At 34.0% G+C, this 67,878-nt stretch overlaps 4 protein-coding genes and 2 long non-coding RNA genes across 7 annotated transcripts; 2 read left to right on the top strand and 4 right to left on the bottom strand.

The window, feature by feature from the left end:
* Positions 1–21,877: 21,877 nt before the first annotated feature.
* On the bottom strand, positions 21,878–22,956 carry LOC120122000. The gene is made up of 3 exons (XR_005516034.1): positions 22,913–22,956; positions 21,984–22,039; positions 21,878–21,896 (listed from the first exon to the last, which is right to left on the bottom strand). It is a non-coding gene; the product is annotated as an uncharacterized LOC120122000 (long non-coding RNA).
* A 1,991-nt stretch (positions 22,957–24,947) lies between these two features.
* LOC120121998 (tRNA(adenine(34)) deaminase, chloroplastic-like) lies at positions 24,948–30,569 on the top strand. Its single transcript, XM_039141256.1, is given in 6 exon segments — positions 24,948–25,666; positions 25,669–28,128; positions 28,131–28,689; positions 28,770–28,857; positions 29,812–29,939; positions 30,183–30,569. Coding segments are annotated over 6 exon segments (3,945 nt in total). The 5' UTR covers positions 24,948–25,227; the 3' UTR covers positions 30,454–30,569.
* A 227-nt stretch (positions 30,570–30,796) lies between these two features.
* Positions 30,797–33,028, bottom strand: LOC120121999. 2 transcript variants are annotated; one of them, XM_039141257.1, is made up of 4 exons: positions 32,826–33,028; positions 32,636–32,741; positions 31,805–31,933; positions 30,797–31,018 (listed from the first exon to the last, which is right to left on the bottom strand). In XM_039141257.1, exons 1-4 carry the CDS (start codon positions 32,951–32,953, stop codon positions 30,938–30,940), a joined length of 444 nt encoding a protein of 147 aa, XP_038997188.1. In that variant the 5' UTR covers positions 32,954–33,028; the 3' UTR covers positions 30,797–30,937. The 2 variants fall into 2 exon arrangements, with proteins under 2 accessions (XP_038997188.1, XP_038997190.1); XM_039141259.1 differs by having other exon boundaries at positions 30,908–31,011; positions 32,826–33,027.
* Positions 33,029–35,720: 2,692 nt separating this feature from the next.
* LOC120122061 lies at positions 35,721–36,378 on the bottom strand. Its single transcript, XR_005516042.1, has 2 exons — positions 36,138–36,378; positions 35,721–35,955 (listed from the first exon to the last, which is right to left on the bottom strand). It is a non-coding gene; the product is annotated as an uncharacterized LOC120122061 (long non-coding RNA).
* Positions 36,379–43,614: 7,236 nt separating this feature from the next.
* LOC120122247 (phosphoenolpyruvate carboxylase 4-like) lies at positions 43,615–45,356 on the bottom strand. The gene is made up of 6 exons (XM_039141428.1): positions 45,352–45,356; positions 45,138–45,271; positions 44,987–45,032; positions 44,422–44,548; positions 44,136–44,342; positions 43,615–43,719 (listed from the first exon to the last, which is right to left on the bottom strand). The coding sequence occupies exons 1-6, from the start codon at positions 45,354–45,356 to the stop codon at positions 43,615–43,617; spliced, it is 624 nt and encodes a 207-aa protein (XP_038997359.1).
* A 4,761-nt stretch (positions 45,357–50,117) lies between these two features.
* On the top strand, positions 50,118–50,909 carry LOC120122007 (protein MIZU-KUSSEI 1-like). The gene has a single exon (XM_039141271.1). It carries the CDS (start codon positions 50,151–50,153, stop codon positions 50,907–50,909), a length of 759 nt encoding a protein of 252 aa, XP_038997202.1. The 5' UTR covers positions 50,118–50,150.
* The last annotated feature ends 16,969 nt before the right edge of the window (positions 50,910–67,878 follow it).

Below are 67,878 nucleotides of genomic sequence, written 5' to 3'. Positions count from 1 at the left end.
ATCATAAGATTGTGACACGTGTCACAATTTGATTGGAGAAATAAATTTATTAAATTAAATGAAAATTAGGACCTAATTAAAAATTAAGAATTAAAGTTAATCTTGGTGATCAAATTGATTAATTCTAAAATCCAGGGGATTTAATCTACAAAATTAATACATGATTATAATAAAAGATTTTAAAGTTAATAACCAAATTAAGGCATTAGACAAATTAAAAACAAAACTAGGATCAAATTGGGTTAAATGAAAATCCAAGGAAACAAATCATATACAAGTAGTGACCAAAATGGAAGAAAACAAAGCATGGTGCCAGCGCCACAAATACATAACTTTTTAAGGATCCGTTCCCTAATTATACCAGTTTTTTTAACTGCCACATAAGTACCTCCATTAAATGTTAACATCGAGCTATTATTTTGAACTCATTTAAATAGTTCAGTTGTATTATTGGCACAATTTTGAAAATGATGGTCATTTTGGACCTAGCCCATAGTTACATGGCCATTTATGTAGTTTACCCTTAAAAAAATTGAATCAAATTGTACCTATTTGTCGGGATGTAGCTGCAGGGCAACTGGGGGTCTTGGTCCTTAATAATAAATAATAACAATGTTGTAACTTAAGTTCATTAAAATATATAGCTTTAAATATTGGATTATTCGTTCGAAAAATTCGAGAGTTTGAATAAATATTAATCTTGAAATTTATATATGTATTTAAAAAATACTAATTTAATATATATATATATATATATATATATATATATATATTTTAATCCCTGCGTTTTCCTCCCTCTTCCTTCTTGTTGCGTTGAATGCAAATTCACTTGCATTCACTCACCCCTCCCCTCCCACGCTCCCATACGTCCCCTCCCTCCCGTATGAATGAACCCAAAGCCCTCCGCTCATTAAATTTAGGGATTAAATTAGGGTTATAGACTTAAAGGTTTGAAATAGCAACAAAGGTGATGACCGGTTAGTGGGTATTCAGCGATAGAAATAGTGATCGAAGATGATCGAAAATAACCGGCGACGATTGAAAATGAAGTTTGAAATTAAAGATCTTAGGATTATGATTTTTTTTTTGTAATTTTAAAGAAAATATGATTTTTTTAAAGTTTCTTTTAAAAATAAAATTTTAAAATATATATATATATATATAAATGTCACATTTGTCATTTAATCGATCTTTTTAACAGTCGTCACAGACGAGACACTTAAAATAATGATTTTTGTAACGTTAGACACTCAGATTAACTAGAGAAAAAGTTTATGCACCTAAATAAGAAAAGAGATATAATTTTGGTATTTTTTTAATGTTGAGCCTTTTTAAAATTGTACATGTTAAACAAATTTTTTTAACATGCTATATTCAAATTATTTATATAGTATATATAAACATAAATTTTAAGATTTTTTTTATTAAGTTAAGGTGATTACAACGTAGTATTTAAATACTCTTTATCATTTGACAATGAACATCCAATCACCCTGCTGCAGTCGCTGGTGCTCGAACTCATAACCTCTAGATACAATAATGATTCCTTTAATCACTGATGTAAGTTGGTTCGTGCATAAACTTTTAGATTCAATACACCCATTTTAAATATGTTTCAAATTATATTTGAATTGATATCTAACGTCCAATTAACAGATAAATTAATAGAACGACATGATGGATATGATATTGATATTTTAATTATTTATTTAGAAGGTTTTAAGAACGGGGACTAATTTAGAATCTAAATATAGAGTTGTCTTAGCGTGCATACCAAAAATCTTCCCCGCTCGCCGCATATGCAAAAGTCTCTGCGTTTGCTTTGCCTTTGCTAATAACCTAAACCTCCCCTCCCAACAGGACAAGGAACTTATTCCTTAACAACAACAACAGCATGACTTGTGCGAGTACAAGTGCAACCATTTTATCTCCTTCCTTCCCCTTGTTGTGCCTCCTTCCACCACCAACAATCGTGTCGAGTCGGCCATGGAAGACTGCAACATGCTCGTGGCTGACTGCGTAGTCATATGTTGATGTAGCCAATGCTTGATTCTCCAGATCTTCATCTTCTTCTTCCTCAAACTTCCTTGCAAACTGATCTGAAAAACCAAGCGATACGCTAAGAAACTGATTAGGGGACTGTGGCCAAGGAAGGAAGGAGGGGAGATCATGATTGAGCTTGAGATGGGAGAGGGTGGATTGTTCCAAGATGAAGTACATTTAGGGAGATCATTTTATTTTATATTCTTTATTTTTCTTTTATTTTCACGTCTTAAAAAATTTTAATATAAATTTTGTTGGTAAAATAGACTACTGTAAAACGAGGCGTTTGCACTGACTGAAAAATATTAAATAAAATAATCAATCAGAATGATAACCGTGTCGTGGTAAAACCACTGCCTTAGAAACGAATTCGCCCCGATGTGTGTAATCGCTGCAGTAGGTGGACCGTTCCCCCGAGGTTAGCACGGCTCTCCAAGAATTCCTACACCCGAAAACTAGAGTGAACTTGGTGGTATTACTCTTCTCTCAACTCAAACAACACTCAAAATATAGTAGTATTTCAAAACAAATGTTTGCTTGGGATAATACAAAATGAATGAAATTGCTCTCTATTTATAGGCTAAATAGTGAGGGCAAAATAGTCATTTCCAATGCTAGTGGAAATACCTAATTTTCCAATATTCAAAGAGCATTACCTATTTTCCAATATTCAATGAGCATTACCTAATTTTCCAATATTCAATGAGCATTTACCTAATTTTCCAATATCAATATTCAATGAGCATTGCATTACCAACAAATTTTAAAATTTATATTTGTTAACATAAAATTTTACATTCACTCTTTTACCTCTCTTCATCGTTTCACCACATTAAAAAAATATTGGGATTCCTATTATTGCTACAAACCAATTTTTCATACACATCAATACATGATGCAAATATATGTTTTATATATTATGTTTACCCCATTGTCTTCAACCTCCAGCATATGAAGATATATTAGGTCGAAACAACCAAATCTCACTCGGACATTATGATGACAAATTCTTTGTTCTCCTTTCTAGATAAAAAATATGGGATAAGTAATTTTTATTCCCTAACTTTTGTAACCTTTTCAATTTAATCCCTAAAGTATGGGATAAGTAATTTTTATTCCCTATATTAACCTCCATTGATTCTGTTTTAGTCTAATATGCGATTTTAAGAGTTCGTTTGGTAGTGCTTTCGAAAAATACTTTTAGCTAAAAAACTTGTTTTTGACTGTAAAATCAATGACAAAGGGTCAAAATGAAGAAAAAAATTACGATCAAAATAGTGGTTCAAACCAATCGCAAAAGTTAGGATTTCTAACTCTTTCATTTTCAACTTTGCTTTGGAATTAAATTATAATTTTACCCTTACTAATGCATATAATTATAATTATAATTATAATTTTTATTTGTATTTATATATTTTTATTATATTTAAATTGATAAAATCCATATATAATAATAATTTTTTGAATTTATTATAATTTAAATCGATATTATTCATATATAATTGTAAATATAATTGAAATGCTATAATTTTTAAGGATAAAGTATACAAATATTTCCCAAACTTTTAGGACACTTGCATTTTGGTCACTCAACTTTTGAAAGTTGCAATACAATCATCAAAATTTTAATTTATTTTCATTTTGGTCCCTGCCGTTAGTTTTACCTTCAAGTTGAGACCTCAGCACTGCAAACAGGGCAGACCTGCAGCAATACAGCAAAATACAAAAGATGACGATATGAAGGAGTCACATAAACTGGAATTCCAACACACATAATATTAACAAAATCGTAACACGGGAACAAAATACAAGCGGTTAAACGGAAATATAAATAACCATACCTTGTTTATTTCCAACCAATTATTTATGCACTCGGGATGATATGAATTCTGTTAAAAGTTTCAAAGTTTGGCAACCAACTTTGGAAAATGTTTTTTCAAAGTTTGGTAAATGTTTCTTTGAAAAATGTTTTTCAAAGTTTGGTAAAATTTTGGTAGATGTTTGTTGAAAATAGGAATGGGTAAATTCACTTTAGTCATTGCACTTTAGGGTATTTTCAAAGATTAGTCCCTAAGTTTCTACTATAAATACCCTTACCCATTTAGCTTCAAAATTATCCCAAAACATTTCTTTCTTCCTATACTAGAGAGCTTTCTTGTGAGTAGTGAGTGTTTTGTAATAAATTTTCTCTCTTAGTAAAAGATCTGCAACAGCCCGGAGACGTAAGCACAATTGGCTGAACTCCGTTATCAATTTTCGGGTATTATTTTTCCGCTTTTATTTCGCATTCTCACTAATCTGGTTATAGGGAAATTACTTGTACTCGATTTATTTTCCTAACAACTGGTATCAGAGCTTTTGGTTGTGAATTTTGTCAAATTTTCTGCGAGGTCACTATTCATTACTATTCACGTGAATAGTGAATTTCGTGAATAGTGAAATTCGGTCGGCGATACGAGTTTGTCGACGGTGGTGTTCTAATACACGGTGATTCGCAAGAATTGTCAGAAACGATCCAAACGAAGCCAGATTCGAGTGGGAGCGATGGCTGCAGACGAAGGGAAGGTGAAAATTGAAAAGTTCGATGGTGCGGACTTTGGCTTTTGGAAGATGCAGATTGAAGATTTTTTGTACCCAGAAAAATCTATATCAACCTCTCTCAGGAAAGCAACCAGAGGGCATGAAGGATGAAGATTGGGCTCTTCTCGACAGACAAGCCTTCGGAGTTATCCGACTGACGTTATCCCGCAATGTTGCTTTTAACATAGCAAAGGAAAAGACCACGGCGGGTCTTATGGCGGCTCTCTCCAGTATGTACGAGAAGCCAACGGCCTCAAACAAAGTTCATTTGATGAGGCGATTATTCAATTTGCGGATGGCGGCAGGGGCATCAGTGGCACAACACCTAAATGAACTCAACATATAATCATAACCCAGTTGAGTTCAGTGGAAATTGAGTTCGATGATGAAGTTCGAGCTTTAATTCTCTGATCATCTCTACCAGACAGTTGGAATGCTACTGTTACAGCAGTCAGCAGTTCGTCGGGAAACAACAAATTAAAATTCGACGATGTTCGGGATTTGGTATTGAGTGAAGAAATTCGACGAAGAGAATCGGGTGAAGCATCAACCTCCTCAGCCTTGCACACAGAGTCTAGAGAGAGAACTTCAGAAAGAAATTCAAATCATGGCAGATCAAAATCCAGAAGGGGCAAATCAAGAACAGGAAATAAAGATTTTACCTGTTATAATTGCGGCAAGAAGGGTCACTTCAAAAGAGATTGCCGAGCACTGAAAAAAGATATTGGTGCACAGGAATCTGCCAACGTGACAGAGGAGACAGGTGATGCCATGATTCTAAGCGTCAACAGTCCGATTGAATCATGGATCTTGGATTCAGGGGCATCTTTCCACTCCACCCCATACCAAGAAATCATGGAGAACTATGTCAGTGGTGATTTTAGGAAGGTTCATCTTGCAAATGATGAAACCTTAAAGATCGTCGGAAAATGAGACATCCGACTAAAGTTGCCAAACCAGACCACCTGGAAGCTGACAGGAGTGAGACATATTCCTGGCCTCAAAAGAAATCTGATTTCTGTTGGACAGCTTAATGGAGAAGGATATAGCACAACCTTTTCAGGCTGTGAATGGAAGATTACCAAAGGAGCACTCGTCATTGCTCGTGGTAAGAAGACTGGTACTCTCTATGTAACCTCAAATTTAGAGAATACCATTGCAGTAGCAGATGCTGATGGAAAATCAAACCTATAGCACCAAAGGCTTGGCCATATGAGCGAGAAAGGAATGAAGATACTTTTGTCAAAAGGGAAGCTGCCGGATCTAAAGAATGTAGATGTCGGACTATGCGAGGATTGCATCTTTGGCAAACAAAAGAAAGTCAGTTTTGCAAAGATTGGCAAGACACCCAAGGCAGAAAGGTTAGAGTTGGTTCATACTGATGTATGGGGACCATCCCCAGTTCCATCTCTTGCAGGCTCACTATATTATATCACCTTCATCGATGATTCAACAAGGAATGTGTGGGTTTATTTTCTGAAGAAGAAATCAGAAGTCTTTGATACCTTCAGAAAATGGAAGGACATGGTGGAAAATGAGACTGGTTTGAAAGTCAAGCGGTTGAGGTCTGATAATGGAGGAGAATACAGAGACAGTAGATTCAGATATTTCTGCGCAAATAATGGGATCAAGATGGAGACAACAGTTCCCATAACACCGCAGCAGAATGGCGTAGCAGAGTGCATGAACAGAACTCTGAATGAACGTGCCAGAAGCATGAGGATACATGTCGGATTGCCCAAATTTCTATGGGCTGAAGCTATCAACACTGCAGCTTACCTGATCAACCGTGGGCCCTCAGTTCCTTTGGATGGCGGAATACCAGAGGAAGCTTGGAGCAAGAAAGAAATAAACCTTTCGCACTTAAGAGTGTTTGGTTGTATTTCTTATGTACACATAAACTCTGCTGAAAGAAGTAAACTCGATGCCAAGTCCAACAAATGCGTCTTTGTTGGTTACGGTGGTGATGAGTTCGGTTACTGGTTTTGGGACTACAAAAATCGAAAGATCATCAGAAGCAGAGACGTTATTTTCAATGAAAATGTGATGTACAAAGACAGGTCAACCGTAGAATCAAGTAATACCGAAGCTGAAACAAAGGAATTTGCTGAGTTCGAGGAGATTTCTGGAAATGATGTTCAGATCAGTCCTGAAACAGTTCAAGAGGAAGAACCAGGCACACCAGAACTAAGACGCTCCTCCAGAATTCCTAAACCAACCCAACGGTATTCTCCTTCTTTACACTACTTGTTGCTGACTGACAATGGTGAACCAGAGTGCTATGATGAAGCAATGCAAGTGGAGGATTCAGTCAAGTGGGAGTCTTCCATGAAAGATGAGATGGACTCACTTATGTCAAATCAGACATGGGAATTAGCTGAATTACCACCAGACAAGAAAGCGCTCCACAACAAGTGGATTTACAGGATCAAAGAAGAGCACGATGGGAGCAAACGCTACAAAGCAAGATTGGTTGTCAAAGGCTTTCAGCAAAAAGAAGGTATTGACTACAATGAAATTTCTCTCCAGTCGTAAAATTGTACAATCAGACTGGTGTTGAAAATTGTAGCTGCAGAGAATTTACATCTTGAGCAGTTAGATGTAAAGACAGCTTTCCTTCATGGTGATTTGGAGGAAGAAATCTATATGAGGCAGCCAGAAGGCTTCATAGAGGCAGACAAGAAAAACTTGGTATGCAGGTTGAAGAAGAGCTTGTATGGTTTAAAACAAGCTCCTAGACAGTGGTACAAGAAGTTTGATAGCTTCATGAGTAGCAGTGGTTTTATCAGATGCCAAGCAGATCATTGTTGCTACATCAAGAGGTTCGACAACAGCTTCATTATTTATTATTATACGTTGATGACATGCTCGTTGCAGGCTCAGACATGCAAGAGATTATACACTTGAAGCAAAAATTGTCGAAGCAGTTTGCTATGAAGGATCTGGGCACTGCAAAGCAGATTCTTGGGATGAGGATCAAGAGAGACACAAAGTCGGGGACTTTGATGTTATCACAGGCTGAGTACATCAACAAAGTACTCTCCAGGTTCAACATGGAAGATGCTAAACCAGTAAGTACACCTTTAGGTGTTCATTTCAGACTCTCCAAAGACCAATCACCAAAGACAGAGGAAGAACGTGCACACATGGTGAAGGTGCCGTATGCCTCAACAATTGGAAGTCTATGTATGCCATGGTTTGTACCAGACCAGATATTGCTCATGCAGTGGGAGCTGTTAGCAGGTACATGAATAATCCGGGCAAGGTACACTGGGAAGCAGTAAATGGATCCTCAGATATCTTGGGGTACCACAAACAAAGCACTTTGTTTCAAAGGTGGAGATATGATACTGACAGGCTATGTAGATGCTGACTTAGCGGAAATGTCGACATCAGAAGGAGCACTACAGGGTATGTCTATACTCTAGGAGGAACTGCAGTGAGTTGGGTTTCTCAACTACAGAAGATAGTTGCTCTCTCCACAACTGAAGCAGAATATGTCGCTGTTACGGAAGCCAGTAAGGAGATGGTTTGACTCCAAAGTTTCTTGAAGAGTTAGGCAAGAAACAAGAAAACAATATCTTGTATTGCGACAGTCAAAGTGCTATCCATCTAGCAAAGAATCCGTCTTTTCATTCCAGGACAAAGCACATACAATTGAGATATCATTTTATCCTGTCTCTTCTGGAAGAGGATTTTGAAACTTGAAAAAATTAGTGGAGCTCAAAATCCGGCAGACATGTTGACAAAGACGGTGACTACGGACAAACTGAAGTTGTGTTCAGCTTCAGTTGGTATGCTAGAATAACAAGACCAGACATGCTGCTGCATTGATCGAGGTGTGAAGACATATTAAAATCAGTCTTCAAGTGGGAGATTGTTAAAAGTTTCAAAGTTTGGCAACCAACTTTGAAAATGTTTTTTCAAAGTTTGGTAAATGTTTCTTTGAAAAATGTTTTTCAAAGTTTGGTAAAATTTTGGTAGATGTTTGTTGAAAATAGGAATGGGTAAATTCACTTTAGTCATTGCACTTTGGGTATTTTAAATATTAGTCCCTAAGTTTCTACTATAAATACCCTTACCCATTTAGCTTCAAAATTATCCCAAAACATTTCTTTCTTCCTATACTAGAGAGCTTTCTTGTGAGTGTGAGTGTTTTGTAAACACCTGTAAATTTTCTCTCTTAGTAAAAGATCTGCAGCAGCCCGGAGACGTAAGCATAATTGGCTGAACTCCGTTATCAATTTTCGGGTATTTTTCCGCTTTTATTTCGCATTCTCACTAATCTAGTTATAGGGAAATTACTTGTACTCGATTTATTTTCCTAACAAATTCTTGCAAGAAAGTGACGTTAAGTAGTCACCATCCTCATAGTCTACACGGCAGATGACACACCTAAAAACATGGTTACAAGTTTAATCATCTAGAGAAAAGCATTAAGGCATTAAAAAAATAAAACTAAAGCATTCGAACTTACGAATCGTTGCTTCTAGTTTGACTATTTCCTATCTTGTATGTTACCAAAGGCAAGGATGCAATTGAATCAGCTGAAAACCCCCTGATCTGTCCCAATTACTTCACCGAGTGCGAGGAGGTCCTGAATGATAGAATCGAGCTTAGTATGAGTGCATGAGCAAAATTTTAAAGCACTTAAACCTAAATGGAAGCTTACCTCATAGGAGAGCTCATCAGGATCAACTTCCTTCTATGTATCCTGCAAATGCATGTCATCGAAAGGCTAACAACTTGAAATAAATAGAAATAATAACACACAACACTACTTTAAAGGAAAAAGATAAGAGGGAAGAAAAATCATGCTCTCTCCTGCAAGCAAATGTCAAGTTAATTTGAGCATGCATTAGCTATTTCATGAAAATTTAGTCAATTCACACTAAGAGCAGTGTAAAGGATAAAGACTAGCTTCTGTTCTCCAATGGACTACAGGGAAAGAATGACAACAGGCATCAAATGAATCACTCAAATCCAGCGATTCTAAATCTCCTCCCTCTCACAGCCCTTCCAGCTCCTTGGAAAAGAGCACCGGCAGCTCCCCCACCCCCGCCCCCACCAAAAGCAGCGATTATGAATCCTCTGTTCCAACTCCCAAGGATTTTCTTGGCAAGAAGAAGGAAGAAGGAAGAAGGAATAAGAAGAAGAAAAAGCTGTTGCTGCCACGTCATAAAGTTAACGGGTTAAGTGCCACAGCAGCAAAAAATAATGGCAGGTAACGATAGGGACCAAAATGAAAACAAATTAAAAGTTTAATGATTGTATTGCAATTTTTAAAAGTTAGGTGATCAAAATGCAATCGCCCTAAAAGATTTGGAAATATTTATATACTTTACCCTATTTTTAATTTACAACATAATGTCTATAATAAATATTTTATCTTTTCAAACTCACTTTTTAACAACAATACTAAACAATTAAATTTTAAACTACACTATTGTACAATGTTTTTAAAAGTTCGTTTATATAACACTTTTAAAAGTCACTTTTTAAAAGATATACTAAGGTGATCCTAAGATTATATCATGGAATACTTGTGATACGTCATCAAAAAATTTAAAATAGATTAAAAATTTAAGTTCAAGACTAGTATAAAAAATTAAGATTAATCTAACTTGAAAATTTTATCAAGTTGAAATACTATAGTCCTTTTTTATTTTGAACACAATTTTTGAAAATTTTATCAATTTGGTTATTCAACTATTTAAATGAATTCAATGAAGTCACTTGCCGTTAACATTTAACGGAACTACTGACATGACAGTTAATAAAATTGACATAATTACACATTCAGTCCTCATCACTTACACATTCTATCAGATTAGTCATAATTTTAAATTAATTCAATAAATTTAGTCTTTCAATTATATGATGACACATGTAATTGTGACAAGTGTCACAACATTATTGGAGGGCTTTTTTTAATTTAATTTAGGGTAAATTATATCATTGATCACTCAACTATTTAGCCCTTGTTACTTTTACCATTGATCTTTCAATTTTGTCAATTAGACCGCTTAACTATTTAATTATATTCAGTTAAGCCACCTTTCGTTAATATTTAACAGAAGTGTTGACGTGATAGTTAATAAAATTAATAAAATTATATATATTTAGTCCTCAATACTTATATATTATACTCAATATATTATACTCAATTTGGTTCTAATTTTAATTTAATTCAATAAATTTAATCATCTAATCAAATTGTGTCAACATCTTATTGAAGTTTTTTAGAATTTAAATTTATTTAATTTAATTATTTTTCTACCACTCATATGGTAACACGTGTCAGCATCTGGTTGGATGGAAAAACAAGTAGAAAAGCCCAAGCAAGCCCAAGCAAGCCCAAGCAATGTTGACAGGAGCTAAGGGAATCAAACCCAGGTTTACAGGAATGTATACATCGACTTTTGCCACTGAACCAACTTAAACAATTGTGCTATACCATACACAATAACATACAAATTCATAAGCATTGGCATATTAGAACGTTGAAGCAAATCTTAAATTTGGATATCAATTGCATGTATTTTATAAATTAATTAGTACAAGATTAAAAAAATAAAATTTAAGATTTATATATTTTATAAGTTAAATTTAATGTTTCTTTTTTCACATTTATAATTTAATGATTATATATAATCTTAAATTGAATATTTTTTAATTTAATTAATAATTATAAAATTAAAAATATTAATAAAATTAAAAATATTTAGTTCAAACTTATTTATATAATCATTGAATTATAAATGCGAAAAGAATATTAAATTAGATTAAAAATATAAAAAATCTTCAATTCATTTTTTTAATATTTAAAAAATATAAAATATATACAACAATTAACAAAATTTAGGATCTATTTAATGGTTTAATACTCTTAAGATCTTTGGCTCATGTTCGATTCACTTCATTTCATTTTCCTTTCTTTTTTCTAGCATTAGGTGTTTGTATATATATATATATATATATATATATATATATAATTGTTTATTTTAAAACTCAAATGATACAATTGATTCAGTGGGAAATGCTTGCATTCTACATCCATTACACCCAGGTTCGACTCCATGAACTTTTTTCATACACTACTTTACTATGTTAATTGTTTTCCCTCCAATAGATGGTGATACGAGTGGATTAAAAATAATCAAATTAAATAAATTTAAATTATAAAACAGATCCCTCAATAAAATAATGACACATGTCAAAAATGATTTGATAATTAAATTATAACACTCATAATCTATATATATCTCGAAATACGAGTTAAAGATGTTATATTTTATGAACAAAAATGCTTAAAATTTTATTCTTTTTAAAAATTTCCTATTTCAACTTTAAAACTTTCTACTTAATCGTATAAAAATCATTAAATAATATTTATTCATTGCAAACGAATCTGATTTCAAGCAACGTTTAGGCAATTTGGAATTGTTCATAAACTATGTCAAATTGTCTAAACACTGTTTGATTTTAAAACTCATTTATAATCTTAATATTATATGTAAACTATTTAATCATAAATACGAACATAAACAACTACCCAAGATAAAATGTCATAGTTTATATTCTAGACCTTTTTAAAATAAATTCAATAAAGTAACCCAACAAATATAATGTACATGTCACTAATAAGTCAAAGATAGGATATCTTATTGAGACTGTTGGTAGGTTTGATTTCCAAAAGATGCTCGGAAAACTCATCACTGCACATTCTTGTTCTTGTTCTTTATTCGAACCTACGCATGAAAATCATCACGCGCTAAGTAAAACTTAGTGAGACAACAACATAACTAAAAATGATATAATGTATAAATTTCGTAAAGTATTATAGTATGAAACTGTAATTCAATATCAAATATCAAAAACAATTCATTTTCCTATCATTCGTACATGTTTCAGAACTTGTCATTTCATTCTCATATTCTTTTTGTTATACACTGTCATAACTTTCACATTTATCTATATAGCCCAATGTATATGTAAGAGAATACAAGGTACGTGAGTAGAGGATAAGGTGCGCACTAGGCACTTCAGTGCCAATCATAACTGATACTGAAACATATGATGGACTTCAATGCAAACATAACATAAGCATCAACAATCCAGATAACTGGAAACTGATAACTGATAATTGATAAGCACTCAACTTAATGGCATGCCAAATGTACCTATGACTCTCAATGCATCATACAATGGACTTTTAGATTATACCTTATTCGTTTCATAATCAATATTTCAACCCAGAATCATTTTCGAACCATTCTCATAAAAAATCATAATTTGGGTAGTTTGTACCCTAACATTCATAAGACATGTATTAACATTATGAAAATAATTTGTAATTGAGATAGAAAACTTACTTTAAATAATATGAGGATCAATCAAAATAACTAAATAAATTGAATTACTTTGAAACTTTATTAATAAATCAAAATATAAATCTCACTAAGTTTTAGAATTAATATTTTGTTTTCAAATGCTTCTACTACTAAATTTATCAAAATTTCATATTTACGCAGTTTGCACTACCTTCAAAGAAATATTATTATGTATTAATCTACATACTTAAAAATTATTAAGTTAGTACCACTGAAAACTATACTCAAATAAGAATTTAACTATATAAGTCACTTCTTCTAGTTCAACTTGTACGATTAATAGCAAATTTTCAAAGTTGACTGACAGAAGTTGTTTTGAGCAGAATTTGTTGCTCTGCTTTCTTCCCTATCCTCAATTAAAAATTCATATGTTTTTGTATACATCTCAAAATAAGTATTCGCTTGTTCTAAACAAAACTAAATTAATATACGAATCCAATGGTATAAAATTCATTTTCTAATTGTTTCTTTGTAATTTATGGTGAATTTCTAAACCTACTATTCGAATCACAATTTCTAAACAACTTTACCTAATTAGAATCCTTAACTAAATTCCATAATTCTATAAGCTTATTAAATGAACCTAGAGGCTAGAATCACAATTCACATAACATTACGAATCACTTCTTACCGTAGTAACTCCGTCATTGGCTCATCGCGAGCCAATATTTGTGTGATAACACGAATACAAATTAAATGCGAGGTGTCCTTAGCTTGCAAACTTCCCTTAGAATTTCACATTTCATCCTTAAGCTTTTCTTTAGCTTTAATATTGCTTGATCTTGATTTCAAGCAAACAATATAAATGTGCATCATTACAAACATATTTGAATTCAAACCACATGTTAGAATCTTACTAACATAGGCACACAATAGAAAATAATTTCCTAAAAATTATTTTGATTCTCATTCGATACTAATTCCATGTCACAACATAACTGTTGACCATAAAACTTCAAATTAACTATTCAAGTCCCTTTTTATCCAAATTTCACATAAAATTTTCACTTAAGTTCCTAGCTATTGGGATTTTCGGAAGCTCGAATCGACAATCGGAATTGCTTGCAAAGAGGGTCGGGATCGGTTTTTGTGTTTAGGGAGTAAGGAGATTAAAAGATAGAGAATTGTACATCGATTTAGAGTGGTTCGACTTCTCAACCAAGTCTACATCCACTACCTTAGCTCATCACCAAGGATTTTCCAACAGATTCACTAATTTGTTCTTTCTTTTGAGGAAAAAGAGTAACCTTACAAACTCCCTAGTTTTTCCGGGCAAAACTAGAACCTTTCCCTAGCTTTTACACGGGATTAGCTAGAACCTTTCCCTTTGACAAAATAATAAAAGAAGTAAACAATAAAACCTCTCTAAGGTAGGTGTTTACAAGATTGAGCTCACAAGAACAAAATATTTACAAGAGAAAGATGAAATAAGAATGAAAAACTCTTCTCTTGTGTTTGATTGCTTGCATAGTTGTTCTCTTTATTCTTCAAGTGTCCTTAGCTTGTATTTATAGCTTGGAATGTGTTTGATGTTGTATATAGCCGTTGGGGATGTTTTGGAGTCGTTTGGGGATGATTTTTCTACTCAAATACGCTGCCCATAACATGGTGCATCAGTGCACTATCATGGTGCATCGATACCCCTTCATTAAATTCAAATAAACTAGCCGTTGCAGCCTTCATGCATGGATGCACAGCAGGATGCATCAATGCACAGCCTTGATGCATCGATGCACAGAAGGATGCATCGATGCACTAATTGCATTCGGTGTTTGAGTGCATGGATGCACTGTATGGTGCATCGATGCACTAGTGCAGGTGCATGGATGCACTGCAGGGATGCATGAATGCACTGCAGGGGTGCATGGATGCACTTTGACACCCTTTAGCATTTTGGCTCAAATCCGAATTTAATGGACTTTGAATTATTTTTGAAACCTTTTAAAACTTTGAATAAATTCAATTAAGTCCAAAAACATTTTGTAAATTCAATTCAAGTCCAAAAACCATTTTGCCTTAAATTGTTATATCAAAACATAGTTCAACAATCTCCCCCTTTTTGATATAACAAAACATTTGAAAAATTGTTTTTGGCAAAACTCCCCCTTAATAAATTGTTTAATGAAAAAGATATCAATTGTTAACAATTGTTGGAAAATATATGAAAATGTTAAGCTCCCCCTTTTTCATTTAGAAATTGAAATTTTCAAACCAAACTTCTCCCCCTTTTTGTTATATCAAAAATAATTCGATCTTTGAAGTTTAAAATAACTTTGGAGAGTAAGTGGTAAATTTGACATTTAAAAATCATTTGAAAAATCAAAGCTCCCCCTCAATAAATGTATTCCAAACAAAATTAAACTTTTAGGATCATGACACTTAAACAAAATTGAATTTCAACAAAGAATAACAAACATGTTAGTAATACATGAAATTCAATATATCCAAGTCTAAAATACTTTATGCAATATTAATTATTGAAATTAAGTGCATATGCATAAAGTTTTCCAAAAATGTTATGTATTTGAAAATTTTGATATCAATTGTTAGAGAGATATCATTTTCATTTAAATCACATGCATAAACATTTAAATTTAGGTCAAAAAAATTAAAATTTGTAAAATCAAAGTTTTTGAAAAATTGATATCAATTGTTAGAGAGATATCATTTGCATTAAAACCAATTTTGACCAAAATTTTATTATGATGAACTAAAAATAAAAAAAAATCATTAAAAATTTAAAATGTTCATCATAACCATTTTTTTAAACATACATGAGATTAAAAACAATGCATAATCATTTAAAATCAAAACTCATACATGCATAAATCCTATGAGCAACCAAATAACTAAAATTAAAAACATTAAGCTTAGAGGTTACCCATTCCTTTTCATGTGTGGTTAGAGCATCTTAAATATCATCATCTTCATCACCATTGCTCCCACACACCTACAAGAGACATTCATTTCGATTTTGGTATCCAAATTGCTTTGGATCCTTGGACGTTAGTTTCAATGCCCCTTGTTCCCTTAGGAATCCATACTTGTCTAATTTTAAAATGTTTTCCTTTCTTTAAACGACAAGTATGTTCCAAATGACCATAAAAATGACAATGTGAGCATTTTGCCATTTTTAAACATAATAGGTTATTTTTAGAAATTAATTCTTTTTCTTTTGTTAAGCCTTCAAGCTTAACTCCTAGCTCAAAATTTTCTTTTTCTAAGTCATTTATTTTGATTTTTAAAAGCTCTAAATTATTTTTCAAAATTTCATTTTGATTTTCAAAATCAACTTTTGCTTTCAAAATAAAATTATCTTTAATTTTGAGTTTTGAAATTAATTTCTTATATTTGGAATTCATGGTCTCAAATCCCAAATACAACCTATTATAAGCATCTTGTAACTCATCAAAAGTAAATGAATTAAATTCATTTGAGTTAGAAGATACCTCGAATTCTTCTTGAGTGGTCATGAGGCATAGGTTGACTACTTCATCTTCATCATTGGAATCATCTTCATCACTCCAAGATGCAACAAATGCCTTCTTCCCCTTTTTCTTTAGAAGAGGGCATTCATACTTGACATGCCCCTTTCTTTGACAATTGAAACATATCGGGGGACTCTTCTTCTTGGTTGATTCATGTTTCACTTCCTTGGAAATCATGAATCTCTTGAATTCCTTTAAGAGCTTGACCATCTCTTCTTCTTGTTCATCATTGTCTTCATCCACCTCATCACTTGAATCTTGATAGCTTTTATTGGTGGATTTGAAGACAATGCCTACCTCATTCTTCTTGTTGTTTTTCTTTTCTTCCCTTTCTTCATATTCCTTCATCATCATCTCATGAGTGATAAGGGAACCAATTAGCTCGTCGAGAGTGAGAGACTTTAAGTTTCTTACTTCGATAATGGTCGTCTTCTTCGATTGCCACTCCTTTGGAAGAGAGTAGATCATCTTCCTCACAAGCTTCTCATTAGGGACTACTTCTCCATATCCCTTAAGACCGTTGACAATCACAGAAAATCTATCCGTCATAGCTTTGATGTCTTCATCGGGTTTCATCTTGAAGTTCTCGTAGCTATGGTTGAGAAGACTTTTCTTTGATTCCCTCACTTCGTCGATTCCTTCATGAGTGACTTGGAGCTTATCCCAAATCTCTTTGTCATTGGAACAAGATGAGATTCTTCCACATTCATTTGGGCCTAAAGCACATAATATAATATGTATAGCCTTAGAGTTAAGCTAAAAAATTTTCTGCTCTTCTCTACTCCAATCGTTGTACTTGCCAGTAGGGTTGCACAGAAGTCGGATTTCAATCCGATCCGGATCGGTTTTTATCCGATCCGGTTTTTTCCCATAGAAAAAAAACCGGTTTATAAAATAACTGGTTCGGTTTCTAACCGGTTTGGAGGGCCGTATATCCTAACCGGTGTAACCGGTTTTGGTTTTAAAAAAATCAATTTTTTTAAAAAACCGGTTATAAAAAAACCGATTTTAATATTATTAAAATTACATCATCATCAATTGCAACAAAGTTTACGATAATTGAAATACTTAAATACTTCCAAGTTTGATAAATTCAAATACTTAAAATCTTCCAAGTTCGATAAATTCAAATACTTAAAAACGATCACAAAACCCCCCCAACGGCTATATTAACGGCTAGTTTTTAAACCCAGACCGGTTTTTTCGGATAAAAACCGGTTTTTTAACCGGTAAAAAAACCGGTCTAGGTTTTTTTTTCCAAACCGGTTAAAATAACAGGTTTAAAAAAATCCGATCCGGTTAAAAAAAACCGGTTTTTCCCAAATCCAGTTTCGGATATTTTTTTCGCAAAATCGGATATTCGGATTTTTTGTGCACCCCTACTTGCCGGGTGGAGAGGAGTAACCGTCCATGATTGAGTTCCAAGCTTCTAGATTGTAGGATTGAATAAAGTATATCATCTTATTCTTCCTATGTGCATAATTTGCTCCATTGAAGAATGGTGGCTTGTTGACCGGTTGTGAATCCATAATAGGATATTCTTCAAGATAATAAGCATCGGAGGAAAAAGTCATTTCTTTGTCGGTTGCGTCAGAAATTGGTAGAGCTTCTTCGAGGATCGTCTCAAGGTGGTTAAACCTTCTTAACGAGTTAGGCTCTGATGCCAATTGTTGGGATTTTATAAAGCTCGAATCGACAACCGGAATCGCTTGCAAAGAGGGTCGGGATCAGTTTTTATGTTTAGGGAGTAAGGAGATTAAAAGATAGATAATTGTACATCGATTTAGAGTGGTTCGACTTCTCAACCAAGTCTACATCCACTACCTTAGCTCCTCACCAAGGATTTTCCAACAAATTCACTAATTTGTTCTTTCTTTTGATGACAAAGAGTAACCTTACAAACTCCCTAGTTTTTTTGGGCTAAACTAGAACATTTCCCTAACTTTTACACGGGATTAGCTAGAACCTTTCCCTTTTACAAAATGATAAAAGAAGTAAACAAGAAAACCTCTCTAAGGTAGGTGTTTACAAGATTGAGCTCACAAGAAAAAATATTTACAAGAGAAAGATGAAATAAGAATGAAAAACTCTTCTCTTGTGTTTGATTGCTTGGATAGTTGTTCTCTTTATTCTTCAAGTGTCCTTAGCTTGTATTTATAGCTTGGAATGTGTTTGATGTTGTATATAGCCGTTGGGAATGTTTTAGAGCCTTTTGGGGATGATTTTTCTACTCAAAAAGGCTGCCCATAACATGGTGCATCGGTGCACTATCATGGTGCATTGATACCCCTTCATTAAATTCAAATAAACTAGCCGTTACTAGCCATTGCAGCCTTCGTGCATGGATGCACAACATGATGCATCGATGCACAGCCTTGATGCATCGATGCACTAATTGCATTCGGTGTTTGAGTGCATGGATGCACTAGTGCAGGTGCATGGATGCACTGATGGGATGCATGGATGCACTGCAGGGGTGCATGGATGCACTTTGACACCCTTGAGCATTTTGGCTCAAATCCAAATTTAATGGACTTTGAATTATTTTTGAAACATTTTAAAACTTTGAATAAATTCAATTAAGTCCAAAAACATTTTGTAAATTCAATTCAAGTCCAAAAATCATTTTGCCTTAATTTGTTATATCAAAACATAGTTCAACACTAGCTTTTTCATATTTGTGATTTAAGCCTCAACTTTTACCAACTTCCCAAAATAATCCAATTTCACATTCTAGCATCAATTTCAACACTCAAACATTAATTTCCAGCATAATACATCAACTATTGCACATTTACACGTTAACCCATAACTTTTCCATAATTAGAAAATAGATCCCCTAACTTTCTAAAAATTACAAAATGGTCCCAAATTTTTCTAAGGCTTGTAGAATACTTCTTACATCATTTCCATCCCCTACATAATTTTTTCAAAAAAATTCATCTCCGTCCTTATCCTAGGTCGAATACTTTGAAAATTCAAGACTAGGTTTTTCATGATTTTACTCGATTTTGATTTGATTCGAGCATGAAATCAACCTCTATTAAAACTTATAAAATCTCTACAATCAAAGCCCTAATAAAATTTAATCATAATATAAACTTTCCTAAATTAGGGTTTAGGCCGAAACATCATGGAAGCATTTCTAGGAAGTTTTGATCATCATACAAGCTTGGAAACGATTCTAGACCTCAAAAACATCAAAATCATCATCAATTCCATAAACCCTAATATGAACATAAACCATAGAATTTGTTATATTTGAACAAAAGCAAGATTAACATGCAATAATGGTACCAAATGATAGCATTTTTCAAATAGAACAATTTTCTATTTCATTGCTCGATCCAAAATCCAAAGGATATTTGCTCAAAAAATTTTTCTCTTACCTTAGGACATGAAGGGAAAAAATTGAGCTGAAATTGGCTTGGTCTCATGAAATTTCTCCTTAATTTCATGTTAATTTATCATGTATTTAAGCTTAAATGAATATAAAATTCATTTAATGAGAAATATCCATTTTACCATTAATGAAACTTGATATTTACCTTCATAACAAGCCACATAACCCTTATCATCTTTATAAAGTCAAATATAAACAAATTATTGTGCCCTTTACAACTTTGCTCATGTCATTTTCCAAAAAATTCAATATTGCCATTTTCATCCAACGATCCAAATTGAACATGAAAATAAATTCTCAAATCCAATACTTCATATTATTTTCCATCATTTTAACATGTGGAAATAATATTTCTAAGCTTAATTTAATTCCATTCAAATTTACTCAATTTCTATTCGATCCGATTTATCTAATTTTTACTGGACTTTTTTTCTTTCTTTTTAACAAAATTTCCGGATCAAGAATACATTTTCCATAAAACCCCACTCTCAAGAGTAAACTATCCATTTATGGAATAAATTTTTTGGGGGGAAAATTATCACTTAGGTCCTTAAACTTTTCCTAATTTTATACTATGGCCACTAAACTTTTAAAATTTACATTTTGGTCAATGAAAAAGAATCAACCTTTTCAACTCAACTCAAATTTGACTTGATTCATAATTTTATAATATCGACTAAAAAATGTTTCAAATTCTAGTTGAATTATAAAATAGAACTCGAATAACTCTAATTTTTTAGTAATTAGTGAATTAATTTTTAAGTTTGAGTTGAATTCATAAACTTTGTATGATATATATATATATATATATATTGTGTACAATTATAGAAAATCATTTAAATTAGAATTAAATAATATAATAATATTATAAATATTTATAATTAAATTCAAATAACAATTCGAACGAATTGACTCGACTCGATATTTCAAATATAGTTAGAGTTTATAAAATAAGACTCCTTAACTCAAATAACTAAAAACAATTTAGGGTAAATTACACATTTAGTACTTAAACTATTAGCCCTTATTCGTTTTAATACCTAAAGTTTCAATTTTTTAAATTATACCTAACGTTTAATTTTTGTTTCATTTTAGTATCATGTTGTTAAAAATTTAATGGATGGGCTCGTCGGCCTTCACGTCTACAGTCCCAGGTCGTTGCATCTGTCTTCCAATGAAGCCAAACTTTTCAACCTGTACCTTTTCGATCCCATGAACGTGATTCCGACCTCCGTTTCAGCGGAAAATGCCTTTATCTCCCCAAATTGATAATGAACTATTCAACTTCTTTATCCTCCGATCTTTGTTGTAAACCGTCCGACAGGCCTAAAGCTTGATTATGTTGGTCGACTCGTCATTCTATTATGGTCCATCATTCGGATTGATCGTCCATCCACCGAAGCTATGTTCCATCAGCCCGTCTGTTAAATTTTTAATGGAAAAATACTAAAATAAAACAAAAATTAAATGTTAGGTATGATTTTTTAAAAAATAAAATTTTAGATTCTAAAATAGATTAAAACCGATAGTTTATCCAATTTTTTTAACTTTGACTCAATTTGATTCAAAGCTCCCCTAGTCACTGCAGCGTTAGCTAGGCCTGTAAACGAATCGAACGCACACGAACGGAGGTATGCTCATTTTCGTTCATTTAATAAATAAACGAACATAAACGAACACGAACATAAACGAACAAATTTTTTTGTTCATGTTCGTTTATTAAGGAATATAACTTGTTCATGTTCGTTCATTTAATAAATAAACGAACATGAACATAAACGTTGGAGACCTTACAAACCATTGTTCTTTCATGAAAAATAGTCGACAATGCAAAAACATACATAAATCATAAATAAGCTATATGAACATAATAAAGTCTTAAAGTTAATTTGTTCAACAAAACAATCTTCTTGAAATCCAAACAACTTCAATAATATTCGTAACATATTCAACTTGCATTCATGATCAATCGTTAATTCATCATCCATCCTGATCAGAATCAAACAAATAAAATTATATTAAATTAAAAGAGTTATAATAAAAGATGAAAAGTATACTAAATTAACGAGGTTATACCAATTCATTCATCCTCATTTTCAAGGAAGCTCAACATGTATGATATCTTCGTTTTGCTACAACAAATCAAAAAACAAAAAATATATTAGTCATTGTAAAACCAAATTCAATAAAGCTTAAAACATAAATATACCTTGTTTTTATTTTTCTCCAACCCATAGTATTGACGATACCAATCAACTCCACAAACAAGCATATTTACCATCTTAGTTCCTAAAGAGGATCAATGCGGATCAATAACCCTCCACCACACTGAAAGCAGATTCAGAAGAAACAATAGTGACCGGAATTGCCAATATATAAACATCCATTTTTGACAAAATGCTAAATTTAAGATTGTTCTCCTTCCACCATCCCAAGGCATCAAAATATACACCATGCTCACCAATTAAAACTCCTTCCTCCAAATAAGTGTCCAATTTTGACTTGACAAATGTAAAAGTATCGACACTTTTAATATGTTGGTCATATTAGCTGTGCCAGTTTTAATACATTTACCAAATCGACTGAATAAGGAGCTAACACTACTCTGAGAAGTACCTCAGTAGTGAAGTAGAGCAGATAACAGGAATATCAAATCCCTTTTCGAATAGGGAGACAACAGACCTCAACCAGAAACATGTACAATGCAAATATAAAAGATATAAAAACATGGAACTAAAGCAAGAACTACATTATGCCTTAATTGCTATTCCTAGAGCAACCGATCCATTCAAGCGAACTCAACAAGATTGATAAAGCTCTTTGAAATTGAATGCATCTAATCTAACAAGGATAGTTAAAAATAAAGAAAGGAAAACAAATCCAAGCATGAGAGAGAGTAAAGATGTAACCTTGATTTAATAGACCAAAAAAGGTTGAAACCCACAAAAAAATCCCTAAATTCACACCAAAATTTAACAGACCAAATTTTTTTTCAAATTATTTACCTTATGAAATCACGTTCAAGATGCCAAGATGGAGGGAAAGAGATAAAGCTCTGTCGAATCGTTGCAGTTGAAGACTTGAAGCTCTGTCGAATCGTTGTAGAAATAAAAATTGTGGAGAGTGGGGAGAGTGGAGAATCAAGAATGGCTGAGTGACGGGCTGGAGAAGAGTTGAGAAAATATTACTTTTTAGATTTAGGGGGTGTTTGGATTGGGGAATGTGGGATTCCCATGGGAATGGAATCCACATTCCCCCGTTTGGTTAGCCAGGGAATCCCATTCCCGGTAATGTAAGATTACCAATAGTGGATTTTTGAGGTATATTACCGAGAATGTCATTACCTCCCTTTTCTTAGGTATTGTTGGATTACTGGCGTTTTGGACTAAAATGTCCTTAAAAAAATTTTCTTTCAAAAATATCATTCTTCTGTCATTGAATAATAAAAATTCTGCGAAGGTTAAATTACAAATTTATTCTTAAACTATTTTATATTTACAAAAAAAGTCTATAATTAAAATTTTATATGAAGTTCAGTGGTTAAAAAAAATTTACCCTTTCATTAAATCTTTTTATATTTTCAATTTTGTAAAAAAAATTATATAGATTTTATGAATTTAAATTTTTTAAAGAAAATATATAAATATTTTCCAACTTGTTAAAAAAATAAATATATAATAAGGACAATTTGGTCAAATATACATTTTAATAATCTTTTATTCTTTTAACTAAACATGGTAATCTTACATTTCTACTAAGCCAACCAAACACAAAATACAACATTGCCAGTAATCTTATTCCATGGTAATCTTACATTCCCACTGGTAATCTTACATTCCGTGAACCAAACGCACCCTTAAGGTTTTTTTGTATTACCGCTTAATTGCTTATGGGTAAGGACGTAAAATTGGGTTAATTATGGAGTTGGTCATCAGAATATCAGATTAATTAATACTTTTAAGATACATATAAATTGGTGACCAAAATTGATTTAAGAATATTGAGTTAAACATAAATGAACGCACATAAACGAACATAACCGAACGTTTACGAACGTAAATGAACGAACGAGACCTATGTTCATGTTCGTTCATTTAATTAAACGAACAAAAAATATTGTTCATGTTCGTTCATTTAATAAATAAACGCACATAAACAAACTTCCCGCCGTACGTTTCATGAACGATTCGTTAAACGTTCAGTTTATTTACAGGCCTAGCATTAGCCTGAACCAGAACCAGATCACGTGAGATAAAGATACAACCAGCACTAGAGACAGAGTAGTTTTACAATTTACACTGTTACTGCTTATTGGTTTAATAAAAGGTCTAACCATGGTTTTACTCCCTTTATCATGTTAAATTTAGGATTTAATCCTTACAATTTGAGATGATTTAATACGCTCTTTATAATCTAACTAGTAAGTTCAAATTGATATCTTGCTGCCACTAAACTGACCGAGTTGATATTTTTTATTCGATTATATAATTAGAGAGATTTAAAAATGTAATCAATCATATTCAATTAATAGTAAATTTGTGGGGAAGTCTCACGTGCGATAACTTAATATTAACTAAGGAAAGACTATCGAAAATGTTATTATTTTTTAACATTTCCGATAAAAATACCTTTAACATTATTGTTTATACCGTAAATGTTAATATCGACCACTTTATTAGAAATGTTAAAAAAACATTAATATTTTAGATAAAAATAATAATGTTTTAGGTAATTTTTTATCATAAATGTTAAAAAAATAATAACATTTCTGATAACACATTTCCTTAATCGTATATTAAGACTGCCGTACCCGTAAATTTATATATCAGTCAAGTGTACAAAACTCATCTCGTCACTTCAACGACAATACTTAAAGGTCTGCACCTACTTGTGATACTATAAAAGTAGAGGGATCTATTTATATAAAATTAAAAGGATTAATTCCTAAATTTTAGCACAGTAAACGCACTGAAACCATAATTGGACCAACAAAATTTTTACAATTACAATGTACAACTCAACGAGTCTACCGAGTTCGGAAAACAAGAGAGGCGTGAACTCGACGATTTTCCCCTTCAACTCAATCCTCATCATCGTTCTCATCCACCAGTTCCAAACTTTTGCCTCTGGGGATCTAAAAACATTATCTTTTCAATCCAACAAAAGTGTCTTTCTTTTCCATGATGTAAATGATGAGGATAGTCTGATCTACGCATGCCCGAAATGAATGCAAATTTAGTCTGAATCCCAGCGGATCCGAACAATCCACCAATTCCTTCAAGGTAAAACTTAAAAAGCTTAAACCAGATACCGAACAATCATGTACAACACTTGCAGTATTAGTTCAAGTGTGTTGTCGCTTAGGAGAAATGGGTCTCTTTCATTTTCATCCAACGATTGTTCTTCCAACGTTTTCAATCCATCACTTGACAAAACCCCTTTCTTATCTTCATCGTCGCCGCTATGTTCTTCTTCATGTTGTTCATCTTGTGCTTCTTGTTGTTGCTCCGCATTTGCTGCTTCTGCCACACATAGGATACCCATTACCCCTTGCTTTTTGTATGGATTAAGGCAGTCTGCCCTAGTTCACCGCTCACCTTCTAGGAGGTTCATTTCAACTGCTGGATACCGCTGCCTTTTGCGGTTTCCAAGCTTCGATCGAGCTGCTTTCGAGGTTTCTACTGGTAGTAGGGTTAGTAGGAAAAGTAAAGGGAGGCTTGGATGTGTGGTTTGGGAGGATAATACAGCTAGTTCTAGGTATTGTTAGGCGGAGTCGATGCCGCTGAGGCCATGATCAGCTTATTGAGTGAGGAAGCCGATGGGCAGTGTTTAGGTACTGGAGAAATGAATAGGAGTACATATACGATAGCGGAAGTGAACAAAGCAAAGCATTATAATAGCAAGTTCTATAGCCTGAAGAAGAAAAGTAAACAAGTTGACAACAAAACAAGCCACGGTAACCAATGCAATAATGAAACGAAGCAAAAATTGCAATTGGATGAGAGAGGGAGGCAGAAGACTAGAACTTTGGGGTCAGATATGTTGGAGAGTGATTCTAAGGATGAATATGACCCCATTGCTGTTTTGTCAAGAGAAGAGAGTAGAAGGATGGCAGAGAGCAAGTCATCCTTGAGAGCTGAGCATCGTAGGGGAAGGACAAGGAGTTCTAGTTGCTCATCTTATTACTCCTTGTCATCTTCGGGGGACTTAGAGAGTGACCCTGAGCTCTCAGAACAAGAGCAATTTGTTGCGGAATCAATAAGGGATGAGACTAGCAGAAGTGAGGGACAGGTTGCAGCAGGCCGGAAGAGGGACAATGCAGGGGGAAAGAGTGTTGATTGGGATTTAAGAAAAAAGTCAGAGAAGAAGCTTGCTGAAGTATCTGCTGAAGAAATACAATCTGGGGAAAAATCATCGCAAGAATTTGCAAGAATGGTGAAGAATGATGCAAGTGACTATGTGAAAAGATCTAGTTCCCATGAGCAACATGATGTCGAGGACTGGGAAATAAGAAAGCAGCATACTCGTACAAATAATCAAGTTATTGGGCGGTCTGAATCTAGAAAGAAAAGCCAGGACATTAGAGAAATGACAAAGATCCATGTTAGTGATGTTGCCACAACTTCCCATGAGAAGCAATTCACTGGCAGGGAAGCAAATGTGAGAGAGTCAGAAATCCGAGACAGTGCTGAAAAAAATTCTACTTTGCAGCGGCAATCTGAATCTAGAATGAAGATTGAGGAAGAAGATAGGAATCTAGTTCAGAGTCGGTCCGGATCGAAAATGAAGATATGGGAAGAAGATACAACCATGGCCCAGAGTTCATTTCAGCAGACAAGAAAGCAACATCAGCAAAAGGATGAAAGGATCACCGGACAACTGGAAATGAGAAGAAAATCAGAATGCTCAAGTGAAATTAATGAAGCCAAGAACAAGAAGACCTCAATATTACAGTCCGGAACACAAAAGATGAAATGGGATGATACTTCAAGCATAAATTTCAGTTCTGATCAAAAACTACCTCATAGAATTGAGCCTGGTAAAGGAATGCAAGCTATTACAAATATATCTGTTGTTCATGCTGACAACACTAAGATAGTTACCAATACTCAAACAAGTTCTGGAGAAAGATTGGTTGAACATGAAAGTAATTTCTCTTCAGGTTTGGGTTGGATTAATGAGAGAAGTGAAATACATAATGAAGGCACTGGTAGAGTTGAGCAAAAGAAATCAAAAAAAGAGATCTTGAAACCTGCTAGCGTATCAAGTTCTTCTGGAAAAGCCGAGGAGGGCTCTAGTTTTCAAGCATCTTTGAGTTTAGTTTCAGAAACACGAGAACAACAGTCTCATGCTGATTTAGAGGAATCAGAAAAGAGAGGCAAAGAGGATGTTTTGATGCCTCCTCATCCTCAAGTCATAGCTGGCGGTCTCCTGCATGATACCTCAATGACCAGGATTTTCTCTAAGGAGGCTTCTGATAAAACTTCAGAAAGTGGCTCTGCTACCTCATACATGTATTCAAGAGGAAGGACTGCATTTGCACACCATGAACCGTATGCGAGAGAAAGGAGTGAGACTTATGGGGAGTCTTTAAACATGACTACCTGTGAAGATTCTCTGGGTTCTGCTCAACGGTTAGAGGAATCATCCTCACAATTTCTTGGGGAGTTTGTTGAGAAGGCAAGGCATGATATCTTAATTTCTGGGGTCCAACAGGGTAATATAAGTTCTGACTTCACTTCTTCATATGAAGGCGATAAGCATGAGCCAAGTTCTTCTGGTCAATATGGCAAGGAAGAACTGAAGATGAGAAGGCATTACTTGAGGCAGTCATCAAAGGGCTCTGGAGGAAAGGGACCCTCTGATGAAATGTGGGATGTAAAAGACCCATCTGTTCAGGAACCCCTTGAAGCAGAAATTCCTCAGCGGACTTCTACATCAGAGCATGCTGTCATAAAGAAAAGTGGCAGGTCCTTGTGGACCCTTATGGGAGATATCGTTCGATTGCGATGGAGTTCACATGCTCAGACCCATAGCTCAAGTTCAGCTGCAAGATCCCGAGGAAGGACTTCACCAGACGAGTCTGTTCGCAATGAGACATGGTTTTCTGGTCATGAAACAAATGAAAACAGTGAAGAAAATCTGAGAAGGGAAAGAAACAACCTGGCTTCGGAGGGAATATCTCATTGGTTGGGACAAGGAATTCAAGGTGAAGGAGATTTTATGACCCAACAAGGACAACTGAAAAAGTAGGAAACCTTGAAGGGAACATTTCATCATCTTCAAATATATTAGAAACTGCACCTGCATCAGAAGTTATTTCATTGACCTCACAAAAGGAGAAACATGACAGGAGTAGCTTTGAGGTAGCCCCTTCAGACAAGGAGGTAATACAGTCATCTTTACCGTTTCCAGCCGGAAGCACAAGAACAACTCTTGTAATAGAAGAGATTCCAGAACCTGATAAAATTAAAATCCAGGGAAGTGGGTCAATAAGTACAATGGGACAACCTCTTGGTGCAGGACTAGATGAAGCATCAAGGTCTGAGGGTAAGGAGGGGGAACTAAAACAAAGAAAACTTCAACGGACCAAACAAGTTCCAAGAGATAGATTTGATGAATGGGAAGAAGCATATAAACTTGAGTGTGAGCAGCAGAAAATTGATGAAATGTTTATGAGAGAAGCATTGCTGGAAGCCAAGAAAGCTGCTGGTTCTTGGGAGTTGCCTGTTGGGGCAGTACTAGTTGAGCATGGGAAGATAATTGCTCGTGGTTGCAACATGTGAGTTCAATAACCCGACATGCTTTTCGATTGATTGATTGATTATTTCTTAATGTTTTGTATTGATTATCTAATTTCAGGGTAGAGGAATTACGAGATTCAACTGCGCATGCAGAAATGATCTGTATACGGGAAGCTTCGAGCATACTACGTTCCTGGAGGCTTGCGGTACTATTTCTCTTTGCTGTTCTGAAGTGTATTTAACTTTTTGATGTAGGGGATGTCAAAGCATCTAAAGCAGTTCGTCAATAGTTATAGTTTCACTACTAACCAGGCAATTTGCTGAGAAAACATGAAAAGATATGTGCACCTAAATTTCTCTGATATTATGGATTATATGTTCAAATATGTCATTACCAGCAAATCCATTTTCTAACTTGCAATGGATTATGAGCCTAATTGTCTAAAGGTTTTTAGCTTTGTAGTTATTGCGGGAAGCTTGATGAACTTGTTAACCTACCTACTATTATGCCATAAACATGCATTCAATTTTATATCCAAATGATGATGTACCATACTTGATAAGAGAATATAATTCTAGCTAGCTTTCTGTTTGATAACAAAATTCATGTTTTTATTCCAATTGTTGTAATATCAGAACAAATATCTTTTCGTTTATATGGTGCATGAGATAGAGCCTTCTTTCAAGCCAAACTCTTGGACTCCTGAAGTAGAAGAATCTCATTAGATCTCGTCTCTCTAATTGTGTTTTGATTTAGTTTATATGGTTGCAGGTGTTGTGTCCCTTTTGTATTATGTTCTGTTGCATTGTTTTAATTCTATTGCTGGAGGTGTATTTAGAAATAAGGTGATTCGATTGTGACTTTGGATGAGGTTTTATGAGCTTAAGGTGTTTGTTGTAATGGTGAATATCACCATAGGAGGATATTCCGTGTTATCTTTTGTATTGGGTATTATTATTAATAAACTTTGAGGTACTCTTTTCTTCCTTCCAATGTTCGTTAACATATTTCTTAGTATGTGAACGAATACGAAGGGAGTTTTTAATGAGACCTCCAACTTCTATCAAAAAAAAATATCTTTTCGTTTCCCTTTTTTAATGGTTCTATAGTCAAGACATTCTGTGACTCTTTTTAGTGATCGAATCTTTTGCCCCTGCAGGATACAACACTTTATGTTACACTTGAACCATGTCCCATGTGTGCTGGAGCAATACTTCAGGCAAGAATTGACACTGTGGTGTGGGGAGCTCCCAATAAGCTTCTAGGAGCAGATGGCAGCTGGATACGGTAGGAATTATGACGATAAAATTCTTTACCCGTCACCGGTCCTGGTGAATTTTGTAGTACCGTGATATTTAACTGTTATATAGCTTGAATTTGTACTTTTCCATGGTTTGAAAATTGCAACATAACATTCTTGCCAAGACAAAAATGTTGCTGATTATCGCATGTGGTTTTGGTCTTGATACGGGCTACTAGAGAAATATAATTGTGGAACTCTTCTTAAGGAATTACCCTATATTTTTGCAGGCTTTTCCCCGATGGAAGAGGAAGTGGTTCAGAAGTGACAGAGAAGCCAGAGGCTCCGGTCCATCCATTCCATCCAAATATGGGAATCAGACGGGGGATATTGGCATCGGAGTGTGCCGATATGATGCAACAATTTTTCTATCTCAGGAGAAAGAATAAGGTAAAGAATGCAGAGCAGTCCCAACCACCATCTTGTCTTCCTATAACAAGTCATCAATCAAAATTCTTTACCAAGATGCATGATTTCTTGCATTTGATGTTCTGTTTGTGAGATTGTAGGAAACCAACATGCAGTTTTTTTTATTAGGTTCTATAAAGTGTTTTATGAATGAAATGCTAATTTTCTTCCAATCAAATTGAATGTGTGATAGATTATTAGATTTGGCACTCTTTGCCACATGAACAACTGAATGGCGGACAAGGTTCATTGTCTATTTCTTAGCAAAACCCTTCTTAATCTTCCCCATATCTGTATCTTCTTATCATATAAAAAAAACACCATTATGGCAAAATGTTCTCAGTTCAAACTTCAAACTCGATCAACATGATTGCCATTCGCCTCAAGCGAGAACTACAAGTGCAAAAATAATAGAAACAGATATGAATAACACCAAAGCTGAATAACAAAAATATTGGCAGCGTTTTATTGCTTATCCATCCTATTCTTACATGATTGATGAGAATGAAGCATAATTGGAATCATAACTGTCAACAGGAATCGATATATATATGTCAACGGTTAAGTTGATCTGTCTTCACATTTCAACCCTTAAGTCATACTCGACAACAAGGCCAAGATTGTCAGCTAATTTGTGGTATTGGAGACACCCTGCACACTGATAAGAAGTCAGGAGGTCAAAAGCATTTTTTTCTTAATTTAAACAATTATAACTAGTTCTCTGCCAACACAGATAATATATTTGCACTTTTGTTTTCAATAATCAATCAAAATCTTAACATCACTTCTAGAGGTTTTCAAGATAAAAGTTAAGAGACATTTTCAAGAAATTAATGCAGCTGTTAAAATGTTTCGTTCAACTTCAAGAATAGATAAATATTGCAAACTTTTGATCCTCAAGCTACTAAGGGCTACCCCCAAACCCACAAAACACCATAATATTAATAGAAACCAGTATTGTAAGAGCCTATAAACTGGAAAACAAATGAACCACTACAAAACTGAAAGCTTAATTGCAGTGGAGAAAAATGTAAATTTTACACACACTGAGGTCAATATTTCATTTCCATAGCTCTTGTGATAGTAATAAAAAACAGCAGACTGGATCAAATACATTTTTCATATTACCATGCTTTATACTGCCATAGAAAGGTTTGTCTTCTAAACCATTTATGATGAAAACATTAGCCGTTCCAATAAATTGCCCGTTCAGCTCAGTTGGTAGAGCGCAAGACTCTTAACCTTGTGGTCGTGGGATCGAGTATCACGGTGGGCAATTCATAATTCTGACTACCTTACCTCCCCTCACCCCATTACATATGGGAATAGGGTCAGCTAATAATTAACCGTTCCAATCTAAATTATTTAAACCCATTCAATTATCAAGAAACATATAATAAGAACCTTTCCTGATAGGAAAAAAAGAAGAAACAAGGAAATATACCTGTACATACACAAGCCCGCGTTCATAGGCCAAACGGTTTATTAGCCTCTCTGTTCTTTCGCCACATTCCCCACAAGTGAACTGGACTGATAAACTTCTTCTTGGCAATTTTATGTCAATTGTTGAACCCTGCACAAAGATCATGCATCACAAATAAAAACCTATTGGCATGTAGATGTTGGATTATCTCTGGCAATATAATGCAAAACCCATCAGAGCATCTGCAATTGCAAGAACTGTAGGAACAACATGCTTTCTTGAATTTTGAACTTCCAATAAAAAACATGTAGTCTTCCTATTCTTCCACAGATAACTGCACATTCTCATCATACACAAATATCCCAAGAACTGTAAAAAAAGAATTTACAATTCTGTCTCCCAAAACCTCAGAATATTTGGCATCCCCAAACATGTCCAACCTCTCAAATGAGCAAATCTGATATTCTGTTAACTTGAATTGCAAATTGTAATCAAACCAGATAGTGAAGACTATTGTTGAAAAAAAGGAAATCTCATTGAGTTTGTGGCAAGGTGAACTGAATTATTGATATGTCTAATGAAGGTAGACACTAGAAGTATACCAAGTGCAAAAGTAATCGTTTTTTAAACCCTTTTCCAAAAGAACCATTTTTGGGGCAATTCTCCCCCACTTAAAAACTCATTTTCCAGAACATATTATATGTATAAGTTTTCCCTTGCCGATTAAGGTTTGCATAAACAAGAGCAATAGCAATATATTTCCAACATATATAAAGGGAAAGAAAAGAGTAGCAGGAATAAGGAAACTCAGATAATATTTGAGTATACATGAAGTGAAGAATTATATCGTACAGAGTTTGAATTAGCTGTATTTTCATTTGGGTCTGTTGTAGAATCAGAAGCCAAAACCCGAACTGCTCGTTTGGGTAGCACCAGCGAGGGATGTGAAAGTTTCAGGCTGAAAAAGAAAAGAACAAAAGTAGGTGAATTTGAAAGTGAGACAAGGGGAAAAGAAAGAAAAAACCCAGAAATTAAGGATTACCTGGGAATTGGTTTGAAGGGGTTGTAAAATGAAAGGGAAGTGATGGGTTTGTAATTGTAAGAGTGAGAGGTGAGTTTTGGGAAGGAAAGAGTGGAGCAGAAGCAGATACCGCTCGTTGCTGAAGCCATTGTTTTGTATTTGTGTAGCTGCTGCTGCAGTTGCAGTGACTATGGATGAATATTTTGGCCGACAAAGGCGTCTAGTAATAGTTACCTTGTATGTAATTGAAGTTGTTACGACTTATTATTACTTTGATTCTTTTTATGTCGACAGAAGGCATTAATTTTTTTAGGTTTAAATATAGAAAAAGGTGTCTAACCTATGTCTTTTTTTTTAATTTAATGTCCAATGTTTATTTCGTTTTAATTTGATACATAGCATTACAAATGTTATCCATTAGGTGTCTGGTCGTCAACGGCGTTAATTTTCCCCATTAAGTGACACATGTCACAACCTGATAATTTCAAAAAATTTATTTAAAATTAAAAAATTAAAATTATATATATATTTTAAAAAGAAACACAAATTTTGAAAAAAATAAAAACTTTGGAAACTTTCATTTTAACCCCTAAACCCATGCCGACCGTCGCCTTTTGCCATCGATGAAGCTCTACCTGACCTCCCCTCCCCTGGAGATCAAAACCCCTATGAATTCGTGATCGATCGACGGTCGATCGACCATCAGAATCGTGTGGGATTACGATTTTCATCCTAGGACTTGTGGGGTATAAAACGTTGATTCGTCATCGTTCGGTCACGATTTCATGGGGGTTATGGTCGCTAAGGGGAGGGAGGTTGGGTGAAGCTTCATCGACGGTAAAAGGCGATGGCCGATGTGGGTTTAGGGGTTGAAATGAAGGTTTTTAAAGTTTTGAGTTTATTTCAAATTTTGTGTTTATTTTTAATATATATATATTAAAAATAAATCCATAAAAATCCATTAGATCGATTGTGGTAATCGACTGTTTGATCAGATTTGGTGGTCGGTCGTTTTCTGTTTGGTCGACTGTGTCAGGGGAGGGGAGGGGAGGGGAGGGGAGAAGATGGCACATTGTTTTTTCTAATATAAAATATTTTAAAAAATTCAAAAACATCAAAACATGACATGTGTCATATAATAGGAATTTTTAACGGCGGTTAACGTCCGGGCACAATGATAACGAAAAAAATATTATGCACCTATTTTAACATAAAATTCTTTATGCATTAAAACGTTTTACAAGACAAATTTTAGGCACTTATTTTTTTATTAAACTTAAAAAAAAAAACTACAACAATAACATGGTTCCACCTGGGAAATTGTTGATCCGAATTGGATTCCGAGACCAACCTCATCTACTTGGTGAAAGGGAAGTGGCACTGACACTGTCTTTACTGCCCTGAACTTGCCGGGCATTATTTAGATGCTCATTCTCCAACATGAACCATTAGAATATTTTGCTCATTAAGCAACAAGTGTGCATGTTGATGGGACCAAATGTCTAGCCCCGTGCTGTGCTTGCACAGATTCAGCAAATATTAAACCACAATCTCATTCTTTTTCTTGTACTCAATCCCTGCATGTCATTCAAAATTTTGTTCAAAACAGGCTCCACACCATTTTTATTTCTCATACTTTATTTATGACACCATCCGTTAGTTCGATCGAATAACTGCGAAGCCTATTCCTTACATTTCATATTTTCTATCCAGTAAGACCAAGAATCTTACTTTCGTTTGTGGAATGGCATTAATTAATCTCAACCAAAATAAATTCAACTGTTCAAGTTCTGTGGGACAAAATATACCTGCATCTCTCTCCAGTAATAGGGTAGGAAGGACACAGCATGAGCAAGATCTTTGTAAAATGCTTGGGTCTCATGCAATATCTGTGGTCTTGAGTTTTGTGGCTTCCAATTACATATGTAGTAACAAGCCACATACTCGAGGTTCCTAAGCATCGGCACATTGGCATCCAAAAAGGTGCGTTACGGTTGGAAATTTACCGGTAACAGGAGACCGGGAATTACTCGAACCTGGGCGTACGAATACCCTTTTGTGACCAGTGACAAGTGCAGAAACATGATTCCAACAACAGCTGCCATTGAAGTAGTACAGATTAGGAACACATCAAACCAAGAAAGAACAATAGACTGTTTCCATATCTCTAAACACGTTGAAAGAGAGTATTAATCAGACGAGATAACACCGAGAACTCTATATCTTTATACACCTTGAAGCTCACTACTTGCCTAAGTACAGGATAGGCTGTTTCCATATAGACTGAATCCAGTAGTCTTCTGTACATCCCAGTGAGATGAGCTATGATGATGTATCCAGGGACAAGGGCCATTAAACACCCAGTAAAGGGCCCTGAGCATGTTTTGAACCTTAAGCCAATTAGTAATATTCAAATTTTATCCAGGTAATCTAGGAAAACAAGTGTTGCATTCAAACTTAAAACTATGTTAAGGATAAACGGATAACATAATTGTTCTGTTGAGATGTCTGATACGATATGGTGGAAACATGTACTAGATATTTATCTAGATTCTGATCTTCCATTATGGACGACATAAAACACTTGTTAATGTTGGATGTTTGGGGACTTGCCGACCTGTAAGTTTTGGGATACCAAAATTTCAGGAGATGTGAAATATAGATAATCAAGAAAAATATAAAAAATATCTAAATTAATTTTAAACGTTTCATGGGGCACGACCGCACTTCCAATACCCTGGCCTATGTCCATCCCTGGCTGTACCGGCTGTTTATCCCTGGCCTATGCCCCTCATGCAATGGAAGTGTTTTATGCACGCAATTACTGGAATAAATTGGTCACAGATGGATAAATGTTAAAAACTTGATCAATATGGTGAGGTTGTAATGAGGGACTGCTTGTAGACGTTGAGTATATGGTATAATACCCTTGTAATGATATATATATGGTGTCTTATTTAATCAGTACAATATCTTTATCGAAACAACTTACAAGAAAACCCTAATTAGTTAAGTTTCCCTGATCATAACACAAACACACACATATATATATATTATATAAGCTTATATATTTAGTATCTTAAGCCCTAAAAATCTGCTCTTGCATTGGGACTGGCATCTACTGCTTGGTCGCTGCTTTCCCACCTTTTCCCTGAAGTGCAGAGAAATCCATCAGACATTAGACTCCATTATCATTCCTCACAAACATAATGATAATATATATATATATATTCGAGGTGAGATCGAAATACCTAGTAAAAGTTTTTAATTTTAAATTGATTTAAAATGATCGGATGAATACATAAAGTTTTAAACTCGACTATTGCAAGTTACCTTCTTAGCGGCGGGCTTTTTGGGTTCCAGAGGCTTTTGAGTAGCCTTTTTGGCGGCAGGCTTGGAAGCAGCGGTGACCTTTGAAGTTGAAGCTTCCTTCTTGACCTGCCCAAAGAGTTGAGTGCCAACAGGCTTTTCAGCCTTCATTGATGCCATTGCTAGCTCTTGAGAAATTCAAATTAACTAGCAGTAAAAATTAAAAAACTTGGCTAAGCACATAGCTATATCTAAATTGGTGTTTTTTGCATGTATATATAGAAGGTTTTTACAGTTGAGCCCAGTGGATGAAGGAATTAGAATGGGTGGGTTAAAAGATTCCAACGCGATAGGAGGATGGTGGAAGTTTAAGAGAATATGGAATAACCGACCTCAAGACATGTGATATTATGTGATCAGAACAACTATATATACTCTTAGGTATTATCTTACAGTATCAGATTCATATACTTCGCTTAGAATTTTTGTTAGTCTCTTTTGTTAATTACTTTATATTCTTCCTAAATTTCATTCTCGATGTGGTTAGATTTTGTTAAATTAAAATCTATAATTATGAGCACATCTTTATAATGTATATTGATAGCATAAAATATGATATAAATTAAGTGACCAATTGTATCATAATTCATAAGGTATTAGAAGTATAATGGAAATAAAAATATAGATACCATTAAAGTTGTATTTATAATTTGATGAGAGATAAAGTTATAAGTACATTCAATAACTGATTCTTAAATCAGTTATATAAAGGGGTTCTAGTCCCCAATAAATAGATTATCTCACATTTTCCTTTTATCTCGTCAGAGAATTTACATTGGGAATTTTATTCTTGTTGGAAGATCCCAACCAAAGAAATATTTAAGATTTTATCATATCAATTAATTCAGGTAGACTTCGACATCTAGTATTTTGTTCTTGATGATTTGACATTATTAGATCTTGAGTTCTTGATTTTATATCAATTAGGGTTTGGTTCAAACAAGTGGTATCATCGTATGTCGTGTTGAATCATGAAGAGTCGAATTTTGTTTTATTTTTTCCGATTTGATTTGTTTCTAAAGTTTGAAGGATTTGATATTTGAATTAAGATATATAGTATTTAGGGTTTGTTCATCTTTCGTGCAATTTTGAAATTTTCAATTGCTTGTATGTTGTGATAGTCCTGTATGATTAAAATGTTTGAATGGTGATTGAATAACTGGATGAAGAATTTCTATTTGATAACTTAGAGTTTAATTATCACCGGTTGAGATGTAATTTTGAGATTCTATATGGAATTCACGACTAAGGATACTGATAAGGAATTATGAATTTTTAATTCATAAAGACAGTTTTCTTAATTTACGTTTATGAAATTGGCCCCATTAAGTATTAATTTTTTTAATCGATAAACTCCTTTCGACAATAGCAGAATTGATTGAATTCAATTGCTTCAACATACAATTGATTTTTTTAATATTTATAATAGTTAAGGATTCACTGTTAATTTCTCAAAGTATATGCAGGGATGGCAAAGGGTCGGGACGGGCTGGAATTTTGCCTGTTCTGACTCCGACCCGACACGACACGTTGAGACTGTAATTCGATTCTGACTCGATTTTGATTTTAATATTATTTAATCTGACTCGACTCTAAAATTAAAATAAAAGCTCGACTTTAACCCGATCCAAATCGAAATATATAGTTGGGAAAAAAATCGAACAAAATCTCAAAAGTAACCCAACATCCAATATTTTTCCAGTTTAGCCTAAAATAACTTATTTTTTTCACAACAATTACAAAGACAAATCCCTAAAAATCTCACTAAATCCCTAAAAACATGAATCTTCACATAAAAATATAAGTTTTTTACAACAAAACTAAAAAACATTATGCTAAATAAAAAATAAAATGAAAACAAAGGAAATCAAACTGAATAAAATGGTAAAAAAAAACAATTAAAGTTATATTTTTCACAAACAAAAACAGGTATATATTCGAAAATCTTTAGATCTAAAATCCCTAAAAATATAAAAGTAAAAGGTAAAAAAATCAAAAGGAAAAGTGGAGAACATCTATGACCATCTAAGAGATGAAATAGAAGAAACAAAAACATTTGGGTAAAGAGGATTTGAGAGAAGAAATGGAAAAAAAAAATAGAAAGGTAAAGGGAAGAAAGTGGTAGAAGAGGAGAAGAGAAATGAAAAGAAATAAATCCTAAACATTTATATATATAGGATGACAGTTTTGTAAATAAATCAAATTATATAATATAATTAAAAAAATCCGGATTGAGTCAGGTTGAAGATTTTTTTACCCCAAATCCGACTCCGACACGAACTTGAAAATTCCACATAAAACGTCCGACCTGAACTGACCCGAACCTGAAATTCAAAGAAAAAATTCACTCCTCTCAGGTCAGATCATGTTAGAACCCATCGGATTCGAGTTATTTTGCCATCCCCAAGTATATGATTCTACTTTGGTTGAATTCAAAGTTTTTATGATATAGTTTAATTTTATGAATTCAATTTATGCTCTTTGCGGAGATAACGAGTAGCCTTGCCGAAGCCCTCTTTTGATTATAAAATTTTTCGACAGGGAACCATTCACAATTATTGAAATAGAAGCTGTGGATAGGCACAAGCTAATCCATCTTCTCCATCTGTTGTCGAGCCCCATTTGCATCATTACGAACTCTAAAAATTTCCAATCAACGAAATCATATGCCTTACTAAAATCTACTTTCAAAATCAACGTTTTCCTCTTCCTTTTCTTCAAATCATCTAAAACCTCATTCGCTATCAAGGCACAGTAGGAGATCTGTCTACACGCGATAAACACAAACTATGATTCCTCTACCACTTCATCAATACATCTCTACCACTTCATCAATACATCCAGCTAACATCTTGGATAAGACTCGTGCTAGAATTTTGTACAAGCTCCCCACTAAAGAAATTGGTTTGAAATCTTCAATACGCTCAGGGGCACTCTTCTTAGGGATTAAAGTTAAGAATGAATGGTTGAATGATTTATCTAACAACTTTCCATTGTAGAATGGATCAAAAATTTCCATAATGCCAAATTTTAAAACTGCCCATAATTTCTTAAAGAAATCTAGGTTGAACCTATCAGGACCAGGTTCTCTCGAACCGTCCACCGAAGAAATGGTAAACCAAACTTCCTCTTCAGAAAATATAATCGTTCTTGATTTATGGATCATGGAATCTACTGTTTATTGTATGAAGCAATTATTGAGATACTGTCTGGGTAGGATTCTGGAGTATGTAGGTTCAACACCGATCAAGCTGGTAATTCCTTATGGACCTAAGGTGACCCTTGGGTGGGCTCTTGGGCCCAATGGGCCTAGTGGTAAGACTTTATGGACCCTAAGGTACTCCCTTAGGGTGGCTTCTCTGCTGTGTGCATTGGGTAAGTTCTTATGGGCCTAAGGGCACACCCTTCAAGTGGACACCTATGCTTCAGCTAGGGTAAGACCTTATGGATCCAAGGTGCTCTCTTAGGTTGACACCTACGCCTAATGAGCCTAGGGTAAGTCCTTATGGATGTAGTTCTGGGGAACTGCATATCAGTGTTCGGTTGGAGGGTATTAATGTGATTTTAAAATATGTTTTAAACTACTAATGTTTTTGAAGGATCTGTACACATTTCTTTGTTTTGTTGGAACACACTAGATTCCCCAATTCAATCTTCTGAATTTGTCTCTCTCTGAATACTTCCTTCAGACCGTAAATTCTTGTTTGTAACTGACTTAGCTAATGGAATCTGATTTCACCGCTAGAATCTGATGATGATTGTTCCGTTAAGGAATTTATGCTTTGCCTTATACCCGATGGCCTATTGAATTCATCTGGTAGCTCTGTATTACTGAACTTCCCAAAGCTCACTCTTTACTCATCATTTCAGGTTAAAAGAATCGATCCAGTGCAACTATCAACTTCAGTTTTGGGAGTTCCTTCATCTTTGCTTGCAGAGTACGGTACAATGTGTAATAAGGGGGCATGTAAGTCACATTTGATTTTTCTTATGTACTGAGTCAAAATCTATGTTTGTAATATATGAATGGTTTTAACAAAAAAATTAATTTTTTCTGGATTTTTATTGTGGGTCGTTCCGGTAACCCTAATCTGACATCTTGAATCGGATCGGGTCACCCGCATCAGTATGAGGGTGTTACATATATTACACACACATTGGATGAGTAGCGGCGGAAGCACTTGTAAAAACATTGAACCAAAGCCCTATCTATTCAAACCTTGAAGGTGGACAGCATTTGGTCAAAAACTCACCCAAACCAACCTCCGCCTCTCTCTGTTCCTCCTGTCTCTAGTAGCTTCACAAAGCTCCAAATTCAGTCCCATTTTCACTTATTGTTACTATAATTTTATATACATTTTGCAAAATACTATTATTTTTCAAAACTATAACAAAATTTAGAATAATTATTTAATATATTGATAGTAGAATTGATATACTGATAGTGAAATTTTTAATTCTATAAATAAAATTAAAATATCATCATATTTTTATTACGTGATTCTCTACTTAATACATCAAAATGCGTTACATAATACTTTGAACAAATGAAATGTGATTGATTTTAATAAAACGAGATAAATGATATAAAATCTTTTAAATTTTATTTATGTTCATTTTAGTCTCTAAAATTCTAAATTGAGTTCCATTTATTTTAGTTTTATAACTTAATCTAATATTTAAAATATTATTTATAATATTATAATATTTTATCTATTTTTATTTAATAAATTAATATCATCGTCTTATTGGATGGTATTAATTTATTTAAAAATAAAATAAAAATTTATAAGATTATAAATAACATTTTAAATATTAAACTAAATCATAAAATTTAGACGTAATTATGAGTTAATATATGATTATATATTAAATAGATGCTGCTGCTGCAATTTTCGTACTATATATATATCACGTGTCCCACTCTAATTAATAAAGATTATTAATGAACGTTTATTTATTTATTTTTATGTAAAATGGGCGACATTTATATACTTCAAGGAGTAATTACTATTGATCGAAAACCAATTGAGTCGAGCTCCATTTTAGAGTTTTCGAGTCGAGTTGAACTCAGTAATACTCGAGCTCGACTCGGCTCGTTTACAGCCCTATCCTGGACCCTTCAATTCTCATCCCAATCATCTTCCCTAATTGTCCGTCCTGCAACGTACTTGAACCGTCAGTGAAAATTGTAGATTTATGGAAACTATGAAAGAGTTTCTCTATGAATATTAGGTTCAATTTGAATGATGGAGCACATATCACATTTAGAAGTTGTATCGGATGATTAGTAACACAAGATGTTTTCAATAAGTTAGGTGAACAAATTATACTTTCAATCATCATGTTTGCAGAATTCACCTTTTGTAGCTTTTGACAAACATCGACGGTATGACGACCTTGCCAGCCATAATAATCATATTTTAGGTGTCATCTGTATGCATCATAAGTGTGCCTAATCTTGACACATTCCAGATGAGGATTTTTGGTGTGAATTTCCTTTCAGTATTTTGTTGAATTCTTATTTACAGTAAATGTTGAAATCTCAGCTGCTAGTGATTCTACCTTGGATTTCTTCTTCTTCTTGGAGAATAAGAGAATAGACTTTATTAACGTTGGGAAGTGGGTCCACTAGGAGGATCTGTCCTCAAATGTTGGTATAGATTCGTTGAGCCCCATTAAAAATTTCAAGATCTTTTGATTCTATTAAAAAGGTGAAACTTCACGGTACTGCATGTGCAGGTAGGAATATTTCATAGTGCATATCGCTCATCCCAAAGGCCTTTAAGCATTGTATAATAAGCTTCAATAGTCATTGTCTTGCTTGTTGTGGTGAATGGTTTCTTCAACGTGGATAATATTAACATCATTAGTACGAGATAATTGTTCTTGTAAGTCGGTTCAAATTTGACAAGCCTTTTCATTATACATTATGCTTGATCTGTAACACCTAACCCATTCGAGGCTGAAGGTGCAACATTAATAGCATCTCAACCAACCATTATATCGATATACGTATACACTTGTGGAGAATTTAAAACATTTATGCAAAATGAAAAGTGGTAGCTGCATGCTTTGCTTAGATTTTAAGCTTCAAACTATGGAGCTCCCTTTTCCAAAACATTTTATGAGGATTCAAAACAGCAAATCCTAATACGCTGTACGCCAACAAAAATACACAGACCGACACTACAAGGTATACATTAAGCCCGGCAAAGAAATTTAGAACTGTACTCTTAGGTTGAATATCGATCTATTCCTATTTACTTGAGAGGAAAAACAATTAAAGAATGAGCTACTAAAGTCCAGTAATGAACAATTATTCTAAACTTGATATCAATACAAAATAGCATTATGAAATTGATATCTACTCTAGATCGGTTCTAAAATTGATATCAATACAAAATAGCATTATGAAATTTTAAAGTTTTCAAGATAGTTTCGAGTATCAATACCGCCAGCCTTGGTATCGATAGCCTCTCATTGATGTCAATAATGAACATAATAGTTTCAATACCGATTGGATATTTCCTACCCATTCTAGAAGTCTCGATAGTACATATACTGTTCCTAAGTAAATGCAACGATTTTGATCATAGCTACTCCTTTTTTCTTTTGTCCACGGTATCGATATTGTTTTTCTCAAATAAGTCTTTACTTTTCTATTTCCTTTTCTTCCACTCAAATAAACCTCTTCCTAACAACCGTAATACTTTCTTAACTACTATCAAAGTTCAAGTTTGGTAAAGGAAATAGAAAAGAAAGGGTTTATTTGAGAGGAGAAAAGGAAAAGGAAAAGGAAAATGCTACTTCCTTTTTCATTCATCCACGGTATACCTCCCTAATAGGAGAAGTCTTTAAAATGTTCTATTTCCCCTTTTAGTCCTCAAATTTCTTTCGGTTTCCTAAATACCATCTTTTGGGCTTAAAGTTTGGGCTTTCGAATAATTATAATTGCCAACACTTAACTCGCTCTTCCTATAATTTTTAGTCGGGTCAATATTCACACCCTGACTCGATTATTCTTCGTCCATTGCATGATCCTTTGTCCTATGATATTGAATAGAAAATCCATGCCCTTACAAGATCATTACAGTGTTTCCATTGTTGATATTCTGTTGGAGAAGTCGTGTGATGGTTGCTTGATAGAATCGTTCACAAAACCTGCTTTATTCTTAATGTTCAAAGTCATGTATATTGTGAACCCATTGAACAATAAAGGAAGTGTTATTCTCTCTAGAGGTCTCGAGATTGATTAGTTGTGCTTGTAGGGTGTGTGTTGTCATTGATTAATAAAGATTTCAAACAAATATTATTTTATAATCACCTCAAAAACTAATCTGAATGATGAAGTTGATCTCATGCTTGGTTGAATTTCGAAAAGCATATGTTTCTACCATGTTTATTTAGCTCGAAGAAATATAAGAAATTCAACAATACTTTAACCATGATCTTGATACCATGTAAAACAATGACTAATAGCAGTCTGTGGCAAACCAAAATTCGCCTGCACCATCTCCCCTTGCTCTGTTGAACGGAGTGTGCCCTGCCAATTCAACATGCTTATCAACCACAGAAACCAAATCTAAACATTCCTCAAAGCAAAGACATCCTATTCCGTATCAGAAAAGCTTTCAAACAAAAATACACGGAACACCATTAAACTTAACAGTAGACGTGTTAGGTTATAAAACAAGGGAAACATCTCTCTAATAATACAAGTTCTACCTTTTGGCAAATAGAATGGATAGGAGTTGGAATTTAAATAATTGAATTTTCCACATTAGTAAAAAAGAAGCAAATTGTAAATTGAAGCGACAAGAGTAACCTTATCACAACAAAAGATAACCAAATAAGATATCAATTGAGAAACAAGTGATCTCCCAAATTATGGAACTATTGAATAAATAATTGAATAGCAATTACCAAATTTCTGAGATAAAAATTGCAGTGGCAACTCACCATTACAGAACCAGGTGTTTGGGATTGAATGGCTAGATATGTTGTGCCACCACCACGACCAATACTCCCTCCTCGACCATGGAAAAGAGTAACTTTGATTCCAAACTCATTGCATGCAGCAACAACATCCCCTTGTGCTTTGTAAAGCTCCCACGCAGCAGTGAAGCGCCCAGCATCTTTACCAGAATCAGAATATCCGATCATCACCTGTTTCAAGTAACTTTGTAAACACAAGATTAATGGAATATCAAAAATAATCCTGCAAATGGCCATAAAATCAACGTACTTCTTGATGACCATTATGGTTCTTTATAATGTGCTCCCGGTACCAATCAATCGATAACAGTTTTCTGATAACTGAACCTGCTTCTCTTAGGTCTTTCACAGTTTCAAACAGGGGAACCACACGCAACCTAGTCAAAAGATAAAAGATATGTATTGATAACTTGGAAGTAACAGTGCCATAGTTATGCTGAATTATTTTAACCATAACTGAACGTGTGTCAGAGCTCTTATTTTTCCCCTTCAATACTTTATTCTTATTTTTCCCAGTTTTACTGAATCCAAAATTAAAATGAATAATCGGTAATGTCTGTCACTCATCTACAAGAGCATATAAATTCGTCCATGTCCAAAAAGGAGCTATGAGCTATGAGTAAACACATTGCAAGGACCCACAATTAATATCAACCTAAAGTGGATGCAGAAAAACAGAACCAAATCAGATAGAAGAAATTTAAATCCCAGGGGAATCAATTACCATTGTGCTATCATACGTAAAAATACATGGTAAGTTTTAATGTATCTAAGAGTGTACGAGTATCAATCCACTAGCCTAAGTACAAACTTACGTTCCACCAGGACAAGGCCTCCCTAAGCGTAGAGAGCGTGTCTCGCCTGCCAATTCTCGGTATGTTTTTCACGTGTATCAATTATATAGAGCGCGCCCATTTCAACCATAAGCGTAGGAATCGACTGGTGTGATGCAAACTGTCGCATCACTCTGTCTGCAGTGTGCCACTCTACAACCGCATAATACAACAACAGCGTCACGACACACCATAAGTGGGACCCCTAAAAACTCCCGCCGGTAATACATGAATGATCTCCTCATCGACGTACGCAAATCAAGAGAACTGTAAATATTAAACATCAAAGTTAGTATACATAAAGTTAAAAAGAATAAAAATAATAATAATAAATTTGTATGTCATACCGCATATCGACTAATGATGTCGATCCTGATATGTATGTTTCGTGTAGTGGCACCCGCCAAGTTTGTCTCAGAGATTTTATGACGCCATCTAAAGTATTTAAAAATAAAAAATATTATAAAAAATAAATTTACTAAATTAAAAAAGTTTAAATAAATAAAGTTAAACAATTACTTTGTAGCCAGTAGAAACTTGACCGGGGCTGTTGTAACTAGCGTCAAAAGCGGGAAACGATACCAAGCTCAGGACTGTAGCAGTATCAGACAACATGCTACATTGGCTTTTCAACCTAGTTGGATGATTGGGCCTTGCAAAGCTCCCAGTAAATAAAGGCCAAAATCGTCGAGCTCCAACTAGTATTACAACACACAACGAAGTCTTCCAAATATCGTAGATGTTGCTTGTGGGCCAAATTACCGAAAAATTACTGGATTTGTCCGGTAATAATATCTCCCTAATCACTTGGAGAGGAAATGCTCGGGAGAAAAAAACAATCTCCGCCTCGATAGACTCATTTGTGACTTAGAATTCGGACTCCAACCATGTTATCAATACCCGATAGCCCCTGATGATGTCAGATGGTGGCCATTTTCCCAAAACTTGGTAAACCAACGTCATGGGGTTGTAAATGTTTTGGCTCATCACTAGGGCTCCATTCATCGAAACACCGAGTTGGTAAGTGTCGTATTCCAAAGTAATCGACGCTTCACCACTCAAAAAATGAAATGTGTGCTTCTCGTACCGTCAACGTTTGATCAGAGCCTCGATGAACACCGAGTACAACTTGAAACCACGTAAAAATATGACAAAAATAGACCGAATTGATGTACATACATCATCATCCGCTGATGCAGCTCTCTGGTTGTCATCCCCCCGACTACGAATACTCCATTTATCGTTCGACCCGCGTTGGATTGAAGAAACATGGGCGTTATCTAGCCGCAACATATATTATCGGATTGTCATTTTTCGAGATTTTCACACAACGTATGATTTTTTTTTCAATTTTTTGTATTCAGGGTTTGGTGAAAACCAAAACCCCTATTTATGCTTATATGTCTGTTGAACAACAATTAGAAAACAACTAATATTTTTTAATTTGAACGAACTCGTCACCTCGACGTGATTAGTTCGCCCTAGTTTTTTAAATTTTAATTTTAATTTTTTAAAATATTTTTTAATGGACTCGTCACCTCCGTGATGAGTCATTATAATACCAATAAAATAATGGTTCACGTGTTACCCACTACACGGGGACCAATTAAAAATAATATCCGAGGTGGTGCACTGTAAAAAATATCTTATTCTCCTAAATAAATTCTGGATAAGCCCAATACCCCCAAATAATTGACCTCTTGGGAGTATTGGGCCAAAAAAACCATGTGTTGTGCTGAAGGTTTTGCGTATCTTTGGTTACCTATCTATGCATCAGTCCCCGCCCATTTTTGCACCACCAAAGACCTATCTTTTGAGGCCACTGTTCAGGTGTGTGCAGTAAAGGCCAGACGAGCCCTGCTCCCAAATTTTGGCAAATTATCATTTGTTTGCTCAAATATTTTAAAATTTTAATTTAGTCGCTTCAAAAATTTTAAAACTATTATTAAGTTTTGAAAATTTTAAATATATTTAAAAGGTTTTCTTGTAATTTTTTTAAATATTTCATTAAATCTCATATTTTTTTTTAAACAATTCTTTCGTCCATATCTTTAAAATTTTTAAATTTGTGAACGTCCCACAAATTATTTTACCAAAATTAATCTACCACTGCCTTTACTTTTAATTATAATTTATGATTCTTTTAGATCATTACTGTTTACTTGTTTGCTTATTCTCGACTTAGCAAGCGCCATGTCCTTGAGCTGCCCAAGTAAAATCATTATACTATAATATATATAACATTTGTTGTAGATTTAGGTCAACTTCAACTTAACATGTCGTCATGGGATCCTGGTTAGTTGATCAGTGAATTAGGATTTAGGTCGGTCCCATAATTATTCTTTGCAAAAAAGATTAAACAATCCAATTTCTAACAAATTTTCATGTGGGTGGCACTTGATCATGGTGATCCAACGTTTCAACCAGGCTTGACCTTAACCTTAAATAAAGTTAAACCAAGCTTAATCATGTGAACGAGTGACAAAATCGTCAATCATATTCAGTCTTTTATGCTCAAATTTTCAACCATATATACCAAGAAAAGATGGTTGCATTTGTTGTAGCCTATCTTAATCTTAGCTCATTTCTTTCGGAATGAAGTTTATTGGCTCGATGGATACAATAGTCATTATTGGCAGATAATAACCTTTTGACATTGATACCCCATGCAACTCGTAACTAATTATAGGAGGTTCCTATCATTTGTTTTCTCGAGACTTAAGTAGTGGATCATGGTTTGGTAGCATTGCATCAAGTTACCTTTTTCAGTGTTTTTATATTGATCAATAAAAATTGGAATTTAATAATCATATTAGTTATATTAAGTATTATTATGTACATTATATATATATTTTTAAAAATTGTAGTTTTGATCCTTTTACTATGTTTAAATTTAAGACTTAATATGTTTTAATCTGCATAATTTGTTTTCTCTTTTAATTATAATGTTTTTTGTGAATATTTAACATCGTGAACTATTTTAAGTTACATATGGATGTTAATGTTAGCATGATGACTAAGAAAATTTTTAATTCAAATTTTATTTTAATATAATATTTAAATTACCCAAATTTCTCTAGTCATTGAATGGTATTACAGATATATATTAGGCAAAAGGGTACATGTACTATTCTAAAACAATGAATGTGACCGTCAAATTTTCTTGCACTCAATATGACCCTCGAACTTAGAAAAGAAATCCAATGTGACCCTTTGACTAACGGTCTTCGTCGTTGACCGATACGATGCTGATATGGAACTTCACGGTTCTGACATGGCAGTACATGGTGCTGAAGTGGTAGTCCAATGTGGCTGGTGACGTGGCTGATAGGCTAAATTGAGTTTTTTTAAGTTCAAGGTCCAAAGTGATTTTTTTAAAGTTCAAGGTCTTATTTGATATACAAATATTTTAAATTTAAAATATTAAAAAATTAAATATAAAAATACTATTAATTATGAGTATTATTTTTTAAATAAAAATATTAAAATATGAATATTAAAATTAATAAATATATACTATAAAATTAAGAAAAATTAAACACGAGTAAAATAAATAAAATATCAAATACACAAGAATAAAGAATACATCATTTAAAAATAAGAGTAAAATATCCATATTAGTACATATAAAATGAGTTCTCAATAATTATTTATATTGCATTACAAATAATTCTCATCCAATCAAATTTTTATTATTTTAATAAAAAATTTATTAATTTATAAATATATTTCTTAATATCATAACATAGTAATACCAAAATTTTCTTTAGATATATCAAAATTTGCAACTAATTCTAAAATATCTATGCTCTACCCTATTTAAATGTTGCTTTCTTGCACGAACATAGTGACCTCGGTGATAAAAAAATTGTTTTTATTTCTTGAGGTCTCAAATTTGAACACCAGTAATGTTAAAGTTGTGAGCATTCAATATCAAATGGTTGAGTATTTGATAAATATAATCAAGCAAGCAACATTTAAATAGGGAAGGATTTTGCAATTTCAATGAAAATAAAATAGTAAATTAAATTAAATAATAAATTTTAAAATTAAATATAACTTATTTATTTAATAAATAATATTAATAATTAATGACATTTCTATATTTATTTTTAATATGTTTTTATATTTTAAATTTAAAATATTTGTATTTTTTTAAAATAAAATAAGCCATTGAACTTAAAAAAATAATTTGACCCTCGAACTTGAAAAAAAAATCAATTTAGTTCATTTACTACATCATCAATCATATCAACAACCATCGTGGACTATTGCGTTAGTATTATAGACTGTCACGTTAATAATGTGAAGTGTCACATCAACATCGTAACGATCAACAATAAAAATTGTTAGTTAAAGGAGTCACGTTGGGATTCTTTTTTAAGTTCAAATGTTACATTGAATGCAAAGAGAATTTGATGGTTACATTCATTTTTTTGAAAAAGTATATGAGCTTCATGTACCATTTTACCTATATATATATATATATATATATATACACTAACTCAAGTTCTCTTGAAAGTTACAAAAATAATCATGTAACTGAATTAATATTGGATGATGAATTGAGGAAAATAGATAGTATTAAGGATACAAAACGCAAAGGAGGCTGCCTGAGCCCTAATGAATTGCTGGATTGAGCTTGGGACTATTATTGTACTGCAAAAAAGCAAAGAACTTGAAAAAGAACCCCATGAGCCGGAATAGACGGATTGTGCATATGGTGGGTAAAGTTGGTGTAGCTTTTACCTCTCCTCAACACTTTCCAATGCAAGTCAGATTTGACAGTCATTTCTCCTTTTCATTTTCCGCGTTTTACCCCACTGTTCCCTTATTTTCAGCCTGTTTTGCCCCACATGACAAAGACATTACACAGCTACTGTCTCCTTCGATTCCCACTATTCTCCTATACTTCTCTATTCCCTTTCCCTCTCAGTTATATTGTCCATTTGTCTATTCTTGTTATCAATTTGGTGGGGCTGCTCAACTTCTCTCTTGTCAGGGTTTTCTTACAAGTGCCTGACCAAAAATGGCATTTACCTTCCCCCAAACTACTGATATAAGTTAATAGCGCACTCTTTGTTTATTTATATATGCTTCGTTCTCTCTTCACTCTCCGGAACTTAAAACTTGTTTTTTTTCCAATATGAAGACAATCACAGCTAAAAGCCCCCACGATTCTTCTTTCTCATTCTCCAGGCGATATTTCAACTGGAAAAAGAAGGTCGAAGATGATGACAACGAGGAAGAAATCCTAAACTTCAGCTCCTCGTCTCATTTTTGTGATGATGAGCTTCGACCCCGTCAAGTTTCTTTAGCTCCAGCACCGACAAAGAAACTGGCAATCGTGTCGGTTTCTAAGCTTCGGTCGGCTCTGAGAGTGTTCTGTAAGAATCGTTCAGGTTTAGGCACTAAAGTCATAGGAACCATGTTCGGATACCGGCGTGATCACGTCCATTTTGCCTTTCAAGAAGATGCAAAACAAAGTCCAGCGTTTTTAATCCAGCTCGCAACACCTACTAGTGTTTTAGTCAAGGAAATGGCTTCTGGGCTGGTTAGAATCACCTTGGAGTGTGAAAAGAAGACAGGGAAGAAAGGGGTGCAGCTGCTGGACGAGCCTGTTTGGAAGACTTACTGCAATGGCAAGAAATATGGGTTCGCAACGAGGCGGCAGTGCGGGCCCGAGGACTGGAAAGTGTTGAAAGCCGTGGAGCATATTTCGATGGGCGCCGGTGTGCTGCCGGGAAGCTGCAAGCGGAATGGAGGCGGTCCAGAAGGCGAGGTGATGTACATGAGAGCCAGATTCGAGAGGGTCGTAGGGTCTAAAGACTCGGAAGCCTTTTACATGATGAATCCCGATGACTCCGGTGGCCCTGAACTCAGTGTTTATCTGATTAGAGTTTAGGGTCTTTTTTGTTTCGGTGCTCCGAGCTTTAGATTTTGTTGTTAAGCGATGAAGAAGATGTAAGTATTGTCGTAACCGGTTTTCGTCCGGGCACGAAATATTTATTTGGCGGGAAAATTGATGTGAATAAATGGTTTTAAAAATAATTTGGGAGTCGCCATCGGCCTTTTGGGTCAAGTAGGTCGAATACCTAAAAATTATTTTTTAAAAGAGTTTTAAGAAAACATCAATTAAAAAATGAACTGATCTGCATTTATAACCAAAAATTCGTTCTTTTTAATAATAAAAAGGGATTCGTGGTCGGTTACGTTTAGGGAAGGATTAGCACCCTTACAACGCCCCAAAATTGGTACTTTTTAATTATAAATTGTCTCTATTATTAAAAATTTTAAAAATTCAAAATATATTTAATTTATAATCCTATTATTTCAAAATTATATAAAAAAATACTTAAAAATATCGGAAAAGGACTTCTAGGTGCCTTAAGACAGCTCTTTTCTTTGATATTGATAAATATTAATTTAAATTAAATAATATTTTTTTTTATAATTTTTAATTTTAAAATACCAGAATAGGACATCCAGTTGTATTAAGACTGTCCTTTTCTTCGATATTGAAAAATAAATATTAAAATAATTTATTTAAAATAATATTTATTTATATATATATTTATGACTACATAATAAAATATTTAAATATATAAACAAGTAAAATTATAATAAAAATACAATTAGAACTATATATTTAAAAGCAATAAAATAAAAAATATTTAAAATTATTGACTAAATTATAGTAAATTAAAATTAAAAACCTAATTCAATATTAATCAAAATTATAGGGATTAAACATGCTATTGTCTTATTTTATTAATTTAGTGACTAAAATAAACTTATCTAAAATTCGACATATCAGATTAAAATAAATTAAAAATATAAACTAGTGATTAAAATATTATTTATTAAAATTAAGGGATTAAATCTGTTATTTATCCTAAATATATTATTTTAATATAAAGGACTAAAATAAATAAAATTAAAATTTAAAGATCAAATTAAAAGGATTATAAACTCGATTTAGTGACTAAAATGTAAAAATTACAAGTTGGAATGGCTTCGGACGGGGTTTACCCTTTATGAAATTACAGAAATACCCTCCCCAAAACGACGTCGTTTGGGAGAGGGTATTAATACCCTAAACCGGCTGGCCCTACGGGCCAGCTTCTCATTTCTTCCTTTCTGTTCTCTCTCTAACAGAGAGAGAACAAAATTTCTCTCTGGCTTCTCTCTAGCTTCCCTCATCGGAGGGAAGCCGGTCACCGGACGGCAACCGTCTGCCGCCGTGACCGTCACCGCCGGCCACCGCATCCGGTGGCCGGAAAATTTTATTTTTACACCATTAGATAGATCGGACCGTCCTAAGGACGGTTCCGGTGCTCTTTTCTCCTAAATGGCTCCTGATCGGAGCGAATCGAAAGAAGTACCTTCGGTTTCCGAAGGTTTTGGTGACGTTTGAAGGGGTCCGGTGGCTTCCTCGGTAAGTTCCTTTCTTTTCTTTTCCTTTCTGTTTTGGTTTTTGCTGGTTGTGGGACGTTTTATCTCTGTTTTCTGTCTCTCTCTGTCTCTGTGTGGTCTCCGTCTCTCTCTCTTGTTCTCTGTTTTTGCTCGCAGATGGGGTGATGGCTTTATAGCCATCACCCGTGTGGCCATCGGACCGGTCCGAAGAGCGGATTTCGGTGAGTCACCGAACTATGTGGTGACTCACTGCTAGAGTAGCAACGTGGGTGACCATCTGGGTCTTCTGGAGGCTTCGATGGAGGCGTGGCACTGGCAGCAGAGGCGGCTGGAAGCTGGACCGTTGGCTGAGGCGGCTGGAGGCAGAGGCGGCTGGAGGCAGAGGCGGCTGCGGCGCTAGGGTTAGAAACCCTAGCTGAAACCCTAAATGTTTAGGGTTTCAGTTTGGTTTGGGCCGGAAAGTTGGGCTTGTAATTTTTTATTATTATATATATTTAATATATTTAATAATAATAATAATAATAATAATATTTATAATAAATAATAATAATAATAATAATATAATAATAATAATAATAAATAAATCAATATGGGTAAAAAATTAGTATCTTCAAGTATTGTGGAGGACCTGGAGGTTTGTTTGTATTTCTCATAATAATGGAAATGACCATATGGGTTATCATGTTGTTATATCATTCTAATTCCAGTTTACTATTATATAAATCAACCTATGTGGCAATGGCTAGTGGCCGAGGTTTGGTTCGTAAAACTTTTGAATATAAATAAAATTTATATGTTGGTGTAACAAACGAAATAATTCGAATATATGTGTATTTAATTCGTTTATGGTCACAAAAAAAAGAACATTTCAAAGTTCTTTTGTTGGCTCGTTTATTAGGTTATCATTTTTCTTTTTATTTTTTACATTTTAAATATTGGTGAAGAGAAAGACTAAATTGAATACAAGATAAATTTTGGAGTTCAAATTGTAAAGCCAAGAAATTTAAAGTCTAGTAACATAATTTTACCATTTTTAACATATGATCAGTTCACAAACATTAAACAAATTTGATCAGTTCACAAACATTAAACAAATTTGTTCATGAACGCTAAACAAGTCGAACACAAATATCTTAAAAAATAAACACGAACATAATATTAAAAATTGAAACAAACACGAATCAACATAAACATCTTTAAAAATAAATAAATAAACACGAGTATAATCTTATTCGTTTAAGTTCAGTTCAGGTACCCCTAACAAGGATGACCAAGAGAATTTTGAGCCATATTACTATATGAACATGATTAACTGTGAAGTGAACTGAATTTTAATTTGATGCTATTGTCATGATTAACTTTGAAGTTGTTAATATCATGACATAGGGTACGTACTTCATGTATTATGTATATACTATATGCAGGCATCTGTGTTGATTGCATTTCAAATATAAAAGCAGAAGAGTGGAGCGAAGCGTTGTTGATTACAACTGGGTACAGCAGAGCCAAAAATACATCGGGATTCTCGAATGGTCAAATACGACCGTGTCAGAGCCTTCCTGATTGATATTTTGAGTCGCTGCTTTCATACAGAAGGAGGCGATCGATCATGGTTTTTGCTATATGCTCCAATACTTGATTGTGTAGGTACCACTGCAAGCATGTTTTATGGAGTTTGGTGCATTGGTTTGTGTTAATAGTGGCAATGATTTTGGTTCACGTGTTGGGAAATTGATTTCTCCCTCAACCCCAAGGACTTCAGCCTTTGTGTTTTGTCTTGTATGTATTGAATTCTATTCGAATTTAAGTTAACCAAAACAGTCTTTGTTCCAATAGTCGTCTTCATCTTCCCTTGATAAGTTACGGATGGGCACAGGGCGGGCTTTTTTTCCGACCCGACCCCGACTGGTCTCGATTTGTTTTGATAATTATTAGTTTTTATTTGGTCTCGAACTAACGTGACCTATATATATCAATATTTTAAAATAATTAAAATATATTTTATAATAATATATTCATAATTTTATTATTTCTAAATGATTAAAATAATATTTTATAATAATTTATTGTAATTTTAATAATTAAATATATATTTTAACATTATAAAAATAAAAATATTAAAAGTCTGATTTATATATATATATATATATATATATATATAACCGGGTTGGGTTGGTGTTTTTTCACCTTAAACCTGACTCATCCCACCCCAAACCGAAGTTTAAAAAAAAACTTACACAATAAGATCAAATCAAAATCCGTTAGATTTAGATATTTTGATCATCTCTACTTAACACTGAATTACAAATAAAATGAACTAAATTTAACTCCCACCCATATCCCAAGTAGAAAAAAAATCCACGTATTTATCAAGGATTTGTAATATCAAATAAGTCAATTTAGACTATGATTAGAGTGCTAATATTGTGACCAGTCCAGATAGAATTCCAAATTTCTCCGAACCATCTCAAAACGACATCATTTTAATAGGACTGTTCAGACCCAAACAATATCGTTTTAGACTTCAAATACGATATTTGACCTGCACCTGGGTCGTATCTACTACCAGGAACCACATGCTTTTGAATCCTTTGAGTAAATTTCATTCGCAGTCCTTTTACTTTGTATTCATTGTAATTGGATCCATTTTAATACAATTTAATTTTGTTTTAGCTCTTTTAATTTTGTTTTCTTTTAGTTTAGTCCTCTTTTACATATTAATTGCCTTTGGACACTAGTAAGTTCTATTTTTTGCAATTTGGTCCTAACATGTTAATTAATTAGTTAATTTATTTAACTATTTTAGCATTGTTCATTTACTTGTTTATTTATTTAATGTATTATATTATTATTTATTATAGTTATTATAACTAACATTTTTTATGTTTCATTCATTTAAAAAACAATCAAGATAATATGTTCTTTTGAAGGTATCGATTTTGGATATCAAGAGGGTGTTCTAACTTTCTCCGTACATAACTGAATCTCAAGCATGGTTTTGATCTTGTTGTTAGACAAAAGCCAAGTTTAAAGGTATCTAGTCATATCTAGCCCAAAACGACTGTTGGTGACTCCATCTCTTGATGAGCTTTTTCAAAGACTCAACAAATTCACACCATTGAATAATGACTTCGATTGTAGAAAAGTGTTAGTTAGTTTTTTGCTTAGCTGTACAATTTGTTGTTAGTTAGTTTGTTAGCTTGTGGTTAGTAGGTTAGTTGCAGCAGGTTACTTGTATATAAGAGAGACCTTTTTGATGTAAATTATGAAGTTGAAATGAATGAAGCAATTATACCCAAATATATGTTTATGTTTTTAACATGGTATCAGTCTAGCCCAGGTTCGTTGGGCTGATTTGTTTCCTTTCTGCCCATTATTCCCTAAATAGAATCCTCTCGTTTTTTGTTGGGTTCTTTCTTTGCGTCAAAATGCCCCATTCTGCCAAAATTACAGTGGTTGATTTCAATCATCCCTTGTTCCTGCACCCGTCTGATACTCTGGGGTGTTATTGTTTATCATCTTTTGGTTGGCATTAACAATTACAATGTGTGGAGTCGATCAATGAAGATTGCTTTACTAGCGAAGAATAAGCTAGGTTTCGTTGATGGTTCCTATCATAAAGACGATTTTGATGAGTCCTTGCACTTTGAGTAGGAACGTTGTAATACGTTCGTTTTATCCTGGCTTCTCAATACTGTAAGTAGTGATCTCTCCATCGGAATTGTTTCTCCTCAAGCGCTACTCATGTGTGGACCGATTTGAAGGAGTGGATTGATAAGATTGAAATATCTCGAATATTATTCTTGCATCGGGAAATTGCAACGCTATCTCAAGGTTAAATACCGTCTTTGTTTATTTCACTTGTTTAAAGTTGTTGTGGGATGAGTATCATTCTTTGGTACCTTTTTCGACTTGCAATTGTGATGTTTCTCAACAAAATTCTAAGCATATTGACCAACAGAAGTTGTTGCAGTTTCTTACGGGTCTTAACGACACATACTCAGTGATTCGAAGCTAAATTTTGTTTATGCAACCATTGCCTACTTTTAATCAAGCTTATTCTATGATTGTTCAAGAGGAAGCACAACGGGTTCAACTCTCTGGGATTTTACCCGTTTCCTAACTGACTGCGATGTATTCCACTGTTTCTGGAAATTATGATCGAATACAATTCAATGGGATTTGTGATTTCTGTAAGATAAAGGGCCATAAACATGAAAGTTGCTATCGCTTAAATGGGTTTCCTCCCGATTTCAAGTTCACTAAGAAGAAGGGTTCTCAGACTGCTTTAGTTACCAATAAAGTTTTGGATGAGTCTGATTGTGAATCACGTTCTGGTGATTCTAGTAATGCTCCTACTGCTCCGATTTTCACCAAAGCCCAACAAAATCATATTCTCGAGCTTTTGAATAAGTCTCCCTCAGTTGATACAACAGTCAACCTAGCAGGTATAATTTCTAGTTATTACATGCTCATTCTGATTCTGTGTGTTGGATACTTGATATAGATGCTACTGATCATATGGTGTATGATATCCAATGTTTGCAATCTCCTACTTCATGTGCTTCTAGTTCCCGTTTTGTTCATTTACCTGATGGTAAAACAACGTCTATTACATACACTAGTTTTTTTTTCTTCTATTCCACTGATATCATTCCAAATGTTTTGTTTGTGCCCAACTTTCACCATAATCTTTTATCTGTGTCAAAGCTTACAAAAGACTTAAATTGCAACATTGTTTTCTATCCTCATTTTTGTATTTTTCAGGATCTCTTCACTGGGAAGATGAAGGGGATTGGTAGGGAGTTTCGTGTCCTATACGTTTTTTATTTGAAGGATCTTGATTATGGTTTGTCTTCTACGAAGTGTAATTCCGTTTTGTCATCCTCAGTTTGTATGTCTGCTTCTTCTATTAATAATACAATGCTTTGGCATGCATGATTAGGGCATGCCACTACTACTAAACTACATAAGACTCATTTTTATGTTATACTCCTTTGAATGATAATTTTGTCAAACAATGTTCTGTATGTCCTCTTGCAAAATAGTCTAGGTTACCTTTTCCTATTAGTTCTTCTCGGTCACCTAAACCTTTTGATTTAATTCATATTGATTTGTAGGGTCTCTATTGAATCTCAACACATAGCGGTCATTGATATTTTTTTGAATATTGTAGACGATCATACTAGAATGTCTTGGGTTTAATTGTTGAGGCTTAAGAGTGATGCAATTATTTTTCTAAAACATCTATTTACCCTTGTTAAAAATCATCATTCTACTTCGGTTAAATATATTCGAAGCGATAATGATGGTGAATTTTTTTTAGTAATCATTGTTATGAGTTATTCTCTTCCCTTAGAATCATTCATCAAAGCTCATGTGTCCATATACCTCAGCAGAATGGGGTTGCTGAGCGCAAACATAAGCATTTATTAGAAGTAGCCTGTGCTCTTCGTTTCTAGTCTAATGTACCTATAAAATTATAGTGTGAGTGTATTTTAACCGCTTGTTATATCATCAATAGGCTTCCCACAACTGTCTTAAATTGGAAAAGCCCTTTTTGAAGTTTTTTTTATCACAAGTTGCATAATCTTTCTCATCTGAGAGTGTTTGGTTGCCTTTATTATGTAACTAAGGTTAATTATAAAGATAAATTCTCACCAAAGGCTTTACCTTATGTCTTTATGGGGTATTCGTCAACTCAAAAGGGCTCTTTAACCTTTATACAAAGACTTTTTTTGTCAACTGTGATGTGATCTTTCATGAAACAATGTTCCCTTTTGTTTTTCCAGTCAATAAGTCCTATTTTTCCCCTAAACAACCTATTGTTGTTGATTCCAATTTTCTTAATCTTGCTGTTTTTGTGTCTTCCTCTCCAATCAGTTCTGATTCACCTTATGGTGGGTGTCGAATCCAAGAAATAATAATACTTGCTTTTAGAAATATAAAATTGTAGTAGCGATAAACAAGGTCGAATCCACAGGGATTGGGTAAACTTATTTTAATTAAAATTAAAGCAAACAAAAGGGGTTTTAAAATTGATAAAAAATTAAAAAGAAAAACATTTAAAATCAACCAAAAATTTAGAGAGATCAATATCAAGCAAATATCCAACTAAAGGTATAATTTCATAATTGGTTCAGAGAATTGATCATAGATGCAATGATAAAATCTTCTACTCTTCACTAAATTGGTTATGGTTATTGAGAAGTTCTAACAACCTATCTCTCCTTAGTTTCTTGATAATCAAGAGAAGCTCTTTGATTATTTCCCTTGTTAATGAACAACCCTAAACAAGCTCTTAAGATTTAATCCACCAACATCATTAACCACTAGAGGGACCACCAATTCTTGCCAACGAATACACAAGCTCGATTAATTTAAACTAGGTTATATATCTTCATAACATAATCAAAATCAACTATGTTACTTTACCACTAATATTAGAAAGTTTAAACAATTACGGATTTAAAGTTCTAAATGGCAATTTATCAATATGATAGTTGAATAACGAGCCATTTGCACAATCAATCAAGACAATAATTCTTAATAAAAACATAAGATATATAAATAGCAAAGAAGTAAAGAACAATGAAAATTATTTAGATCTCACAATCCTTGAAGAACCAAAACTTCAATTATCTTCCAGTTGGAACAAAAGTATTTAGCCACTCATAATTGAAAGAACAAAAAGAAAAACTTATAGAAAACTTAATGAAAAACTTGATGATAAACTTGATTGCCCTAGCTCCCCTTTTATAAGGATTTTCCTACTCTACATAAGGAAGTTTCACTTAAAGAAAATCCCACAAAAATAAGAGTTTTAAATGCCCTCATCATTTTCTAAAGATAAGAATAATTAAAAAGAGTCTTCCAACCGTCATTAAACTCTTTTTCCCTTATAAATTCATAACTCTAATTTAGGGTTGTACGGACTAATAAGGCGCACCCACGCCTTAACTGAAGACTTCTTCTGCGATAGCTCAGGATGAATAAGCCGTGCCCACGCCTTATGCGAAAACCTCTTCTGGTCTTGCCAACTTCTTGAATTCCGATTTTTCTTCCTTAATTTGGGGATTTTGTGAAGATCATGCTAATCATTAGATTTTGAACTTATTTTTATCCAAATCTTCAACCTAATCCACAAAATACAAAATATAATCAAAATCCATGATTTAAGAAATTTTAGTTATTCAAATATGAGGAAAATATCATAGAATATATGTCTAATATTCATCTTATCAAATTCCCCCACACTTAAACCAATGCTTGCCCTCAAGCATACAATAGTTCAAATTCATAACTCTTCTCGACATCAATCCTTCTTCTTCCTTTGCTCATCATTCCAAAATCAAAATTGTCATGCCTTAAAGACTCAAATCTAGACACAAGTAAGGAACGAACAATTCGCAGAAGAAATTCTCATAAACCAACACACATGAATAATCACTCCATCAATCTTTTCGAAGTCAAAATGCAATGGGATCTAATACCCTCACATTGGATTCACTCAATACGCTCAAAGTGTTTAGGGTGTCAATAAACTCTCAAGCCAAAACATATAAAATTTTTACCATAAGCTTGCTAACCTATCACATCCCCACCACTAATCAATGAATTGAATGCATAAAAACCTCAGGGTCTTAAACATGATGTAATGGGGCTTAGGTGAGGTTTGGTAGAAAAGGAATTTGAGCTGTTTTATCGAATGAGTCATACAAACTTATCCACATGGAAATCAATCTTCAAATGTTCTCTTCAAGCCACATAACTTTTTTTATTACACAATCTCTCTTTCCTTCTTTTCCTTTGCACAATTTTTCTTCTTTTCTTCTTTTCCTTTTTTTTCTCTTTTCTTTTGCTTTTTTTAATGAATGAGATTGCAACTCGAGTCACTATATTCCAACATCTTCCGATCTTCTCAAGATAATTTGAATTATCATGTGAAGAAGCTCATACAATCCTCCAATTCAAGGTTAAAAAGAGGAGAAATTAACAAAAAGGAATTGATATTTTCTTGTACAATGGTTAATTTCAAAAAAAAGGCTCATGCTCAAAATTGGCTTTCTAAGGATGATAATTAGGGTAGGATCTTTACGAAAGCTAAAAGTGGTTTCACCTAAATTCCCTTATAGTTCTTGATGCATCCAATTCTAAAATATGGTATTCGACATGTATAACAAAACAAGTTCTAGAAAAATCAACTATGTATGACAATCACTCAATCAAGAAATGGATCATGCTGAAAAATGAGTGCACATTGGCCCAAAAGCTCGCAAAAAAGGGTAAATATGTATCAAATCCCACACATTTTTCATTCAATCAGTCATCAAGAGTAATCAACCAGTGTGTAGCAAATAAGAATTCAACTAGTCAAACTAATCCCCTATTATGCTTTAACTTAATTCGATAATTCACAACAATCCAAATCATGTAAGGAAAAACATCGAAAGAATCTGGAATTTCGAAGAGAAAACTCACAAAAAAGAACTAAAGCATACTTTTTTTTTTCAAAAAATAATTAAAGCAAAATTATGTTCAAAGCAAAACCATGTATGAAATACTCTCCCCCACACTTAATCCATACATTGTCCTCAATGTATCAAAAGTAAATGCTCAAAAACCATAAAAGAATAAGAGTAGAAAACTCCCCTGAAAATATTGAGCATCAACCACGATATTTGTCACGAGCTGGGGGTGAAGGCGTTGTGCATCGGCTGGGTTGATTATCAGACTGAGCGGAGAGGACGGCTGGTGGCGTGCATTTTTCTGAAGGAATAAAGAAAATATAAGCCACATTTATAGATAAAAAAATTTCTTTGAATCTTGTTTCCTGAACCAGGAGTGGTGTTGAGTTTAGACGTGGGCACGTCTTATACAAAAACATCTTCTGGACAGTGAGAGACTTTAGGAATGATTCTACTTTTGTAAGGCGTGCCCACGGGTTACAAAAATTCATCTTCTGACCTAAAGAGGAAAACAAGATTAATTGTACTCCGAAAAATCAAGAAAAATAAATACAAATAAAAAAATATTGAAAATAGAAATTGAAAAAGAAAAAAATTAGGTTGTCTCCCAATAGCGCCTTTCTTTAACGTCTTTGGTTAGACGTCGTAGCTTCTTAATCATCCTAAGTTGCGTACTCCAAAATGGTTTGACCAACAGTATGCACCAGAGAACCTTCATAAAAAGGTTTGAAACAATGATCATCGACCTTAAATATTTTACCTGTATCCAAACTTTGTGTTTCAATAATAGAGAATTTTTTTCTCCACCCAATAACTTCCTTGTACTCTCTAAGCATTCGAATCAACTTTTCTTCTTCTAAGCGAGAGAGTTTGTTGGGAATGATCACCGAAATAGTTTCCTCTTCTCTTAAATATACATACTTCAGATGATTTGGCAAAGGCTTCGTTTCCAATTTTGGTCCCTGCACAAGAGAAGGAAGAAGCTTGGTGTGAGAAAGAGGGAAAAGGAATATATACCTTGATCTTGCGAAATGTCTCAAGAATTTCTTTCTCTTCTGATTTTTTCTTGGACTTAGCGAATCTAGAGGGAAAAGGAGGTTCTATGACAAATTCCTTCGGTTTTTCGCTTTTGAGTCCATTAGGTTGGTCTTTCTGAGTTTGAGGAGCAACAACTTCCTTTTCAGTTTCTTCCTCTAAGGCTCTCCCATGTGCCAATGGACTAGGTTCCTTCAACTACTTTCCACTTCTCAATGTGATTGCACTAACATTTTGCTTTGGATTAACAATGGTTTGTGAAGGTAACTTACCTTGGGATTTTAACCGACTCACGGAGGATGCCAATTGACTCATTTGATTCTCCAAATTTTGTATGCTTGTTCTTGTCTCTTGCTGAAATTGTTGTGTATTAGTTGCAAGTGATTTGACAATTTCTTCTAGAGACATACCTGGCTTTGAAGAAGACTACTCAAGTAGAAAACGCTGGAATTGCGATGGTCTTGGTCCATAGCTAAGGTTAGGATAATCCCTCTATCCTGGATTATAGGTATTTAAGTAAGGATCATATTTCCTTTGTGGAGGATCGGAAACCTTCCAACTGCATTGGCATACTCATGAGAATCATCTTGAAGTGTAGGGCACATATCAGTTGGGTGACCGATCGCAGCACATATCCCACAAGCTTTCACTTGCTGCGTTTTTCCTACAACTAGTTGCTGAACAAGGGAGGTGAGATGCGATAATTGATGTTAAATGGAAGACGAACCTACCTTATTAACTCTTCTTGGAGATGTGTCTTTCCTAAAACAAAATTGTTGTGAATTGACGGCCATGATGGAGATCAATTCCCTAGCATCACGAGGAGTCTTATTCACTATGGCACCTCCACTGGCTGCATCCATCATCTTCCTCTCCATGGGTAGTAGTCCTTCATAGAAATATTGGATGAGAAGTTGCTCAAAAATCCCATATTGAGGGCAGCTTGCACACAGTCGTTTGAATCTTTCCCAATACTCGTGAAGGGTCTCAGCATCTTTTTGTTTTATTCCACATATCTCCCTTCGAATGCCAGCGGCTTTTGAAGCAGGGAAAAATTTATCAAGGAACATCCTCACCATCTCGGCCCAAGTAGTTACAGAACCAGGGGGTAAATAAAAGAACCAATATTTAGCTCTATCGGTTAACGAGAACGGAAAAGCACGCAGTTTTATCTGCTCTTCAGTCACTCCTTGCGGTCTCATACTTGAACATACCACGTGGAATTTCTTGAAATGCTTATGAGGATCTTCATTCTCAAGTCCATGAAAAGTAGGCAACAAGTGAATCAAACCAGATTTTAGTTCAAAAGCTACCTCCAAAGTTGGGTAGTCAATACAGAGCGGTTGTTGATTCATATTTGGTGCAGCCAATTCTCTTAGAGTTCTTTCTTCGTTGGCCATTGTTCCTTTTATTTCAGAATCGTTGGATGAATCAACCAAGTTGACTGTAGATTCCGATTCAGGGGATGAAGAATAAGAAGCTTGTCTGTTGCGCAAGTTAGTTTCTTTCCTTAACCTACGAGCGGTCTTCTCGATTTCAGGATCGTATTGGAGTTCACCTGCACGAGAATAACGGGGCATTAAAATACGTCTAAATGACACCAATCCCCGTCAACAGCGTCAAAAATTTGGTGGGTGTCGAATCCAACAAATAATAATACTTGCTTTTTGAAATATAAAATTATAGTAGTGATAAGCAAGGTCGAATCCACAGGGATTGGGTCGACTAATTTTAATGAAAATTAAAGCAAATAAAAGGGGTTTTAAAATTGATAAAAAATAAAATGAAAATGCATTTAAAATCAACCAAAAATTTAGAGAGATCAGTATCAAGCAAAATATCCAACTAAAGGTATAATTTCAGAATTGGTTCAGAGAATTGATCATAGATTCAATGATAAAATCTTTTACTCTTCACTAAATTGGTTATGGTTATTGAGAAGCTCTAACAACCTGTCTCTCCTTAGTTTCTTGATAATCAAGAGAAGCTCTTTGATTATTTCCCTTGTTAGTGAACAACCCTATACAAGCTCTTAAGATTTAATCCACCAATACCATTAACCACTAGAGGAAAGCCAACAAATACACAAGCTCGATTCATTTAGACTAGGTTATATATCTTCATAACATAATCAAAATCAACAATGTTACTTTACCACTAATATTAGAACGTTTAAACAATTACAGATTTAAAGTTCTAATTGGCAATTTATCAACCTGATAATTGAACAACGGGCCCTTTGCACAATCAATCAAGACAATAATTCTTAATAAAAACAGAAGATATATAAATAGCAAAGAAGTAAAAGAACAATGAAAATTATTTAGATCTCACAATCCTTGAAGAACCAAAACTTCAATTATCTTCCAGTTAGAACAAAAGTATTTAGCCACTCATAATTGAAAGAACAAAAAGAAAAAACTTAAAGAAAACTTAATGAAAAACTTGTTGATAAACTTGATTGCCCTAGCTCCCCTTTTATAAGGATTTTCCTACTCTAGATAAGGAAGTTTCACTTAAAGAAAATCCCACAAAAATAGGAGTTTTAAATGCCCTTATCCTTTTCTAAAGATAAGAATAATTAAAAAGAGTATTCCAGCCGTCATTAAACTCTTTTTCCCTTGTAAATTTGTAACCCTAATTTAGGGTTGTACGGACTGATAAGGCACGCCCACGCCTTAACTGAAGACTTCTTCTGCGATAGCTCAGGATGAATAAGCCGTGCCCAAGCCTTATGCGAAAACCTCTAAAGGTCTTGCCAACTTCTTGAATTCTGATTTTTCTTCCTTAATTTGGGGATTTTGTGAAGATCATGCTAATCATTAGATTTTGAACTAGTTTTATCCAAATCTTAAACCTAATCCATAAAATAAGAAAAATAATCAAAATCCATGATTTTAGCAATTTTAGTTATTCAAATATGAGGAAAAATATCATAGAATATATGTCTAATATGCATCTTATCACCTTACATAAATTCTACTCCTTGTTCAAATCACCAACTTTCTTCTTCTTCTTCTTCTTCTTCTGCATCACCTCAAGTCTCAACAAGTATTCCTAGTCCTATCGTTCCATTCAAAAATCAGTGTCCACCTTAGAGAAAATATATACTAGGGTTGTCAAACCTCCTAATTGGCTTAATGATTATGTTCAGTCCTACCAATTTTCTTCTCTTTCAAGTAAGTACCCTATTTATAGTCAAATTTCTTATTTTCATTTACCTTCCAATACTCAAAGTTTCCTTTCATCTACTTCTCAAAGTTTCCTATGTTGAAGCCATTACTAATCCCTTGTGGGTCCAAGCTATGAATGAAGAGATTGCTGCTTTGGAGTTAAATCATACTTGGTATGTAGTTACTCTGCCTTCAGGTAAAACTCCAATAGGTTGCAAGTTGGTGTATAAAATCAAGTACAAGGCTAATAGGGATGTTGAGCATTTTAAAGCTTGATTTGTTGCTAAAGGGTTCAATAAAAAAGAAGGTGTTGATTTTGTGGATACCTTATCTCCGGTTGCTAAGTTAGTAACTGTTCGAACTATACTTGCTCTTGTCTCTATTTTTAAATGGCCTCTCTATCAAATGGATATACACAATGGTTTTTTGCAAGGTGAATTAGTTGAAGAAGTGTATATGGCATTTCCTGATGGATTTTGCAGCCAGGGGGAGTCTAAGGTTTGTAGGTTGCACAAATTCCTTTATGGGTTGAAACAAGCTTCTAGGCCGTGAAACTTGAAGCTAACAGAAGCATAACTTACAATTGTTTATACATAAAGCAAGCATGATTACTCTATGTTCACAAAATAGCACGAGAGTGGTATAGTGGTTTTGCTTGTTTACGTTGATGACCTTTTAATTACTGGCAACAATAGAGCAATGATAGAGGAGCTTAAGCATATTTTGAACAATAACTTTAAAATGAAGGACCTTGGAGAATTAAAATACTTTCTAGGGTAGGAGGTTCTAAGGTTAAAAGAACGTATTGTGCTGAACCAACGAAAATATGCATTGGAATTAATTGAAGAAATTGGGATAAGGGGAGCCAAACTAGCTATGAATCCATTATATCAAAACAAGAAACTCACCACATTTGAATATGATGGAGGACATTGTAAAGATGAGCAATTGTTACAAGACAAGTCTGTTTTTCAGAGGCTATAGGGAGATTGATATATCTTATGCACACAAGGCTGGATATTGCTTATGTGGTACATTTCCTAAGTCAGTTTATGCACCAACCAAAGCAATCTCATATTGAAGTTGCATTAAGGGTGGTAAGATATATTAAGAAAAATTTTGGCCAGGGGATTTTATTAAGTGCAGCGAGTGAATGCAAATTATTTGCTTATTGTGATTCTGAGTAGGAATCTTGTCTAATGACTAGAAAATCTGTAACATGTTTTTGCATAAAACTTGGAATGTCTTTGATCTCTTAGATGTCTAAGAAACAAAGTATTGTTGCTCGATCTTCTGCTGAAGCAGAGTATAGAAGCATGGCAGGGGCAGCTGCTGAAATAATATGGTTAAGAGGTTTGCTAGCAGAATTGAGATTGAAGAATATGGAACCAACTAAGCTAATGTGTGACAGTAAGGAAGCTTTGCAGATAGCAACAAATCCTGTTTTTCATAAGAGAACTAAACATATTGAAATAGATTGTCACTTTGTTAGAGAAAAGATCCAAGAAGGTCTAATACAAACTAAACACATAAGAACAGGGGAGCAGTAAGCAAACTTGTTGACCAAAGCCTTGAGCGTACATCAACATGAATATATGGTTTCCAAGTTGGGCTTCAAAGACTTTTCAACCACCAACTTGAGGGGGAGTGTAGAAAAGTATTAGTTAGTTTTTTGCTTAGCTGTACAATTTATTGTTAGTTCGTTTGTTAGCTTGCAGTTAGTAGGTTAGTTGCAGCAAGTTACTTGTATATAAGAAGGACCTTTTTGATGTAAATTATGAAGTTGAAATGAATGAAGTAATTCTACCCAAATACATGTTTATGTTTTTTAACATCGATAGTTTGGTAACTCTACTTGAAACACTTAGAGATCAGGCTATAGTTAAAAGAAAATGATGTCTCGAAAAAGGAAAATGACCCTAGAAGTCAAATGTCTTCGTAACCAACATTATGAAGGTTGTTTTACAGTGGCTAGTTGTGGTAGTAACGCCCTTTGCGAACATACGTGCATGTCAATGAAATTTTCACCCGAACTATGTCCCAATTAGTTAGGAGCGGATGTATGCAGCCCTTAAGGGGAGCATTTGCATACCCATTATTTTGGGAAGCAGTCGTGTGTTCACGATGACCGCTGGAAGCTGTGTTGGTGGATGAAGGTTCGACTCGTGTCTTTCTCTAGATGGCTTATCATGGCAGGTTTCTGACTGATGTTGAACGCATAAGACAGACGCAATATGGCCAATGAGAGTCGAATGGACGACCCTAAATAAGTGGGGGCGAAGTAGGCGACCAACTCTAGTCTATTTCAATACCAAAGGCAAGATGATTGGATTTGAACGGCAGCCATTGGAGTTTCCTCGCCTAATGCATTGAAAGTCGATCTAAATGCTGGCTTTTATTCACAATCTAAAGTCAATACCCCATTAAAAACAAGGATAAATTATGTATTTAGTCGTCTATTTATTTTTGCAGTTTTGATAACTTAATTATATTTTTTTAAAATAATATATAACGTTATATTTTAATTTAATTTGGTCACACGTCGTTAGGGCTGGGCAATGAGACTGAGAAAATCGAATCAAACTATATGGTTTGATTCGGTTAAGGTTTTTTAATTTGTGGTTCAGTTCGGTTTTAAAAGTAATTATACAATTCAATTCAATTTCGGTTTTCCCATATGAAAACCGTGAACCAAATCAAACCGAACTAAAAAAATATAAAAGAGAGTAAGTATCCAAAACAAATTCATTTTAAATGTATTATAAGAAAATTTTAAATAAAT

Source organism: Hibiscus syriacus, unplaced genomic scaffold, assembly GCF_006381635.1.
Source record: "Hibiscus syriacus cultivar Baekdansim isolate YM2019G1 unplaced genomic scaffold, ASM638163v2 tig00110384_pilon, whole genome shotgun sequence".
Lineage (NCBI taxonomy): Eukaryota > Viridiplantae > Streptophyta > Magnoliopsida > Malvales > Malvaceae > Hibiscus > Hibiscus syriacus.
Note: the sequence above shows the minus strand (reverse complement) of the source record. Positions and strands in the feature narration are given on the sequence as shown.

Bases quoted from the DNA above. Each gene is read 5' to 3' on its own strand.
- LOC120121999 (XM_039141257.1), bottom strand. From the start codon at position 32,953: ATGGCTTCAGCAACGAGCGGTATCTGCTTCTGCTCCACTCTTTCCTTC. The intron at 32,742-32,825 runs GTAATCCTTAAT...TTTCTTTTTCAG, and splicing joins CCCTTCAAACCAATTCCCAG to CCTGAAACTTTCACATCCCT. The intron at 31,934-32,635 runs GTACGATATAAT...ATCTTTGTGCAG, and splicing joins ATACAGCTAATTCAAACTCT to GGTTCAACAATTGACATAAA.
- LOC120122247 (XM_039141428.1), bottom strand. The intron at 44,549-44,986 runs GTAAGTTTGTAC...TCTTTTGACTAG, and splicing joins AGGCCTTGTCCTGGTGGAAC to GTTGCGTGTGGTTCCCCTGT. The intron at 44,343-44,421 runs GTACGTTGATTT...TACTTGAAACAG, and splicing joins ACCATAATGGTCATCAAGAA to GTGATGATCGGATATTCTGA.
- LOC120122007 (XM_039141271.1), top strand. From the start codon at position 50,151: ATGAAGACAATCACAGCTAAAAGCCCCCACGATTCTTCTTTCTCATTC.